At 44.8% G+C, this 67985-nt stretch overlaps 1 protein-coding gene across 9 annotated transcripts; it reads right to left on the bottom strand.

The window, feature by feature from the left end:
- Positions 1–13017: 13017 nt before the first annotated feature.
- FRMD1 (FERM domain containing 1) lies at positions 13018–62758 on the bottom strand. 9 transcript variants are annotated; one of them, XM_068939129.1, is made up of 14 exons: positions 62590–62757; positions 48190–48370; positions 41217–41307; positions 31717–31796; positions 29569–29645; positions 27422–27608; positions 24663–24818; positions 22641–22706; positions 22365–22433; positions 22000–22174; positions 19307–19642; positions 19039–19167; positions 18236–18315; positions 13018–16359 (listed from the first exon to the last, which is right to left on the bottom strand). In XM_068939129.1, the coding sequence occupies exons 2-14, from the start codon at positions 48283–48285 to the stop codon at positions 16072–16074; spliced, it is 1830 nt and encodes a 609-aa protein (XP_068795230.1). In that variant the 5' UTR covers positions 48286–48370; positions 62590–62757; the 3' UTR covers positions 13018–16071. The 9 variants fall into 9 exon arrangements, with proteins under 9 accessions (XP_068795230.1, XP_068795232.1, XP_068795231.1 ...); XM_068939131.1 differs by lacking the exon at positions 62590–62757 and adding an exon at positions 62246–62266; XM_068939130.1 differs by lacking the exon at positions 62590–62757 and adding an exon at positions 60766–60817.
- Positions 62759–67985: the final 5227 nt, after the last annotated feature.

The following is a 67985-nucleotide window of genomic DNA, read 5'->3' as shown; positions in this document are numbered from 1 at the left end:
TAGCCCTGCAGGTGAGCTAAGTGAACAACTATTTTAGCATCAGTAGCTAGCCACTGCCATCACCACCTTCTCAAAAAGCCTATTCCTTACTGAAACCACAGCGAACATAAGAGCATTTGGTCCTCTTTTTGGTACTTTGGTATCCTGTGTTCTGGTCTAGTGTTAAGTTGGCCAAGAAGTGAATGGTGCATAGCCTGGCCAGTACAGCAGCTGCCTGGGAGGCCTGCAGTCCAGTACACATGCCAACATACTCCCGAGTGTTTTACATAAAGGGAATCAGCTTCAACCAGGAGGACAGAGCACTCCTCATCCCTGTGCCCTACTCACCCAGCCTCTAACCTACAGGCCAAGCACCAGCCCAGGAAGCAGAAATTCTGGATCCAGCTCAGAAAACAGTATTTGAACTCATGTCTCACCCCTCACAAGTGAATGCTCTAGCTGTGAGGACATCCTGTGGGTCTGGTGCTAGCATGGCAGAAATGGGGCTATGGTTGAACTGGACCAATCTCCAAGTCTGAATAGCAACAAGTGCTTGTCTAGGGTAAAAAAAAACCAAACACACAAAGTTAGCAGAAAAAGCCTTAGCTGTATCTAGAATCAGACAAAAGCTTTCAAGGTGCAAGTCCAACATTTGGCTCAAGGCTACAGTTTGATGCCTGTATTTCTCTGTGGATTTATTGTTGCAGATGGAGTTTATCAACTCCAGTTGTTGGTCCCCCTTGCAGTCAAAGGAAAGATTACTAGGATAGCTCACCTTCAGCGGGTGCCTCTGCTGGCCTGGTCTAGTGAGGGAGTTCAGGCAATGACTGCTAGGTTGCCACAGCCAGGCAAGCTGACTGCTGAAGGACCTGACTTTGAGCAGCATACAACCGCCATGAAAGTTTTTTGGTTCTTGATTTTTGTAGCCTTGACCTCTGACATACCTGTCAGGCTCTAACACTGAACTCTGCAGCTCTGGTCCTATGAAGTTTCCTTCAGGCTTTGCAAATCTGCTCAATTCACTTGCCAAGCCCAGCTTTCTGTACAAGGGACATCGGCAGGCAGTAAGCTAAAGCAAAGCGTATAGCACGGTAGCTGCCCCCCATTAACTCCATGAGAGAACACTTTTTTTTTTTTTTCTGTTTTAACCTTTGTGCAGTGCAGCTTACCATGCTCTGAGAGCTACCTCACACACAGCACATGGCTGGCACTCTTCAAATTCGCACCAGCGTACAGCACTGCAGCTCCCCTCTGTAGATAAGCCATTAAATTTCCTCACAACCTAGGTGTACTGTTGTCAGCAGAGCCCAGGGAAGCAGTTTGATGCACAAGCCCAAGGAGTTAACTCTGCTGCAACTCAGCATGGGGTTAAAAAAAGTAGTAATTAAACCAACCAGTGCCTTTGGCCAAGTCTTAAACAAAACCTTGACCTATGCTGAAGTTTGAAAATTATATATTTAATTTCCACGTGTAGCTTCATGCCTTGGCAGCAGCCATACCACAAAGAAAGGCTGCTCTTGATTTTAGCCAGGCTAGGAAAACCATAATTAACATTGGAAAGTTCACAAAAATGTTTAATTTGCTTTTAAATATTCATTGCTGATTCCATTTTATGAAGCACTTTTCCAAACCTCTGTAGAATGACAGAAACAGGCAGAACAAAGTGGTTAGCGGTAAAGGCTCTCAACTTGTGCTGTGGACAAGTAGTTGCAAGCTGATGCGTTTGCAACCCTTTTTCAACCAGAGGAAGAAGCAGCAGCGTCTGCTCACAGAGGAGCGGACAGGCCTAGAGCGCAGGACTTCTGAAGGTATCACAGCCTTTCACAGCACCAGCTTAGCTTTTGTGCAGTGACATTAAAAACAGCCCCAGCCACACAAAAATGCAAGCCACATACCATACAAAGAATGGCACTGGGTAATCTAACTGAAGGGCATGAGCAAGGGGAAAATTTCTTCTTCGAGGAGGAGAGATTTCTTCTCTCATACATACTTTTGTTTAAAAGAAAGAAAGAATAAAAAGTTCCATTTTGCATTATATTTGCCCTTTTTCATTCAGTTTATGAGTGAGAAAAAAAAAATAAGTTGGCCTTCTTGAACTCATGTAATTATCTGCCCTACTAGGCTGGGTTAGTGGACAGCTGCATTCAGTTTTGTTAATTTGAATTCATTTTTAATAAGTGGCTAGGTGCCAGCGGTCTTGACTTAGGTTGGCAATGTATCCAAACAGTAACTGTCCTAAAGCTGCACTGAACTATTCTTTGATGACATTTAAAAGCAAATATTTTACAGCACGTCAGGGGCAAGGAGACGGAACGTAGCTAAAGAATGGGGCACGTGCGTATTTGAAATGTTTCAGTTTGTGCCTTGCAGTAGGCTTTTGCCAGGCACGGAGCCCCAAAGCTGTAACGATAGCTCAGCACCACTCATCGTTTCAGGTATAACCTAGGACGTCACCTAGAGTGGTGGCGCACTGGAGGAACCACCTGGGCTCTCTGCAGAGAGCTCTAAAGCCTGCCTGGGAAACACCTCTCCGTGCTCTCCTGCAAATCTCTCCCTGGACTGTGAGAGCAAATATGACAGATTATTTTAACCACCTCTTTATTTCACAAGAGAACTCCCCTCCAACTGTGTTTTTATGTAAGATCTTGGATAAAAAGAAGGGATGATCTCTCTTCCCCATGCTCATGCGTTTGATCAAGACAAAGCATTTCGAAGAGTATAAAACTCAATACTTGAATAATGTGGTGTGATGATCCAAATTCACCTTAGGTTTCTTGTTTCTTTAATATACGACACGTCTCTAGTGACTTGGAAATTAACTTCAGAAAACTCCGAAATGCTTGAACAAGTCAAGTGACCAAACACATTCAAACGTCAGTACTAACAGTTCAAATACCAGGGCCTAAACTGAGCAACAAAAGAAGAGAATTCCCGTGTTCCTGCTATCAAGAACAAGGATTTAACATCAGCTTTGATACAAAACAACGGGGGGAAAAAATCTAGGCCATTCTTAGTTACCAGACTTTAGGAGTCTGAAATTAGCACATCTTATCCAGAGACCACAGGCTTAAAATTACCCCTCTTCTCATTTCCCTGGGGAACCATGGTTAAGCCGAGTTATCCCCACCTTTTCCTCCTTGCTTTTCCATCTTAATACTGGCAGATATCTCCTCCAACATGCGTACCCTCTGACGTTTTTCTGTTACATGAAACTACTGTCCTGGCTGCAAGGAGTCACTGCCTAGCAGTTCACTTAAAGGCAAACACCATAACGAGTGTTAATCCTTGCTCATTTTTCTCTGGACTTCACTGATCAGTTTCTTCACTCTTCTAAAGAAAAATCAAATCAAAATAACAAAAAACCCTACTACTATAAAAAGCTTTGGAAGCCACTCCAGAAGCTCTGAAGATCCAAAAGAACATGAAGTTAAAACATGATAATTCTTCCCTCACCTCGTGTTTGGTTTCTTTGCAACAATGAGTCTCTGCCACCTTTCTAAGCACATATACACACATACCCTGCCCACTGCATGCTCTGAGCTGGCATTTGGAATAACACAGATAGCAGGCTAAACTCACAATCAGCTTCAGAAATGCAAGCATTTTGCAGGCAGCTGATGTGTTAGCAAGTGGCCCTTCTTTACAGTTTCATCCACAGGCCTGGGATGCTTCCAACCCTAAATATTTTGGACTTGGAGAGCTGACATTCCCAACTTGCAGTGTACATTACATGTGCTCTGATGAGTTTCATCTGTGTTTGAGATCCAGGCGCCTGCATTACTTTTCCCACTGACCCATTTTCCAAGCCCTCTCTGGAGTGAGATCATTCAGCGCAGACAGCCTGCACACAATCATCCACGTGCTACTTAAAAAGGAGCTGGAGAAGCAGCCCACGTTGCTCTGGTTGGGTCTGCTGCAGAGGCTGAATCCATGGAGAACAGCAAGCCCATTCTTAATGCTCCCAGACAACATGACCGAGCTTAGTCAGCCAGATCTGACAAGTTATTTTACAGTGTTCAACTTGTGGTAAGCACTTCCCAACAGAGGCAAGGCAAAGTTCACAAGAGAGGATTCAATATTGCAGTATCTAAATGGGACATCTTATGGAGATGGTACAGGGCTCACACCAGGAGGGAGTACAAACACCAGAGGGTGCTGCAAGACCTGCCTTTCTGGAGCGGGACCAGACCCAGGGCCACGCAGCCAGGAATAGGCCCCTATCTCCAATGCCAAGGTGGACGGCCCATGAGAGGGGCCAGGGCAGCTTGGCCAAGACTGGATGAGAGGAAGACACAGCAGGAGAAGATGGAAAGGCAATGCTGTGCCCATCCCAGTTAGGATCCTCATTAAGCATGTCCAGTCAGCAACCCCGATACGCTCCTGCGCAAAGGCCAAACCCCTCAAGCAACGCTGGGCCTGAGAAGGCAAGGAAGGGGATGTCTAGCAGGGGTTTCACCTGGGGGAGCCAGGCCCCGTTTCCATGGGCACTGTGGTCAGCACTCTTATGTTAAATACACGCAGCTCAGAGAGAGAGAACAGGAAAAAGTTTATGGCTCTGCATCAAATGAGGAGAAGGCTGCCCCAGCCTTTTGGGCAGCGTCAGTCTGACTCCACCACCTGCTGGTTTGGGTGTTAGAAAGGCCTCAGGCAGTGCGAGAGGCAGCCCTGCAGTTCTCATGGCTCAGACTGCTTCCAGCAGATGTCTGGAGGCCGTAAGAGGCACTGCATCTCTGGACAGTCCCCGCTGATGCTGTGCTGTGGATGGAGACACAAGTCCTATCTGCTGCCCTCTCCAATCTCCATCCAGAAGAAAGGCTTTTATGTCTTTTTGTAGAAAGTTGCTGTAGAATCACTGTGGATGTTTACCAGCTGGGATTAACAGCAGTATCTTTTCCTATTCCTGGCTATCTAATACCACGACAGCAGAGGAATATCACTTTGCTAGCAAGCCCCTTAGATCAATCATTGCAGTGGCATACCCTTTGTACTGGTTATCCTTTCTGCTGCCTTGGCTTGTGAAGACCCACTGAAACTGCCCATTCCACTTACCATCCTGGCAGCTGTGACACAGGGAACATGCAAGTGGCAATCTGAAGGGACAGAAGATATCCATAGTCAGATCCAAGTCTGACTTCTGCCTCCTTTCCAGAATCTGGTTTACCTGCATAGTTCTGCATCGCACTTGCAACAGCAAGGGGCAGGATGACATTGTGATGCCCCAATGTAGCTAGCTCTGCCTGCACATTCACCAGCATCAGGTCTTTCATTTGCCTATGAGAACAAGGAAGGATGACTTGTGATGGATATACTGATGTGGATACTCTACGGCTGCAAGTGACGCAGCACAACAGCCATCTTTAAGTGGGATGCAAGCAGCAAGCCTATGTTTTTTCAGTGGGACTATGTTCCTCATTTGTGTTCATCCCTTCTATTTCAGCCCTGTAAGTCCTGGCAGCTCAAAACATCACAATCTTTGCAATCCCAGCCACAAGAGTCATGAGCTCAGCTCCCACTGCGTACAGACAGAAAAACACAAGGATTTATGAATAACAAAGACACAAAAATGTGCAGTTGAATAGGGACAAAGGGCAGAGGAAGGGAAGCAAACTACCTGCACAGGCACAGTGCTAAAGCAGGTCCTAGGAGAGTTTCTACTGGTAAGAAGATATCAATTCTTTAAGCCCTGGTGGAAAAAACTTCTCTGGTCAAGTTACGTAGCAGAGAGATGCAATACTTAGGAAGACTGGGCACACAGATCCTGTCTCCTACCTCTCACATCAGCAGATCTGCATCCAGTCAGGTTGTGGAGGGGAGTATGAGCTTGGAGGTAGCTGCAGGCGTTATTTCTGACCAACCAGCGGCCAATAGAGCAGCCTTCTTCTCCATGCTCGTACGTCTGCATCCAGAGACCCTTTCTCTTCAGAGGCGAGCACCCACCCTCCCGGCGGTCTTTGCCTGCTCACAGGTCTGCTCCCGTTGCGTCTTTCCTGAGGCAAGCCATGCAGGGCAGGAGGGCCCAGTCAGGAGAGGGATCAGCATGCGGTAGTGAGGGACAAGCTGCAGAACAGCCCCTAAACATGCCTAAGGAAGGGGAGGAGGTGGTAGGTGCCGTAGGTGCCACTGGAGACACCTCTGTCTAGTCACGGGCAAGCCTTGTGCAGCTAAGGTTAGGCCGAGCTGCCTTCAGCCAGAATGCCTTTTCAGAGCTACAGGGAACTCAACAAAGCACTCAGGATACTGTCACGACACACAGTGACCCCTGAAATGCTGCAGTCCTAAGCAAGATAAGGTGTTTATACAGAGAATCAGCAGATATCTCTGTATCCCCAGACAAAAGGTGTTTCCATTATGAAATTAAATTACATACACCACTGACACAGTCAATAACTACAGTCCAGCACCAGGGCCTGCACATAAAAGCTACTCTGTAAGAGTCAGAAAAGGTCCAGCACTTCCAGCCAGGCCCAGTTTGGGTTACTGCAGACAGAACCAGGCACGAACAACATGCCCAATGCCTGCAGCAAGCTGCACTCCAGTTTAGACACGATGCCACCATTGCATGATGCTATGGCAACAGCATGCCTGAAGGCAGGGACAGGCCTCACAGCAGGCATAAAAAAACGAAAGTACCCAGCCCCCAAGAAAGCCAGTGACATTTAGACACCATACCTCCCATAATGAGCATAAAGAGAGCAAACAGAAAAGAGCACAGAGTCCTATGGGAATGCCAATAAAATTCTAGCAGATACAAGACATTGGAAATGCATGAAGCTGACTGTATAACATTAACTCATTAAAGTCCTTAGCACAGATCTGAGCCAGCCCTGAGAGTTCAGAATAAATCAGTGCTTTGAACCACACAGCTGAGGTCTGATTCTCAGCACTGAGGGTTTCGCCAGACCCTGCCCAGAGTCTCAGTTTAAGCACTTGCTTTCAACAGAGCAAGACAGAGAGCTCCGTAGAGAGTAGAGGTGTGTACTACCCACCAGCACTAGTGATGCTGCCACCAAGTCAGTCCCTGCAGATCTCCCACCACCCACATCCTGAGCTACCACCAGCTGCTCATACTACCAGGCGTTTGGGCTTTACAAGCCAGATGAGTCTGCCCCCTGGTCGGCTTCACCACCCTTGGCCAGAGCACACATGCCACGGGAGAGGGCACCTTTAGACAATTAATACTTGTCAGGAAGTGCAAAGCCTAAGCCCTCCACAGCCTGCAAGACTCAGGCCACACAGCCACTCTCCTAGGAGAGCCCCAAGCTCCAGGGAAGAATCACAACAGGACAAGAGACAGACAAGTGATGAAATAAGAACAGTAAGAGGTAAAATAAGCTGTGGCCCAACACCATAGCTCTTTCCAGTGACACAAGAGAATCTTATCAGGATCCTGCCGAGCATCTAACACCCTTGCCCACGCCATCAGTGCCTGCAATCCTTGCAAGTTATTCATTAAACCAACACATCCTGGGAAAGGCTCAGGAGCTTTATTACTATGACACTCAGACCAGGGGAGAGGAAGAACCGGTTTCCAGGCTTCATTCTAATAACTGCTTATAACTTTTACAGCATTTAGGCAAAACTGAGAAGCAAGCAAGCAAGCCCCACCCCACAGCATGGCACCAGCAAAGCTCTCCTTACTTCTCTCCTGGGCAGCTAACCTGCTGGAGCACAACACTAGAGCCTACAGGTAACTCTTCTCCCAGAAGAGAGCTCTTCCTTTCAGCAGACAGCTGATTTCCTGCACTTTGATTGCCTTCCTCTGCAGCAGCCTCCAGCTGGATCTGCTGCCAGCTGGGGCAAGGGTTGCCAATTGAGCCTCCGAGCTGCTGCAAACCCTTTCTGGCCCCTGCTCTTGGGCAGAGGAGAACAGCTTAGGAGAGGGACAACAAAACGCTCCTCCCGACACTGTTTTGACTTTGCTCCTCCAGCCTGGGACATTATCACCGGAGCAGTTGTCCCTGCAGTCACCATGCCTCCCAGCACACTGTGCTTTATCTGTGCATCCTCTGCATGAGGAGGAATTGTCCTGGAAGCTTTGCAGGCACCTGCCTGGAATTACACAGGCAGCTCAGAGGCTGCAGGATTGTGTTGATAAGCAGGGCCAGAGCAGTAGGAGCAGCTGTGGGGGTCTTTAAGGCTTGTTAACCTTAAAGATCCTGTGTTGTCTGAAAGCTCAGTTGGTGCACTGTCAATGTCCTTGGGAAAATCAGGCTTCAAGAGCTCCTATTCCACTGTTAGGCTGCAAGTATAGAAAACAGCACAGGAAACTGCATAATGGCTATCCAGAGCCACTGGATATGGCAGAGCTCTCCCTTCACATATTAGCCTGTATTTTTCAGTAGTAATTCTGTTTTGCCTCTGGAAGTGGTTTGCTTTGAAGCAAATTGCAAAGAAATGTTTTGTGCCCTCTGGATTATTTGCAGTGCAAATGTTAAGCAAAATTATACCCAGCCGCTCCCACAGCAAGTCCTGCTGTTAACCAGGGCATGGATAGACAGCCTCATCTCCTGCTACAGGACTTGGCTAGCTGCATCCAAGTGCTTGTAGCTGAGCTGGGGCTGAGACTAGCCAGAGATGTGGTTGCTCCCAGAGGAAGGTCCAGTGTCTACATATCCAACCTCAAAGCGTTTCCTCAAGTGTGAGTTCAGTCCTAGACATTCAAAAATACATATATATTTGAGTTTTTTTTCCATTGTCCTCCTGGCACAGGCTCTTTTAACAGTCACATTCCCAAACTTTTCCTTTTCAGGTAGGTAAGCTGTTAAGGTTCTTTTAGCTTTTCTTAATTGAAAGCAGAAAGTCTTACACAAGAACATGACTCATGCTGCTGAGGATTTAAAAGAAAAAAAGGGTACACTGCAACACATGAGATACACGTGCCCAAAGCCACCAATAGTAAATATTGTCCACACAGATCCAGGTGCTTCACCTGACTTTACACATCTGCTGCAGTGACTAGTGTGTCCTTCTTGGCCATCCGTTTGTTTGGTCAGGCAGGGCTGATGCTGGAGCTCCCAAACATGCATCTCATAACCCATGAGCACTTGAACAGAGGGGTCACGGGAGCGCTCTGTTCATGTCTGACCAGAAAGACCACAATCAAGTGGGCAGAAAACCCTCCATGAGCCCAGCAATGCTCAGAGCTACATGTGCCACAGGAGAGGATGGCAGCACTGCTGATGGCCGTGGTCCTGCAAATGCAGAGAATTCAGGTTTGACCTCAGCAGACACCCTTGATGAAAGCCCGTCAGGCTCCCAGTACTTCCTGCCAGCAGATCCAGGGTAAAACTCCTCCCCGTGACACCTACAGCAAACAATATAACCCTAAATATAGGCATATAACCCACAAGCCAGACAAGAGACTTCAATACCACCACCAGGAATAACAACAAACTGCACTACATAACTTGTTTCTAGTGGTGGGTGAGCACTGGTGCTTCAGAAGAAGGCAAAATGCCCCGTCACTCTCATCCCTGGATGCCAAGTTACACATCAAGGACAGAATACCCAGCTTCCTACAGGGTATGTTTTTGATCGCAGATCTCCATTCTAACAGCCAGAGCTGAAACCAAGGCTTCCTCACCACACAAACATCTCCAGCAGTTAAAATAAAGGACATTCAGAAAATGCAGGGAGGGAGGAGGGAAGCCACAGAGGGAGCAACCCAGGCCTAAGCTTCAGAATGGCAGTGCTCTGCCTCCCTCAGAAAGTGTGTGCTTCCTCTCTGGGGTATTCTAATTGTTAATGTATATACAATTCTTGGGTCTAAGACGGTCCAGAGGAGAAGGTAACCCCAAAGTCTGTACCCAGTGCAAGAGCAGAGGCCGTCTGTCTTAATACAGTGCTTCTGTTCTGAAGCTCCTTGATCAGAGAACAAGCCACACTCAAAACGTCATTTTCTAACGGGTGAGGAACGTGGCTGTGGGTCACTGCTGCCATGATCCTCAAAAGATTCAGGTTATTTGTTAACTAGCCATAGCAAAGAGGCTGAGTATTTTCTGTGGCTAATGCAAACTAATTTTTCCTACATCAAATTTTCTGCTGTCTCTAAAACGTTCATTGGTATTTTCCATGTGGTGAGCTGAGACTTAAGATTTCTAACACATGCCATGTCCAATTATCTCATTGTATACGGAGACCAGCAGTGATCGGGAGAAAGAAAAATAAAGATTGGTATAAATGCATTTATGAGATTTAAAGTAAAAATGTAAGGCAGATAGTTCCAGGAATAAAGCAGAATTTTAGACTACCACAGCTATGCTCTTCAACAGCCTATATTCAGCTGCCCCTGCAGTCTACCAGAAAGAATATATACGATTTTTGCTCATTATATCCCTGTGGTAGGACAGCAGACCCTCAATGCAAGGATTGCTATCTGGATCTTATTGTACGAACTAGAACAATTTCCTCCTTCCAGAGCCAAATTCCGGGTCCAAAAGGACTGATGCAGTTGGTACTTGGCTGATCAGCAGTGTGAAAACGCTGCTGGGCCAGGGGAAACGTCCACTAAAACCTCCCGCTGTTCTCACAGCGTTAGAAGGCTTCACCTCTTCCACACAAAACAGCGGCATTGCTTCCTGTGCAGCAGGAACCCCCCTTCCCGCCAGCCCGGAGAGGGGCAAGGCGCCGCCATGTGCTGCCGCCCCCCCGTCACGTCGCGCTCCTCCGGCGCTCCCCCCCCCCCCCCCCACGACCCGCCCCCGCGCTGCCGCCCGCCGCCGCCCGCGAGGGGGCGCGCGCGCCACGCAGCAACGGCCGCCGCGAGTTGGGGGGGGGAGGGGCGCGTCCAGGCACGGCACCGCCCCCTGCCGGCGGGGCGCCGCAACGGCCGCGGAGCGCTTGGGAGCGTCCCGCTTCCCTTCCTCAAACGTTGTTTTAAAAAAAAAAGGGTGTGCATGGGGGGGGGGTTGTCTCGAAAGCTGAAGGGTTTAGTGAAACTTTTTCAATGCCTAAATTGTTATTTTTGTCCAAAAAAAGAGCAGTTTTTGGTCAAGCTGAGCCCTTGCTCTCCTCCTCCCCTGAGGCCTGTGGTGCTGCCACGTGCCCCTGGCTGCCCGCAGGGCCCGGCAGCGAGGGACCCTCCCGGCGGTGCCACCCCGGACACTCAGCATGGCTTTGCTGTTTTGTAGGGCGCATTGCGAATCTGTCCTTTGTCATCCCGCAGAAAGGGAGGGAACAGGCTATATAGGCTCAGTTCCCCCCCCCCCCCCCATTTTTCATATACTGAAGGAAATCTGCCCATTGGGGAGAGTAAAACAAGAAAAAGAGGTTGGGGAGGTGTATGGCCCAATGCGCACACCTGCAGCAAGGCACTGAGTGGGAAACGGGATCCCTTTTCCCAAGCCGCCTCCTGGCACATTAAAAGGAGGGCATTTCTGTGTGCCTGGACTTCCCCAGCTGCAGCCAAGGTCCGTGAAAAGGCTTAACAGGACATCTTTGCTTCCTTCCTCCTTTTCATGGCTCGTGGGCCTCCAGAAAGGCCACAAAGGCACCGTCCCATCCTGGGGCTGCTCTTGGGAGGAGCACAAGGGCACTGGGAAGACTTTTGGGGAAGGAGCAGGCTTTGGACACGGTACAGAAATGGGGGCAGTAGCAGCAGGGGACACCGGATACACTGGCAGGGACAGTATATAGGAGAAACCCAGATAGGTAAGAGGCAGCTCTGAGCAGGAGACACATTGCCCGGGCAGAGGAAGCACCACCATGGTGGGGACAGGCAGCAAGGGCAGAGACAGCACGCACCCCGGTGGGGCCGTGCAGCCAGTTCTCACTCGGAAGCGTTCAGGCCCTTAAAGCAACTTGCTACCTTTAGTTTCGTAGACCTCACTACCAAGAACGCCACGGAAAAACTGCTGTCATTTGACCAAGAACACTGGCACCCTCTCAGCCAGCTTCAGCAAAACAGATGCTGGTTAAGCACCTTCAAAAGTTACCTCCGTGCAGCTCCCAAGCTTGGCATGCCTCAACATGGATGAGATGCCGTAAGAACATCTCCCCCTTCCCAGGCAGCCTCACATTTACTGACTGCACATGGGATTCCCCGATACCATGAGAAGTCCCATTTTCAGAGACAAACTCATTCTAAGAGGCAGGAGGACACTATCATGATTTTATCTCCACATAAAACTTTAGTAGTCCATCACATAGGAAAAAAAGAGGAAATGAACACGAGGGAATCCCAGTCAACAAGCTACTCTGAGGAGATGCAGGAAGTTACGCTATGGCACTCTTTCAGATGAGTCATCGGAGAAAAACACAAGTTCGGTAACTTGGGGGATGGGGGGAGAAAATGATATGTTTAGGGCCTGAGAAAAACTTTTTTTCATGCGTGCCAGATACTAGGCCAGCATGTTAGATCACTTGTGGGTGACAGTTCTTCAGCAGCATTTTGAAGCACATGCTGGTGTGCCTAGCCTCAGATACAGCTCCAAGGAGGATGGTGCCAGGATCTCTCTGCACAATGCGGAGTTGCCCAAATGCTCCATTTTCTTGACTAACCGCCATGGAGTGTGTATCTCTTCCCAAAGTAACCTAACTTGTTTATTTAGATTCCGCTCCCATTAGTGCTCCTGCTGACTCCAGCGAGCTGGACTGGCTCCTTAAGGCACGACAGACTGGTGTGGGAGCTTGCTAGTGAAACCGGCAGGGAGTTGCTCCACACTGCCTACAGTGCTATATAGTTTGACTTCAAATCTGAGCTCAGCAGTATTACAATCTAGTAGCAGATTCATTTCCACAACCTATTCATTTCTAATGAAAGATGTCATTGACATGTACCTTTTGAAAAAAATTCACACAATTACCTTTTTCTATCCATACTTTATTGCAAGTGTACATATAATTATTTATATTTTATTTTAAACATGAAATTCCTTTCATGGAAAGGAGAAAAGTTTACCATTAAAATAGAGCGATTACACCATGAGTATATTACAAATATGTACAAATATTGGCAGCTAGTTTCTAACATCAGCTGATAAATGCTTATGTTACCCTCTACCAAACTAACTGAAACCAAAATAATAAGAGAGACCTTCAAAGCATGAAGACAACAAAATCTATTACTAGTGGGAACAGGTTTTTTTTTTTTTTCCATATGAATACAAAAACTTGCATAATAGATATTCACAGTGCTTGTAAGATATTAATTCATTTTCAGTCTACACACAAAAAAAGTGTCCAGTCTCCCCTGTATATGCATATGTAACTTTTAGTACTGGAGGGAGCTATGTAGACAAATGAAAGACGACAGTCAAACTTTTGAGACTCAGTTTTCCTTCCCCACAAACCATGAATACATACAATCTTCCCCCTCCTCTCCCAAGTACATACAAGCATCAGAAGCAATGAATGCACATGCAAGAACCAATTACATTGCTTTTAGGCAATGGTGTATTTTGTAAACCAGCAACACCAACATTACAGCATTTTGGAATAATGGCAACAAGAGTTCAAGCGTATGTAGAAATACTGTTTTCATGTAATCTTAGCAGAAATAGAAATACCGAGAGTTCCAACACATATGCTCTTTCTCACCAATTGCATTTAATGCTTGGTAACACTAAAAAGAAAACACCAAGCTGAGTAATGGTATTTTATGGTAATAAACATTTCAGGTAAACTGGTTAGGCTGAAGCAGGTATGAATGTGATTGTCTTTGAGAAAAGAAATGTGCATGGCTGTGAGCATGTGTCACATGTTTTACGAAAGGTTTTGAAAGAGTTATTCCCATTTTAAACCTTTTTTTTTTTTTTCTTCTTCCCAGTAAGTGACTGTTGACCAAACCACAAGTTAATTGTACATCAGCATGTGTAGCAGAGCAACAGTTAAACAGAGAGGTCACACCAGAACTCCCTTCCTTTTCATTAGAATATGGGCACCGCTAGAGTAAGACCCATCAATCCAGCCCTGCAGCTGGCTTCATCCTGTAGAAGAACAAGGTTGTTCCATGCAGCACAGCCACCAACCTCCTGCATCTTGGATGTGCCCCTCTCCACAGACTACTGCCAAACAGGTATCGGGTAGCAGGAGGCTAGACTGGCCTGCTCATGAGCACACGGACGCTCTTTGACCATTTAAGATCCACTTAAGAGAGTTTATTTTGGATACAGGAAAAATATCTTCAGTATTTTGTAAAGGCCTTTTTGGCTTTCCTTGGAATAATGGAAAAGCACACAGATCATAGCCATTCATGATAGAAGAACGAACAGTGACCAAAGAGACCAGAATGAATTAAACTGTGGTTACAGTAAGCTTGCATCTGTCATCCCTTCATCAAACATATAGATTGGGGTTGGTGCTAAATTCGTATCAACCACTGATGTCACTTCAGTAAATGCTGATGCACCTGGTGGCCTGCTTTTGTATCTCTACATCACATTACTTCCTTGGAAATACTTAGTGAGATTATAGAGACTTTAAGGATTTGCTATTTTAACAGTTTACTAGAATGCAATTTACCAAACAACTCCTACTAAGCCAGACATCAGAGCAGCAAGTTGAATCATCCTCATTGTGGTCTGGCTTCCTTCCTTTCCTACATTCAGTTATCTTCATCTTTTGAGTCATCAACACTTTACAAGACATGCTTCCTAAGTCAACGTAATAGCATCACTCTATTGTAAAGTTTGCCAAAAAATGATTAGTTTCTACCTGCACAGTTGTGAAAAGCTTTAGTTCCATCATCTGTCAGCACAGCTGGGCACAGGTTACACATGGCTGTACATACAAGTTTCCCAAATGCCGGGAATCATTTTGGAGTGGGGGAAAGGGGAGGTAGGGAAGGAAAAAAAAAAAAAAAACACCAAACAAATACTCCTTGATTTAGCTGCTAGAAGGTGACAAGATGTTTTCCACACCAAACAAATGCTTTAATCAAACAGCATAATCATAGCTATTGTATCAGTGAGAGCCAGCATAGCCAGCTCCATAGGACTCAGAATCACCACACGTGACTCTTGGCTTGACATACAATCCCACTACACTTCCACCATCACGGGCCCTACCGCATCATTCGCTCACACTTGCACCCTACCCAGGATTAAACTGGACAAAGTCACTAATAACTATCCCGTTTGACCTTCCAAAGTGACTTTCTTCAGCCCATGCTTGCTTCCCCCTAAGCGAAGGATAAACATTTTTAAGCAACAGATTTATTAAAAATAAAGAAAAGAACAACCTAAAAATGTATGATTCAAAGTAAGGGGTGATCATGCCTGGACAAATTTTCCAGTCACACTCCCATCTTCAAGCCAGTCAGGTAACGTTATCATCTTAGCTGCTTCTGAGAGGACAGAAAACAAATCGCTTGTTTTCTCCTCTCCCCCATCTCCCCTAGGCTATAAGGATTTACCTAGCAATCTAATCATGGCGTTAGTAGACAGGTGACAGTTCCGTTTGCTGCATTAAAAAAATAAAATAAAAAAAGAATGAAGGAAAACAGAAAACCCACGCTGTATTTGGCTGGATGCTTGTAACAAAACAAAAACACCTAGAAATAAACTCACAGTAGAGCAGGTCTTGTGCCCAGTAAAGCAAACGGGCAACCTTTGTTCATTATAAAAAGAACAAACTGGACTTCTCCGTACACGTACCTCCAGACATACTCAGAGCATGTCTTGGCCTGACAGCTGTTAGGAGTGTTACAGCAGCGCAAACTCAAGGCAACAAATCTCTTTGTGTACTTGTGTTAACATAAATGGATCATAAGAGAAAGGCAAAAAGCTAAACTGACATGGACATCTTTCTGGTAAATCCGTTTTGACACAATGTTTCCTTTAGTGACTCAGTACCAATTTTGGTCCACTGTTTAGGGGGTTTACATCAGTTGTGTCACTGCTAATGGTGCAGGCCACTTCCATTTTCCTCTAAACAGATGCTTCAAATGCCAATTTAAGTGCTACGCTCCAGTTAATTTGCCCTGTAGTCAGGTCTGCAGAAGTGATGTCACTTACTGATTATGAAGCTGAGTAACAAAGTTACTTACAATCTCCTGCAAGAACCAGATTGACATCACATGTGTTAATGAGGTATATATAATCACTTCTGTTTCCATGACGAGCTGCTCCCTGATGTGCAAGAGCTCCAATCTCATTACACCACAAATTCCTCTGGGAGCTGGTCCTCTCCCAGAAGATCCAAGGAGAGGCAGTTCATGGATCGTTTCCCATAAAGGGCGGACTTGGTTTTGCAGTCCGCTGTGGAATAAACGCAGCCGTAGATAGCCAGCTTATCCTCCAGGGTGCAGCCGAATGTGTAGCTGTGAGACGTGTCCGAAGACAGCGTGGCACTTAGTGGCGGATGACGGTGCTTATAAAGGCGGATGTCATCCAAACTCTGGCTGTGCTGATCTGTGCAGCTCCTGGCTTTGGATGGTCTGACCTGCCAGTTTAGTTATACATACACGAATAAAAATGATGAGCTCAGATACAGCCTAAGGATGCTGGCTGTGCACACTTAAGCTTTCCAAAATTGTTTTTCCATTCCTTCAAACCACCCTGTCGGCCTTTTGAAAGACAATGGCTTAACAAAGAAGCTTTGAACCATTAAGAAACTACAAGTGCACTCAGCTACCTTGCCATGTTGAGCCAGATCCTGATCTTTGTACACTCTGTCCTCACTGTCCAGTGCATTGGACTAAACACTTAACACAAATAGCATCTAACGCACTGACACTTCTTGGCAGAACTGTGCAGTCAGCCTCACCCATTGGCAAAGTATACATTAAAAAACAAAACAAAAAAAAAACCCAAGTGCTTGAACACACTAGAGGGTTAAAGTCTCATGAGCTGAAAGAAAGGTTCAGAAAGCAACTATGCAAACAAACAGGTCAAGGTGTGCAAAATTCAGTAAGTGCCACATATAGAAATGAAGAAGACAGCAGCAACGAACCAACAGTAATTCTCAGATGCAGGTGTTTTTCTACACAAGCTGTAGCGACTTGGCCTTTATGGAGGTATTACTAACCACCTGAGAAATTTCCAACTTTCTCAGCTAGTTTTTCTTGTTCTGCCTCTTGACAATCAGCTTTTAAATGCTAATTTTAAGACTGATTTCAAGAATATGAACATTTAAACCGAAATATTTTTTGTGAGCAATACTGAAAACTGCCTCCCAATCCCACTACTCCTACACACTGGATGGAAATTAAACTACTCGGATGAAACGCTATGTTGGCTAACCGTGCTCTCAGGAACAGGCATACACAGTACGGTCCAGCCAACCCTGAGAAACTCAGTCCTGTACTGTTTAGTTACAACTTAAAAACTGCACTTCAAAAGCAAGATGCCTGCTCTCTGCCCTGCGTGCTTCAGTCCTTCCACTGAAATCCAGAAATAAGTTCATCATGATTTGCATTGCACAGTCTTCATCTTTGGGTAAAAATAAACCAACAATTACAAATCAAAAGAGTCTGTTCAGTGTTAAGTGAAAATTTCTTATCATTCTTGACTGGGTCCCGTAGGAGGCATGAAAAGACAAGAAAAAAAACTTCTAAGAAGTGACTGAAGTCCTTGATCAGAAAAGAAGTGGGAGTAAAGGGGAAAAAGGATGAACAGATTTTTAAAATTCTCTGAGCAGATAAGGCCGATTTGCATTCGGTGAGAGAAGAAACAGTAGAGACATTTTTAAATGTTTCTACCCCTGTGGGTGCAGCTACACTTTGAAAAGTAATAATGCTTGACCTTTTAAAAAAACTGTAAAAGCTTTTTCTATAACGCAACCTATGATATAACGTATTTTACCATACGTAATTGCCTTTTCTCAAGAGTTTGATGAAAAGAAGATGCTGACAACAAGGAGTCCAGCACACACATAGTATAACCACACAAGTGACAGTAATTAAAACCTGAAGGTCTGGGTTTGCTCTGATGTGAGCCCCTTCCAGTTTCAGGAGCCGGAAAATGATCAGCTTTGGAACCCACATCCAAACTGCATGGATGGTCTTGGCTCTATGTTGCACTGAAAACGCGTAAGTGCTTATTCTCCATTTCTTCTCTGGAAGCCTAAGGCAGATAATAGCTGGCTTGCAAGATTTCCATATTGATCACTCCAAATCTTTTTATACTATTCTGGACCTAAATGCTGCTGTCATCCTATCTCTGATAGCAACAGCTGACAAACAGCTGTTTTCAGTTACATTATTTAAATCAGTTAAATCAAGACCAACCAATTTCACCTGATTTACAGCTGTCTCCGTTACACTAGAAGTTGGTTAAACGTCCACACACAAACCCTCCTGCCAAGCATCTCTCCTTACCTGATGAAGGGATTCCACACTTTGACCTCTCATTTTTATTAGTGTGACTTGCACCACAGACAGTGACTCCTGATTAAGAGCTGCAAAGGAAAGAGAGGAAACAAAAAGAATTATAGGTTTGAGTTTTTACTGGCTACTGCTGAAAGGGAAGTCATTCTCATAGGCTACATTCAAGCAGCACTATTCTATTAATATAACTATTCATCAGTAAGCACCCTCAACGCTCTGCAAGTTTTGCTCACAAGTACTCCTTTGCCCTTAAGGATCAAGGTTAAACTCCACCTCCCCTCAAAACGACAGTTTTCACCAACTTTTCCATATTCACTTATCTTGCTCTGCCAGAAGGGCTACATGTTATTTACGTGCCTTAAGACCAGACAGCTCCTGTGTGAGCCTATTGTCTAGCCTTCCCTACAACATGAGCCACAGAACTGCACCTGTTAATTCCTGTGCCTGGCCCATTAACCTGACAGTGAACCCTTTGGCTGTTTTGTGGTATACAGCATTTTAAATTAAATTCCTTCACTACAAAAGGTTTGCCTCAGTTGTCTTTTTGGCATTAACTGAATATAAATAAAATAAGCCTGGTAAATTTGGAGAAGGGAGACCTTGAGGAGCAAACAGGAGAGGAGCACTGCGCAGTACAGAATGCAAGCCTTTAACTTCCAGAGGAACTGGCTTGAAATCCTGTTGCAGTAGCGCAGTGAAGATGCAGCTTTCTCAGATCCCTCGCTTGCCAAATACATCTCCCTATTGCTACAGCCTAAAGAAAAGCACTGAGTTGTAGTAGAAAGCCATCTCACCTTGGCAGCTAGCAGCATCTAGATGAAAGGAATCAACAGATTCTCCTACAGTGGCCTCCTCTAACTGGTCTCCCTCTAAAGGCTCATCTACGGGCATCTCCTCAGGCTCATCTACTGCCAGCTCAAGCTCTAGCAGGAAAGAGCCACAGGAGAAGGATTAGCATTACAATTCTGCTCCAAGCTGCTTCACATTCTCTTTCTCCCCATTCTCCTGCAGGAGAAGACAACAGCATGCTTAAAAGTTGCTCCACAACTCCAAGTTCCTTACCATCATCTTGAGAGTCATCTTCAGCCCTCCCTTTGCTGCCACTGTCAATGCCAGAGCTACCATAGCTGATGGTTGAGCTGCAGGATTTTTCTTTCCTATGTACCCGATCAATGCTGAAGGGCTCATCCACTGACATTTCCACAGATACCCGGTGCCTTGAGTCAGCCTCAATGCCAGATGTGTGAGAGCTGCCATGACTCCCTGTAGACTGGCGTGAAAGACGGTTATCCCTCTGGCTACCTCCACTGCTCCCGCTGCCGCGCGAGTTCTTATCAGACGGGTCCAGGTCCATGTCTAGCGTGTCACTGATGTAAGACTCCCGGTAGCGCTTCTTCTCTGAGAAAGAGAGACGTGAGAAACCAGGGGAAGCTAAGCTAGACAGAAGGAGTGTTAGCAAAAAATAATCAGTAAGTTCTGGGACTGGTAAAACCTGGCAATTAAGAAACAATTACTACAGCTACAGAACCAAGACAGGGAGTTTTGCATTCTGTTTGCTCAACAGATACCGAGATGGCCAGCTGGCTATAACAGAATTACAGTTAGTCATAGATACAGTAAGGCCAGTATCTCATGAATTAGAGCCGGCAGGTATAAACAGTAATGGTACAGAAAATATTAGCTTACAGAATAAGGAAAAAGACAGGAGTTACCTGTCTAACCTAAGTGCTCAGTGATTAAAACAGAGTACACTGACTGTTCTTCAAAACAGTCACCAGTGTGTAGAGACAGCCAAGAACAGGGTCCCCATGGTTGGCATTTATTAACCACTTCTTCCAGGGCTGGTATCTGTAACCTCAAGAGAGGTGTGCTAAGGGAGGCCAAGAAATCCATGAGACACTAGCAGACACAATGCAGGACAACCTAGGAAAAAAAACATCCCACCCTAAAGCAGGAGCTAGAAGGCAGAGAGAATGCACCAAGGCAGTTCGAATGCTTCCCTTTGGGCAACTGAATCATGTCCCCAGGTGTTACCACAATGTTATAAGACCCGTATTTAAGTACTGATCCACTGTAGGCAATGTATGTTAGCAGAGCTCTCCTGAAATAGCGCTTGATAAGGAAAGAGGAGTTCAAAACGCCAGCAAAGACAGGACAACAGCTCTAGTACGAGTCCAGGGAAGACTCACAGTCTGCAATGCCTCAGTCTTCCAACAAGACGGGAATCTATTAAAGAAATCCTGAACGTTTAAATGTCCACTGGACCAGGAGGAATGAGTGCTCACATAGGATAGCCTTAAGGAGGCCACTAGAAAAAGCGAAAAGAAATAGCAGCTAGTCAGGTGGCAGGATATATACCAAGTTAAGAAAATAGTAGATCGATCCCATTTTGACTTTGTACACTTACAAGAAACAGTATTTTTAATACTGCAGCTCTTTAATTGCAATTTTTGCCCAAGCACTACCATGTTGTTGTCCAGAACCAGAGTGGACTACAAGGAATCATCAAAAAGAAGCCTTCGAAATAGTGTAAAAGTTTTGTGAAGGCAGTTCTCAAGCCTTCTGCCCACATGCATTTGATTAGTGAGCCTTTGTACAGATGACTGTCATGCACCACTGATTGTGCTTACACAGCTCGAGGCCATTTGTATAACCCCACTAAAGGAAGGGACAAAAAAACAGACCAAGCGAGATGGCCATCTTGCTCTGTACACGGATTCCACACAACCAGAAACCACCACTTCAGAGACAGATATTAACTCCTTAGCATTAGCTGAGATGAACAATAACTGACCACAGAGAGGAGTTTCTTCCAGACTTCTCGCTGGATGGAACAAGGCTAGGTCCTCATACAAGAGGAAGGAACTACTACTGGCTGACTTCTACTGACTTCTGCTATCAGTAACTTTAAGTCTATCAGGAAGAAGTCTTACAAACCCCAGAGAAGATAGAGGACGCATTAACGGAGAATGCGGGGAACAGCAGCCATGAAAGAACTGGGGCAAAAAGCAGTTGGAAGAAGGCTATAAAAAAGGGGAGAGATCTTCCAAGAGATCGCCTGTGTAACGCAATCAAAAAAATCACAGGGAAGAGGCGGGCTGAGAAGTTTCTATGAGATCCAGGGCCCCACAGAGGAGAAAAAGGGAAGGAAGCAAGCAGGGAGGGGATGAAGTGACTGACGTCTCCCTAGAAGGATACCAGGGACTGTCAAACACCATCCCTACAGAGAGAGGACCCCATCAGATAAGTTCAGCTTTATTCTGCCTTTATCTGCTCTCAGATTGCTGCTGGCACCTACAACTTCTTACTGGTGGACGTTATAGACTAAACTGCAAACACTGTTTCGTAAAGGAGCACTAAAAAAATTAAGACACTGGCTCACATTTTGTACTGCTCCTTGAACAAAGGAAGATCTTATCCCAATAGAAAGCTTTTTATTCAAGATTGCTTTGTCTCAGAGGCACGTGTCAAACGCGCAAAAATTGACAGCCCAGAGCAGAGACCTCCTCTTAAAGGGGGAAATTCCCCCTTCACTGCTCACACATGCACATTTTCTGATCACAATCTAGCAAGGTGGGACTAAATCCACTTCCCATTAATTGCCTTGAAACTAATTTAAGACCTCTATTCTTCTGTCTTCTGTTAGGGCAGAAATACCATCAATTAGAGAGCAGCCACTGTGAAGCCACAGCAGAGAGACTAACATGCCATACTCTTACCCTTATCAAAAAGTCATCTGCTCTCCTGTCACATACCTTCGGCCTCCTCTAGTTTTTGGATTTGCTTCAACACTGGCTGGATATTCAGAAAGAGCCGGTGGCTATTGCTGAGAAGCTGAAGCAAGTGCCGTGACCTGAAGGGGCAACCTGTGTAGTAAACCAATTTCCGTGCAGAGGGCAAGCCATCTGGCTGGATCTCAAATTTTTTCCCCTGCATAAAGAGGAGAGATACCAGAGCAGTCAACAAGAACATGTTTTCAGTCTCATAACTAACAGAGATAGCTGCGATCTTACGCAGGCTAGTAACAGGACTTGACATGGCAATTTAGGCAGGCCAACAGCCTTGCCAGGTCCCAGGTTGACAGCCCGCTGCCAGATGGCCTCCATTCTGTCATACTCACCAGAAACGCTAGCTTCCCGATGTGCGACCAGGGAAAGTCATAGAGGAGCTGACGAACATGATTCACCTCCTGCAACACATCAAACTCAGAGTGACACAGGGATTGACAGGTACAGACAGGGTGGAGTCAGTGATGTGCAAAGAATTTGCAAACAATCAAGAATGTAAGATATGCGGAGCCTGGCGCACACAGGCAGAGGAGCTGTGGCGGGGGAGAAGACCAGGAGAGCTGCAGAGTTAAACGCTGCACCAGGCAGCTTTCATGGCAGTCTGTTACCTGATAGATGTGCATTCCTCTAAGGGTCAGGCCCAGGATAACTGTCGGCCGATCCTCCTTCTTATCCTAAGAGAACAGAAGAGCCTGGAGTCAAAGGTTAATCTACAAAGACCACACTGCTGTTCTGAGTGCCTACAGCTACTGCAGCAGAGGTAGCAGGACTGCTCACCAGGCAAACGTCATCAGCATTTTAGCCTGTTCATTTACTTTTTATTCTGCTTCTAAAAAGCATGCTGCCTTCTTGGCCCTTGAAAAATCCTCTGCATTAAGAAACATCTATGAATCCCCTCTGCGTCGTGGGTCTCGAGCATTTTGCCAACAGCAAACATCCAACAGTCCCAACTGCCCCGCACGGGGAATCCTTGTAGCTTCAGTCATTTGAATACATGGACAATTATTGCTCTTAAAAGTAATTTGTAACAGATTCTCTCTTACTGCCATGTGCTGCCTCTGCTATCCCCATGAAGACACATGGTTCTCCAGGTGACAGAGAGCCCAAAATAGAAGGAACCTCTGTCCCCTCTCCTTGCCACAGCAAACCCATTCCTATCCAGAGGCTTGCTGGACCACAGATGTACTCTGGCCAGGAGGGAGCTAATCAACGCCTACAGTTACAGGCATCTTCTTTTAACCTTTTGGTTTCAGGGTAGGCAGCAGAGGGCTTTAAGTGTTCAAGGCTTAGCTGAAATACTGACCTGTTTTCCCTCATGCTGTATCTTGGTATAACATAATGCCTCTCTAATGAAGAGACTTCTTTGCTTAAAAACCAAAAAAAAGTATCCCAAACTAGTTCACTCGGTCTCTCTCTCCTGGCATTGCAGGAAGAAAAGGAGAAAGACGACTGTTGAGGAACAAGATCTGGCGTCACAGACCTCAAACTTTACACTGGAACTTTCTCTCCTCATCTGGTTTGTCAGGCCATCACATTTACCTCACCTTCTGCCCCCTCTTGGTTACTACCCATGTCCAGTAGAACCCCAGTTTAAAGCGACTAAGAAATAGTTTCTGCCTTCTAAAGGCAAAGAGTTTTCATAAGTCAACACTTGGTCTGGAGGAAAAATGCAGGGCTCAGGGCAGTCAGTGTTTTCTTTCAGAGTTCACAACCTTAGCAGCAGCCACGAGGATGGCTTGAAACAAAAGTGACAGCTCTTGAAATTTCAGGGCAGCCAAAGCGCTGGCACTCAAGCCTTCACCCCAGCACCTCTAGTCAGGTGATCAGGAGCTTTGCGACCCAGGTATCACCTAGGAGAAAGATGACTAACCATGAGATTCCTGCACGTTATACAGCAGGAAAAAGAGCACATTGTGAACTGAACAACACACGAAGGAGTTAGCAATGCATTAAAAAAAAGCTCAAGTCAGACAGGAATCTGGATATTAAGGGCAACCAATTTCACGCCCCCAGTGCCTTCAGACATAAATTGTATCAAGTCCTGCCAGCTGGATTTCTTATAGCCTTCAGAGGTAACCCACGCTCTCTTAAGACTACATCATTAATAGTATCAGTATCAAAACAGAAAGGACAAAGGAGCGGTAAGGAGGGGAAGCTATGGTTTGTGAGGAATTAACGCAAATTGGAACTTATTTCCTCCTGTGGACATGAAACTTTCTTCTCTGCGTTTCTGTAGGAACTAGAGTTTTTAGAGCTGGTCAAAGGACAGATACCTCCCAGACGTAATTCTGACCAAGTATGAACAGCTGAAGCTCTTACTTGCAAGTCTGACAAAGTGGACTATCTCCTTTTGGGAAAAGTTATATGCAAATCCTAATTGCACGAGGCGGGTTTCATTCACCTAAGTGATACAGAAAACTTCTCCTTCGTCCTATATCTAGACCTAAACTCTCTTAGCACTTAAAGTGTATTAAGCAAGCTTGAGGAAGAAAAAGCTGAAAAGTTTAGACTCATTTGGCCTCTCAGCACCAGAGGGAACGTTCCCTCAAACAAACACAGCAAGTTAAAAATACAACAGTGCATCCATTTAAAAGAGGGAGAGAAGTTTAAAATAATGAGCTTTTTTTAACCTTCTGCAGCCTGTAGAAGTGGACAGGCACATCTTCCAACAAACAAGACTCCTTAATGAACTTCAGCACTGCTTCCTTCGCATTTAGGCCTTGCTGTTCTCGGTGCATCTCTGGGGCATGTTTCAAGATGTAGTCACTCCCCCTCTTTGCAATTATCTAAACCACAAGGGAAACAAACAAGTCAGCAACTCTTCAGTCCTCACAGGAGGCAGCTGCGATCAACAGCAAGGGCTAATCTAGAGCTGGAGGAGTTCGCTCAAGAAGTTAGTTTAAGTTCATCCCTACTTCCCTGGAAAACAAGCGTTTAAAGCAGCCCAGATGATACCGATGTCTCCAGACAGACTCCTAGACGGTAAAATCATACCAGACAGAGTACGGGGATTTTGTCAGCTCTTTTTATTCTCAAGTGTTGGAATTATTTTTCTTACTCTTGATATCCTTAAATGCATATGCGAAGATAACTAATACTCCTCTGAATGCCAACACAATCAGCAGCAACATCTCTCAGCATTGCAGAAATGCTAGGTAGTTAGTAGTTTTTTCTTTTTTTTTTCTTTTTCTTTTTTTTTTTTTTTTTTTTTAAAGATCAGAAACATATTAGGCTTATTTAGCATTTCCATCCTCAAAGGGGACCATAACTCTACCTCAAGATATTTTGTACCCAACTGGAGCGGTTGGCAGACACACAGGACTTTGCTAAGCAGCAGGGAATCCTGCACTGGACCTTTAGCTCTTGTCCTGCAAGCACCCAGGCCCCATGTTTGGCTGCGTGTGCTCTCTCTTACAGCACTACACTGCAGCCGAGTCTCCTCCTGTGCCAGAGAGGCCTCTTCTACACTGGGAGCAGCGGTGAGAGACAAGTGGCGTGCTGGCTGGATTCTCTTCATAATGTCCCCCATCATTCAGGACATTTAAAACTCACCAGGTGTTTGAGAACATCCTGCGAAGAGCAGTCTGTCCTAGCCTGAAACTGTCAAGACCTCATCAATTGGTTCCCCCTTCCATTTTAACTTAAGCCCCTTGCTTACTCTATCCTGCAACACCTCTGCCCTTCTCTGCTTGCCAGCTCACACGATTAGTTATCCTCCCACAAGGAAGGCTGGGCTCTGTTGAGAACAACATCAATGCAATCAGCTGTGCAACATCAGCACAAAGAGAAGCGCCAGCCCCACAGTTCAAAGCCAGGTTGCCTGCTTTGGAGGAGCACTGCCTCTTCTTACTTGCACAAGGGTTGCGGCAGCCCTCGGCCAAACAATCTCGAGCACGTGTTGGTGTTGTGGAGGAGATCACGCAGTGTCTCCCCAAAGGAGCCTGGGGGCAGGGAGAGAAGCGTCCCCATGACTGCCAGATTTTGCTCTTTGTAATGATAAATCACCCACATGTTTGCTTAGGGCTGTGCCTCAGTGCAGGTGAGCTGGGCTCTGCCTTGGCCTTTGCAATGTTTGCCAGAAGAGCAATGCTCTGCGATAAGATTTTCAGCTGCCCCATAAACAGTGCACATCACACCCATCTTTTCCAGCCATTTCTAAGCTACCTAATAGCTAGGAAAGGCATGGGATGAAGGTCTGTTGTCCGAGAGAAAGGAGCATTTTTGCCCAGTAGGGCAGGCAGGCTGGGACTCGTGTGTAAAAGAGTCTATACTAGTCTTGCCTCCCTGACACAACCCCCATCTACTGCTCTGAACTTTCTCTGTGAAGCTGGGGGACAGTGCCACCTTGCAGGGGAGAAGTGACTTGCCCAGAGAGAAGGATCCAATCACCAGAGGAATCCAGGCATTTTGGCAGCTATCCCAAGGCCCCAGCTGGGCTGCACCAGCTGTCAGCGCAGATAAAGGGGCTCCAAAGCTAAGCTGGGTCACAGGAGGGTCTGTCCGGTTCCTGGGAAATATCCTTCACCGGCAGACGACACTGAGGGGTGACCGCTCTTCCTATGTCCATAACAAACCTAGCTTTCCCTTCTATTTTTATGGTCACTGAAGTGCTTATGGACAGTTTTCTTGACCTTTTTTTCACCACAAGGGAATTCTCTGCAGGTAACTCGTTCTGAGAGACTACTTCTTTAAACTCTTGATTCATGGCTACTTTGCTTTCGTTCAGTGGCTAAACCAACTCTCGGCTTTCTAAGCTGTTTGCTACTTTTAGAGGGCACACACATGCACATGCTTACAAACAAACACGAAAAAATGTTTCCAGGCCCTTCCCTTTTCTTTTACCACAACCGGGCCCTAGATGAATGGCAAAGCAAGCACTAGAGGCGCTGTAAGGCAGTACTCCCCTCCAGGGTTTGGATCTAGCCCTCCCAGAGGTAAACATGAAGGAGCTAAAACCAAAGAGAAATTTACTTAGCTTCATGGCCCTGAGGTTTTCTATAGAACTTGGGCTGTGCAGATCTTTCCGATATACTACTGCAAACATACAACCCTTTAAGCCACAGAGACTTAAAATAGTAACTTTAAGCTTACTGTTTAAAAACAGTGTACTGTCAGAGTCATTCATTTGACACTAACACATTTCCTCACTGAGGGAGAACATGCACCACCTACCTTGCTCAGAAGGAGCCTAGGAGGGTTGGGCAGTTATATTAAGCGAAGAGAGAGAAGGATACAGCTTCTCAGTGAGAATCAGGACAAAGCTTTACGCACTCCGACCACCTTTTGCAGTGGGAGCCCAGGGAAGCTGTATGCCTACAATTAAGGATCGTTTTGCCATAGCTCCTGCTGTCCACACAAACAGAGACAGAAAGATCCTCCCCAAACTTACCCATTGCGGGAAATAAGCCTGAGGTTCAAAATATTTGCCAGCATGGACTTCATCCTTGTAGTTGCCTAAGTCTGCCTGTAAGCTGTAGGCAGCTAGCAGGAAGTAGATTTCTTCTTTGTGGTTGCATCGAGACATCAGGACCTGCTCCTTGAGATGGCAGTAGTAGAGCTGCCTTGCCACCTTGTCACTGCAAGATACAAAGGCAGAGTTGCTTGAGGAAGAGAAAAAAGGTCAGGCTCAGACAAGGTCTCTCAAATACACGCAAGAGGAGCGATTAAACTTTGGCATCCTGATGTGTGCCAATGTCACCATAATATAATTAAGCATGTTTAGGGAGCCCCAAGCCAAGATCAAGGCCTTCTCACACTAGGCACTGTGCAGACATGGGAAATTAGACAGCCTCTGTCTTAAGCAGCATAAGATCCAAGTAGTTAGGGCAGAGGGTAGATGAAAGATAATCACATCAGACCTGTTTCAGAGACTAACTACATCAAGCACTTTGGTCTTTCTGGAAAGCCTGTAGCAGAGTCAGGAGAACCAACCACCTTGAATCCCAGTCTTGTTTCTTACATACCTGTCTTCCTTTCCCCTCTAAACCTCACATTGCTTTTTCATTTCACCTTGCCTTAGGCTCCAGGTGCTTTTCAACAGCTAGTTCCCTGCAAGGTAGATCAAAAGAGGCAGGAGCCTTGGGCTTGTTTTTGTCCTCTTCCTCAAGCCACTAACCAGGGATAGCCTGATAATGCTACCCAGTATGTGCTATTAATAATGCAGGCACACCCCCATTATAAGAGCACAAGGAAAGCAGGCAACTGATAGGTTCATTTGGATGAAATGCTGGACACTAGAGCTGCTTGTAAAAGCAGGTGTGTGTAGGCTGAAGTTGGGCCACATACCTAATTCTGCATGGCTCCACAAACCTCCTCCAATTAAACTAATCGTGCAAATGAGTGCGAATATGTAGGGGGTGCGAGAATGCTAAGCCTTGCTGTCTTTGTGCCAAAAAAAAAAAAATAGATTAAACCAAAAAACACCTAGCAGACAAAGAGACTCTAGAAAACTCTCCTGCATCCAAAAAAAAAAAAAAAAAAAGACCGTGGAGAGAGAAAAAACAAAAAAACTAAAAAGCTTTGTTCTAGATGAGGACAAATGCGAAAAATTAAGTAAAGATTGTACTTGATTTTAATCCACCTGAATGCTTTCAGCTCTTGGCTTGCCCTGGGGTCACAGCCACACCAGTAGTGCTGATGCAAATAAAATCTGTCAGGTGTTCATTTTTAACTAACTCATCATTTGTTCTGCGCTGTGCAGCAAGAGTGATTGCGTTTTGAGTGCAGCCCATATTCCATGTGAATGGATCCCACTCAAATGCAAAATTCTAACTTATGAAATAATTTCTTTTGTCTGCTTCCAGAAGTCCATTCTTTTCCAGGAGCAGATTATACAGAGCGCTGCTCAGATACAAAAGAACAAAACCAAAAATATTAGAAAGTGTTCCGGAGCACAGATAGCTATTTTTGGTATATTCATGTGATGCCTGTCATGCTGTAGATGCAACCAAAAGACTGTTAAGTGTATTGCAATACTGCCACCATTCAACCTGCTCTCTAGACACAGAAAAGGAAGCGTCCAGAACTCTCCTAGGAATGACAAGGACCATATGTGGCGGGGGGGGGGGGGACATTCATGGTTGCTGTGAGATCATCTGGGATGGCCTTAAAAAAGAAATCAAACTGCCATATTCATTGTGGGTAGCACAGAGAAGCAACAGCTAGAATCAAATATAAGAGTAAGTATGAAGACAACAAACAAGACATTTCTGGCTGCCAAACCAGTAATATCCAATAACTGCAGCTTTCAAATTACTTAGATGTAAAATTAAAAAAGGCAGGTTCAAAACAACGTACTGCAGAGAAAATAAAACCCTACACAACTACTTAAAAGACATGTCGTTTGACTCCTGTTTTATTTTGTTTATTTTTCCAGAGGAGAACATGCTGGCAGAACCATTTGGGCAAGTGTCCAACTTCTTTTTGGGTTCTCACAAACACAGAGATGAGTCTACCAAAAGAAACACGGTTTTTCCCGCTTGTAAGAACACACCGAATGATTTAAAACACAGTCAACTACTGCAGAAGGGAACTTACCTTATTACCCTTCCGTTTTCCACGTAGTATTGTACTCTAAAGAATGCCACAAAAGGAGGGCTAAATTTCTCTGTTCCCTAAAGCAAAGGCAGAAGACTTGTTAACAAACATTCAGCATCTTGTTCTTATCTTCTTGTAACATTCCCCTCCCCAAGCTCATTCCTCATATTATTTTCATTCTCCACGCTAAGCTGTTCAGCAGGGTTTTTGGGGGATCTGATCATCACTGAAGCTCCCATCAATGAAGCATCACAAAACTTTTAGACAGGATGAATGACAAAACATCCTAGGGAGAGGAGGAGAGTTTGGACAGGGAGGATGAACAGATACAAAAGAGTCCCAGTGTAGTCTGGGGATGCCCAGCCTAGCTCCATATTACTTAGCTCAGCACCTGGCAGCACTGCAAACATATTAATGCTGAACACAGCAAGCTTAATATAACCTTCCTGAAAGTACCAGGTAAAGCAATTCAGGAAGCATGCCACACTTGCACCGCTGTAGCGTTTCCAGAACACACCTACAGCGAACACCGGTATCTCTGCTCAGCACCACATCAAACAACAGGGACACACACACTGCTGCAAGAGTAACACGTTCAACCTTTGCTGCCAGAGGCTGAGGTGTACCAGCGTAATATTATTTGTCTTTTGGTTGGCAGGGCTAATGTTCAGTTACTCACAGCTTTCTGCAGCCACAGACTGAAAAAGAGACATTTATGTCTACTTCACGTTTAAGATGCGTGCTAAAAGAAAGCCAACAAGATTTTTTTTTTTTGGTTTAAATATAGCCTTCCTTTCAGCCTTAGAGGCTTATTTAAATGGAAAAAGAGAAAAGGAACATCTTGTCATTTTAGTAGTTCATTCTCTCCCGTCTTGTCCACTTTTGCCTCCTACTTCTTCAATGTTTCATAGGTATCTTGGCTCACGTGGGCAGTTCCAAGAGTTCATGGGTCAGACTCTTGTCCCTGGGAGAAGGTATACGGCATGCCATGCACATCTTTGATGCTGACAGCAACATCTTGATCATCAAGCAAATATTTATGTTTTATTTCTGCAGTTTGGGCACCGTGACCCTATTTCATCAGCAGAGCTGGGCTTTTCACCTGAGACCTTTCAACGCGAATTAAATCCTGTCTCCCAGCCTCCTAGTTCAATAGCCTAACTCAGTTCCAGACTTCAGCACTGCCAAGGGCAATTCATTTAGCCTTTTATGATTCATCTCACACAACAGATTCAAAACTTATCCTGACTTAAAAAAGTGCTGCAAGAAGCCAGTCCTAACGTAACTACAAAGCATACCCCACACTGAGGTGATCAGAGCTATGTGAAATACCTACCCTGGGAAAAAACGTTGCTGCCAGGATAGATAACCCTCCCACACGACCGGTTGCATTGAAAGTACTTGTTAGTTGTTTGGAAGAAGCAGAAGTGCAAAAGAGAGATCCCTGAGCCTCCCTAGTCATCTATAAACTGCAAATAAAAGTAGTTGAAATGGCAAGCGTATCAGAACGTATTTGGATGTGTATCAGAATGCATCTGGATACAACACTTCATTCTACACTGCAACTCCTTTGATAATAACACATGCAAAACAGGCATTATCATGTTTGAATGACCAGTACTAGACAGTTATAGACTTGTCTTTATTTCATGTAGTTTTCCCCTCCTTTGACTGTGCTGGCTAATCTAAAGAACTAGGACTCTTCTCAAACAAAATATCCTTCCACTCTTTCCACTGTCTTTCTGCATATGCTCTAAAAACATTTATAGCTCCAGGCCCCTCTCTCACATGAGGTGGGATGGTTCAAGACACAAATGGTCATTTTAGGCTATTTTGCTCATGTACAACAGGAGGTCTCCAGATTTTCAGACTGGGTTTTGTTCAACTAGAAGACTGATTGACCTTCTCCTCTCCTGCAGCAATTAAGCAAGAATCATGTTACTACTATTGCTTAGGCAAAATTATAGGAGATGTTATTTTAGCTCAGATATTAACCATGCCCAGCAAGTCAAAGCACCTTGCTACCTAACAGCATTCTGCAGACCACACTCAAGAAATGCTTTATGGACCTTAGTTTAAGGGTTTCCATTTCTAACTGAGAAGTCCAACATCAAAGCAGTCGTCTCTGAAATTAAACATCTGTCTTACCTTGCTTGTCTCTTTCTTCCATTCCTTTGAAAAGTATTTGCTCAGCTTCTGCTCCAGGTCTATAAAAACATATTCATTATCTGAAAGACAGGAGGAAAAAAAAAAACATTTAACATTAAAGAAACAAAAATTCATCTTCACGAAGAATATTCACTAATATATTCTGAGAAGAATATATTAGTCGTTTGCAAACAATGCACTCTAAAACAAAAGCTGAACTGCAGAACAGCAAGGCCAAGAGAGAGAGCCAGCATTTGGACTGCAGTGTGCATGTTAGTCTGGAGAGCATGAAAGGAAGCCCAGCTGTGCTGTAGCTCAAAGGGATGCTGAGCTAGTTTCCTAAACGTTTGAGCCAGAAATGCAAAATTCTCGCTTTCTGAAGCAACAAGCCCCTCAGAGAATGGAAATATAAGCTTACCAAGATAAATTTTACTATTAATTTAGTGTTTTAAGTTCTTTTTTTAAAAAAGTAAGCCCCATCCAAACTTCTGCTTTATCACGTAGCACTATGTGGAAACTGGCAAAAAGTGGACAGAGTCAAGTATTTCACATGTTTCATCTTCTACATATGAATGGGATCCACTGAAATGGTGAGGAGAAGGAGCATCACATCCAAATGCCATCTTCAGAGAGTCTAGTGTCTCCTACTCAGACTCAACTTCTCTTACAGGCCAAAAAGATGAACGAAAGAAATGGAAACTCCCTGGCCTACCTCAAAAGGCTAGAGAAATGCTCCCCACCTGGATTAGGGGGAAGGAGAACAGGAGGCAGTCCGAACAGCATGCATCTTGAAACAGCTTTGTGCTGCTTCCAAAGCCAATGTTTTGTAACACTACTCACCAATTATCAAAGCCAAATAACTCAGCTAGTGAAAGATTTTCCCTGATCCTTCTCAAATCTCTTTAAAAGAAAAAAAACCTCAAACACAAGACAAAAAACCAACAAAAAACCACCCTCATGGGTGTTTCAGGCTTCTGACGCAGGGCTAGCTGAGCACATTCATGTGACAATTAACTCCATTCTCTGCTCTTGCCCAGGAAAGTGTTTTGACAGGTGACATAAGTAACAAGCTCTTCCACTTGACACTTAAGAGAGACATAAAAGGAGCAGAAAAAAGAAAGAAAGAAAGAAATTAAAAACCCACAAAACAAACTTCTGCTCCCAAAGATGAGTCTGGACTTCAAAGTTTGGCTTTTGCTTTCTGACGTCAAACAAAAAATAGGAAGGGGAGAATAGAGGTGAAGTTTTCCTAAGGTAAATTACAACCAAGAGAAAGCCTGCACTAGCGTTTCTACTGTGCGTAAAGGACTGGCATAGACTAGTATTAGAAGAGGTATTCAAGTGAGCTCTGACCTCAAAGTCATCTTCCCAAAACATTACAGCTCCTTACAGGTGCAGATAAAGCAAATTGTTTGTTTTCTAAAAAGCTTGCCTAAAAAGAACTTACAAGCAAAACAACCCCGCCCCCACATCACTTCCATCCCCTCCCACCTCAGGTAAAAGTCGTCAAACCTGGTGCTAGCTAGAATTGTTCCACAAATCACAATAACGCAAAACCTTGTGCAAAATACCTGTAACATAGGACACAAAGAGGATATAATCCCTAAAAAAAAGTCATGTTTCCTCATCTATGGTCTTCCTTGCATTGCAGTGATCACAGCTGTAATTTTAATATAATTACATGTCTAGTTACTGCTTTCTTTGACACATCTCAGGTATGTATACAGCACTGTATTTAACAGCACTGTTCAAACTGTTGGACAGAAGCCCTGAATTTTAGTGAGGGGAGTTAAAGTGATGTAGCACAAAATGTGATACAGAAGTTGTTTTGCTGTTTTGACAAGCAGAGAGGCAGAGGCTTTAGCAACACAGAGAGACTACATCTCGTATTTTCCTCTTCACTTATGTGTGCAAGGCGGGTGGCAAATGGAGATATGCAGTCAACAACCAGCTTTGCTTCTCTAAATCCATTAAGATCAAAAACACTGCTTTGAAAAGTATCTTAGAAAAGCCAGCCAGTGAGATGAACAGGTTTGGTACTTCCCTCAGACTTGTCCCTGTCTCCTGTCCTAAGCTGACAAGTGTCTCTCTATAAAACTTTCCTCCTTAAAAAGTAAATAAAGGTTTGTTTTCAGGAAACAGTTGCACAGCTAACAAGAAGAATGGGATAGTACAAGCATGATACACAGTCCTTGCATGGATTTCAGCGGTCCCAGTCTCACGGCTTCCTGCAGCCAGACCTCACCTTTTCCTCATGGCAGGTCACTACTGCACAGTGGCATTTCTGACTGGGTCAGATACGGTTATAGTTTCATACTGGCTCTGTCAACACTACAGCTTTAACTGAGGTCTTCTAAAGAGGGTAGGTAACCTTCACCTTTGCAACAAGCTAGCAGGGTTAGTTTTCCCTTGTTGCTCAGGAATGATCCCTTGCCCAGAGGCATTTAGGGAACTATGTGAGTTATCTCTCAGCCCTGAGGAAAGACAGTGACAGCAAGCATGGTGATACACTCCAAGTCATCCTATCAACACACATGCTGGGACAGAAGAGGAAAAAAAGGACAACAGAGTAGTTCCACAGTAGTAAAGACATAGGTTGCTCACACTCCACAGCCCCTATTTATTTCTGTGCACGTTAATTAGGTTAAAAAGAAACCCTGGGAAGGCTCAGATACCAAGCACCAAGGCGAGGTCATTAGCATGGTGACTGAGAGGGGCACAAAGACACCACATACATGCCGGGCTGAAGGAGGAAGACCTCCCGATACACCACCTCTCCCTGGTGGTCCTATTCCTCCTCCAGCCTTTGTTCAGCATCCTCCCCATCCTCCCACCAGTGCAAGAATGCAGTGTTACATTCCTGCTTTAATGAAGTTAATATTGCTGGAATGCCAGCCTGCAATGTAAGCCCAATCTGCAAAAACAAAGAGGTATTTCCCTCCTCAGAACTACGTGGGTAGTAGGGTTTTTTTTCCTCTTAAACTGGATTAGTGGTGAAGCTTAGAGATCTTTGTCAGATGCTGAAACTGTCTCTGGTCTGAAAGCATTTTTCTTTACCAGAGGTGAGGGCACCAAGTTGCAGCACCTCAGTACAGCGTTGTAAAGGACCATATAGAAACGCACAAACGGTTACCTTACCGGGGAAGAACTTGTCTTAACCTGCAGATCCAAACAGGGCCAGATACTCAGGCAGTTACAAACCATCATCAGTCTACTGGCCTCAGCTGAATGACCAAAGCAGCAAGTGGCTTGGAAGCACACATCCATGCAAATACGCACACATCCATGAACAACTACTGACACTGCATTCACAGATCTCGTCTCAACACTGGTAGTGAGCTTGCAAAATACATCATACTAATGTCCCTTGAAGGGTTCCCTCATGCATGTGTGTTCAGGTAAGAGACCTGGTGTAACACATCCCTGCACTGCACTGCACTCCCAAGAAACCCACCTGTACAGTCAGCTAGTTTGAGAGGAACGTGTAGATTGCTTTGCTGCAACCTCAGCTAGTAAGAGCCCCCAAATGAATTGCAAAGAGTATACAGTGTAAAAGTTTCACTTCAACTTAAGCAGTCAAAAGAAATGCAAACATTCAAGGGCTCCTACTCCGTAAAATTAGTTTAGCAATTAGTTTAGCACATATTTAAGCAAATGTAGAATGTGCATTGCTGCAAAAAATAATAGGCCAGATCTCCAATCAGAACAAAGTGGTACAGTCCCAATGAGTTATGCAGATTTACTATAGGCATTATTTACAACGCAGGGAAAACAGGAATGGAAAAATACTGACTGTAACACATAATCAAATAAATTCTCCAAGTCACTGTTACTTTAAAAGCCTTTATTTTATATTAAACAGTGCTTCCCCATTTTGTTTTTATGAAAGGTTAGTTCCCTGCAGAACAACTAACTAATAATGAATCCCAGTGACCTGCTCCCTTCATGTGTCCATTTTGGGCTAAGAGTGCTAAGAAATTCCACAGAGGTAAGTTATACATCAGTCCTACCACAAGGGAGAACTCCATCCCACTTGGCAGCAATGACGATCCCATTAACTCACTTGGTTGAGTCAAGCATATTTGAATATTATAACTATCCAGACAGCGTAGGCGATTAGGACTCAAATAAAATATGAATTAGTGCAGAGCCAAATTTCCATATAGAATGCATTTACTGCTTTAAATACAAGGAAAAAGTTGTCCCTGGCTACAGCATTTAATTTCTCTCAGATGCTGAAAAAACCTCACAGCACCACCACTGCTATTTGCTGAGTGGAGATGATGCCAGTGCTCCAAGCACATCCATCCCTGGAGAGGCAACAGGAAAGAGACCAGGACCAAAAGAGGAAGATGGCGGGGTTAGGGGAGAGCTGAAGTAAATACAAAGCAAGAGTACCTCACAACACATGCCACAGACCTCACCTAACCTGTTTAACTTCCCTGAATGCCAGCATGCGGTTTTTTGTTTACTGAACAAAGTGGGCCGCATGCTCCTTTTGCAAGTGGAGCTCCACGAGCTTCCAAGCACAGATGGCCTAGGAATGTCAATCCCTGCACGGTGTCTGCTCCTACCACCTCTGCAAGACTACCTGATACTCAACAGCTGAGAATAAGGCAAGGCAGGTGGCTAACAGTTTAACTGGGATGGACAGATGGACATTTATATGGAGGGAAGAATGAAAGGACGTAACAAAAAGCTTAAGGTAGTGTGGCTATTACAAATTATCTGAAGACTAAGATAAAGGCCCGGTGACTCCTGAGGATTTTTAAGTATTGCAGGATTTTATGTTGGTATCTTACAGTTAGCAACATAGCATGTAGAGTTATAAAACTCTCTGGACCTTTGACAGCGTCAAAGGCAATTCTTCCGTACAAGCAGAATTGCAGAACCTTTCCCACTACAGCTCATCCAGGAGCAAACAAATCCCTTGTGGTCCTCAGCTTGTAGAGCACTTGGCTGGATGTTGTTCTGATACTGAAGGAGAAATAACCCACAGCAGGTAAGGGGAGAAAAGGCCTTTCTAGGAAAAGACAACGTAAGCACTGCCAAGGAGCATTAAATAATTTTTGAACACCTGAACCACTGCAATTCCCTCTAGCTGGCATGTTTCTGCACTCATTTTCCTTATATTGCATTGAACTCTTGTTCGGGGTAACCAAGTCATTATAATTAGAGCCTTATCATCTTAGGTTAGCATATGGACATTTTCTCTTCACAAAGGAAATGCAACTATCCAAACAGACATTTGGAAAGAGGGGGAAGTGGGGGAAATATGGATAGTTGGGAAGGACTGGGATGTATAAATCATCTGAGGGTATTTGAGGAGAAATTCTGTTGTCACCTGTCTTAAAAGACAGTTGTGGTATAATAGATACCCACATACTATAAAAATAATGGGTAGCATACTCTATCTATGAACATTAGTACTGGAGGCTGTGCAGACACAGAAGAGTTAATTACAGATACAGTGGTCTTGATAATCGAGTCAACCACCAAGTTGCTCTTTGCCAGGCACACAAGTAATGAGGACTTGGAGGCATGCCTCCCTGGGTCTGGCAAAGTGAACAGCCAGAGCTGTAATAACAGAAGGAAGATCCTTCAGGCAGGGGAGCTGAAGCAAAAGGATCTGCTTTTGTAGGAAAGTCAGCCTGAGAAACTGGTAAGAGGACATGGAAAGACAGAGCAGCAGGGTGTAGGAGCTGCAGGCTTGCTCCTGCACCATCTACAGCTTCCATCTGCTTGGGTTGAACAAGGTTTTCCTCAAGAAAGGAGAAGCTCAAGATTCAGGATTGCATGGATCCAGGTTACAGTACGAAAGGAGATCTGGCTGTTCTTTGTCTGTTGAGAGTCAGTTTTGCTTTAGAAGACTGAACCGTGTCACTGCACGCTTTCTGATAACCAGAGGGGAAAGTCTTGCAGGGCACTAGATAAGATTGACCCTGCAGGAGGAGCCACAACTATAAGACCCAGCTGCTGAAGCCCACAGAGCCAGGCTGAACCTGGCAGGGTCACAGGGTTTTTTCACTGAGTACGAGGAAAAAAAATGCTCTTAAGCAGCAACAGAACACAGTATAGCCTGCTTGATGATCTGTAACAAAACCAGAAGAGCAACGCGTCCAAAACTTCATGCCAGTGTGGCTTCTCGCTAACGTACACTCCTGAGCTTCATCTGCAAAGGGATTGAATTCCTCTTACAAATGCAAACTCTCTTCTGATATAGCTGGCTGAAATGCTTTTCATTTGGACAAGAAAAAAAGCACAAGAGCAGAAGAGGTGAAGAATTCCATCCTATCACCATTCCTGTTATCTAAAATCGTGAAGCTCACCCTCAGCGTTTCAAACAGTCAACAGTGAAGGAAAGCCTTCAATTATTTTATCCTTTAAGCAATGATTGCTAGAAGAGATGCCTCAATATCTACAGTTCCGATCTCAGCATTTATTGTTTGCAACTTGCACAGTGCTCTGTGGTGCTATTTTCATTTTTTCCACACTTGGGGATCAAACTTCTGTTTTCTGTTAAAGTGCTAAACCTCTCCTCCTCACACATATATATTTTACTACAAGACTAACTGAGCATTAATATGTCTGTACAACGTCTGCAGGTCAAATGCGCTCTTAATCCAGATAATCCACAAAGCGTGATTGGTTACAATTCTGCAGAAATCCCTCCATTTTCATTCTCTTGCCACCACTGACAGTCAGGGTTTTGTTGACAAGGTAACGGATGTGGGTGGATTAGAAAGAATACCTTGTTCTGCATGTGGCAGTATCAGACTGCCAAAATAAATACACTTAAGAAATAGTGAAGTACACCCGTATTAAAACAATGAGGTAGTTTATTAAAACATCATCTGAGAGCAGCAATATAAAGGCGTAAAAGCATGATGCAGAAGAGAAGTATGTTTTGCTATGAAACACAGAGGCTCCCTCTCTAGTTCTCCTATCTCTGTCTCCCTCACCACTCCCTGCAGGAGGGCAGCACGCCTTCCATTCACAAACTTTGGAGTAAGTACGCTTTGGCGTGCTGCCTGTAAAGAGAGTTGACTGAAGTACCCACAAGACAACCCTGGGCAATGCAAAATTTACCCAGGCCTTCCCATAACCTGAACAGACTACATCACTTCCTTGAGATGATAGTCTTCCATGAAACCAAAATCCCTGAAAAGCTGGTCTTGGAAAGCAGACAATGTCTTAAAGGCTACTTCCAAATTCCAAAGAGAGAGAGAGTGTGCTGCATTTGCAATGGAATCAAGACCTTAATCACCCACTGGCAGCAACAGAGATTATCACCTGTCTGCTGGCCAAAGGTGGTGGGGGGGGGGAGGAGCGAAGATGGGGAAACCGAAAACAAAAAGACATTTTCACTACAGCTCCGCAGTAAACCTGGACCTAAGGAAAACAAAAACCAAGACTCCAGGCATCAGCTTAGTGGACCGTTTGTGCACTAAAGGTGACGGAGGCCCTGTAAGCCAAGACAAGCAGACCAGGTTTGCTCATGCATTACTCCCTTTCCCAAGGGCTGGCTGCAACCTTCCTGGTGCCTGTGACTGTTCAGGCTGAGAAACTCCCTGTCAATATACTTTTCCCTCCTGTTGGCTCCAGTAGCTGGTCAGTAGCTCCTTAAAGGCACAAACACAAAAAAAAATTTCTTCCTCATCCAAAACACTGACATCTGCCTGGGTGAGGAAGGAAGGTTGGTTTAATAAGGAACCAGGGTGAGCATGCCTCCAATTAAGCCAGCTTTACAAACTGAGCTACACCGAACACAAGCGAGGAATAGTTGGGAAAATAAATAACAAAAAAAAACAACAAAAAAAAAGGAGATCAGGTGGCTTCTCAGCTCCTGGAACACCTCTCCTCATCTTTTAAGAGTCTCATCAAGAATTAGCTCCTCTAATAATGGAGGAACATTTATGAGAAGTGAGAGAAGATTTTTTTATTTTTATTTTTAAAGCTGTAGGTAAGTTACTGTAACTTCTGGACTTTAGCCAACAGTGCTTTATTACACTTGCCGGGTTGGGGCAGTTATACTCTATTTCCAAAAGACGGAAGTACCTTCCACAAACTAGCATTTTTGGGGTCAGAGCACCTGCGCTTGAGAGACAGAGGGAAATTGCTCCGTACAAAAGGGGGATGCGGGAAAAAGCAGAGCTGATAACGTGAAACAAACTAGTTACAAAGGGAAAAGGTGAAAGAATCACAAAGAAGAACAGGAGAAAAACCCATTTCAAATTCCAAGAAAATGGGAATGAAATTACCCTGTCTCAGAGGACAGGAACTTGAATTTCACATGAGGAGATGGCCCACAAGTGGAATAGGTAATAGCTGGTGCCATAAGAGGGCTGGGGGCAGACTCACAGTGAGCACAGCACGTTTGTGAAAGAGGTTAAAACAGTGCAGTTTTATATGTGAAGATCTGAATGCTCTTAAAGCCAGAGATATACTTGTTAACTGGTTTTGTTATGTTGATGGAATCTCTTGGAGACCTTCCAAACCTCATGGAGACAAACAGCTTAGCATTCAACCTAAAGCCAGTATGTGTTCAAAAAAAAAGAAAGAAAAAAACAAAACAGAAAAAAGTCACTCCTACAGGAGCAGTTCAGTGAGAGAGAAGAAAGAAAAAGAAAAAAGTGAACTTAGCAGAAGAAACAATTCCCCCCACATAATACAAAATTTGTAAGGAGGCAAACAAAACCTTATTTAGAAGGGCTGATAAAAGGCTATTCTCATCTCAATGACAACAATATCTAGCGTTGCAGTAGGAAACACTTCTTCGGTGTTTAGCATTTCGGAGGGAAGAGAAGCCCCTCTCATACTTGTGGAGGTGTGGGAAAGCAGAATAAGGAGGACTATACATCAACATCCAGTTACTAAGACACACACACTCTCCTTCTAGGAGCATTAGTATCTCACATGGGTTTGCTCCTTCCTTAAGGCATCATCTTACACTGTCCCTTGGTTAATGCTAAGGCACAGCTCCAGGCAGACTGGACTTTGATCCATGGACTTAAGTTCTGTATTTCCCACGTAGTATTTCAAAACCCTGTTTCCCCCTCCCCACTTTCAGTCTCCTCAAATCATTTAAGTTTCCACCACCCAGTGCCACATTCTTTACTTGTTAGAAGATAAGTTACTCTTTCAGCCCCAAAGTCCTTTTAAATTCTCCTTCTGTTCAACTACCAGCAGTTTCGAATTCAAAGTGACAAATACGCTGGCTAGCAACTTAGCTACAGCAGAGAAAGACAACCCCACAAAGAGGTAGAACATAAGAACAAAGGAGGAGAACAAAAGCCCCCCTTCTCCCAATTTGTCTGCCCACATACCAAAGATCAAAAGAGCTCAGAGAAGGCTGTGCATAATCTACATACTTTGTGACCTTATTACAATCAAATTCCCCGTAGGCATGGCCAGTGTGTATATACGCACACACTGTAAACACACAAGCGGGTCTGTGGAAGTTTGCCAAGTAATTTGCTCTGTGCATTGAGTTTGCTTACTTTTAACAATGCTGAGGCCAAAGAAGTGAGGCTCTTTAATCTTCACTAAATCACAAACTTGCTGAAAGAGCTCCTGTCCAGTGGCTTTGACCTGAAAGAAACAACCAGTCCAACATTACAGAGGGCTCACACACCTGGATGCAGCATTTCTCCTTCCTTATATTGATACTTTGGGTATCACAGCAAAAAAAAAACCCACAGAACAAGCTTTGTTTTCAGTATTATTATTACTATCACAGAAGAATTACAAGTGTGTCATTCTCCCTCGTTTACAAAGTGGCTTGGCTCAGTAAGATGTGAATTTAAGGCTTCCTATCTATTGGCATCCTTGTATAAGTAAAGTTGGGATCATGGTTGGAACACTAGTTTCATGCAGTACCTACCAGGCTACTTACAGGTCCTCTTAAAGAGAGTGTGTTTGTAATCACAGAAATGAAGGCACTACTCTTGAAAACAATGTTTTCAGTGGAGGCTGGGGGTGGGGAGAGACACTTTTTATTCAGAAGAATTAAGAACAAAAATAGAACTACACAAACCCAACAACTTCACACTTTGAGCAGAAAGCTTGCAGGGTACAGAGGAGGTTCACAGAATCACAGAACGGTGGAGGCTGAAAGGGACCTCTGGAGATCATCGAGTCCAACCCCCCTGCTCAAGCAGGGTCACCTAGTGCACATTGCCAGGATTATGTCCGGAAGGCTTTTGAATATCTCCAGGGAAGGAGATTCCACTGCCTCTCTGGGCAACCTCTTCCAGTGCTCAGTCACCCTCACAGCACAGATGTTTTTCCTCATGTTCAGATGGAACTGCCTGTGGTTCAGTTTGTGCCTGTTACCTCTCGTCCTGTTGCTGGGCACCACCGAGAAGAGTCTGGCCCCGTCCTCTTTACACCCTCCCTTCAGACACTCTTACGCATTGGTAAGGGTCCCCCCTCAGTCTTCTCCAGGCTGAACAGGCCCAGCTCTCGCAGCCTTTTCTCATACGAGGGATGCTCCAGGCCCTTCATCGTGTTTGTAGTCCTTCGCCGGACTCACTCCAGGAGCTCCACGTCTCTCTTGTACTGGGGAGCCCAGAAGTGGACACAGTACTCCAGGTGAGGCCTCAGCAGGGCTGAGGAGAGGGGAAGGATCACCTCCCTCCACCTGCTGGCAACACTCTGCCTCATGCACCCCAGCAGGTCAGCCCCCAGCCTGTACTGGGGCAGGGGGTATTCCTCCCTAGGGGCAGGACCCTGCCCTTGCCTTGGTTGAACTTCAGGAGGTTCCTCTCCACCCAGCTCCCCAGCCTGTCCAGGTCCCTCTGAATGGCAGCACAGCCTTCTGCTGTGTCAGCCGCTCCCCACAGTTTAGTATCATCAGCAAACTTGCTGAGGGTGCACTCTGTGCCTTCCTCCAGGTCATTGATGAATACTTTGAACAAGACTGGGCCCAGGACTGACCCCTGGGGGACACCACTAGCTACAGGCCTCCAACTAGACTCTGCGCCACTAATCACAACCCTCTGAGCTCGGCCATCGAGCCAGTTCTCAAGCCACCTCACCGTCCACTCATCTAGCCCACACTTCCTGAGCTTACCTAGGAGGATGTGATGGGAGATAGCGTCAAAAGCCTTGCTAAAGTCAAGGTAGGCAACATTCGCTGCGCTCCCCTCATCTACTCAGCCAGTCCTTCCATCATGGAAGGCTAGCAGGTTGGGTAAGCATGATTTCTCCTTTCTGAAAGTTGCCCTGTAACCCAGAGGGAGCAGTTTATTTAGTCCCCTAATGACTTTTGGTCACAGAGCAGTTAAAAACTTAGTTTTCAGACGCTGTCATGTATGGCCTATGGGCTCTTGCCTACTTCCATTCCACATTCAGACCTTTCAGCATCTTTGCCTATCAGAGTGCCCCCTTAAGAGTGTGCATGCATCGAAGAAGCACTGGAGAAAGATGCCAGCACATGCTACTGCAGGGGGCCAAAGGCTGAGTATCCAGACATTTGCAAGGATGGTGCATGGTAAAAAAGGGTTGTGGCACTATGTTAGAGCAACTTAATACCCTTTTCCAGCAGGGGTGCTTGAAGCAGAAGCTTCCTCAGCTAGGGCATGATGCAGGCTAGCTTCATGTGCAGACATGGATGTGTATTATGCTTTGAAAATTCCTCGACTAAATGCACTCCCACCTATAGCCTCATTTCCCCTTGCACCATCACATCACCTGAGGAGCAAAGACAAATAGACTAAGCAAGAAGGGGAAAGGAAAAAAAAAAAACACCCCAAAACCCAGCCCTTAGAGGCATGGGAGAAAGGAATTTTGAGCAAGAGCAGGTGCAGAGAGCAGAGCAAAAAGACAGTTTGCAGACACAAACAACCTGCACTCAGCTCTGAGTGTGACAAGCTCCAGCTTTGAAATGGGCCACAATCTTCTGAATTTTGCTGTTACCACTAGACAAAGGTGACTAGTAGCAGCGGAAGCACCCCTCCTGAGGTGGGAAAGTGCAGGAAGTAAAGAGTTGTGTGTACGCTCTCCTATCTAAAAATCATTCACTGAGGAAGAGGTGACCTACTAGGAACCAAAATGATTATGCGCACACAACAGTCACTAGCAGCACGGAACTGTATGTAGAAGCTATAGAATTAGATGCATTTCTTTCACATTTCACAGTTTCTATGTGAAGTGGCATACTTTCACACACAAGAGAACAAAGAGAAGAGAAACCTGCTTTAAGATACTAAGTTCTATAGAACTGAACACCTAAAGACTTTGTGACTCAACTCTAAAGCAGTGATTTAATCAGATTTCTCACACAGCAAGCATGGGAGTCTCCGCCCAATCCATTCTCATTTTGGCATTTTCCTTCTGTATCAAGTTTTACTCCCAGCTTTCAAGGCTATGCAGTATTGATTACACTTGCAATCTCTGATCCCTCCTCCTGCATTCCCCTCTGCCCAAAAGAACTAACACGTCCTTTTGCATTTTAATTTTGTGTGGTTTCCTTGGCCTTTCTTCCCTCTGTGCACGGTTCTTATACCAAGCTCCATCTCAAATATTCCATGAATCACTCCTTCCCTTGACAAAGGCTGACACTCAGCTTTGCTCTATGTCAGATTCAGGGCTTCTTTATACATGAAGTTTAGTCCAAAGTAAAATCAAGTGTAAGTTTACAGAAGGTAACTGCTATTCCAGAGTCATCCTATGTGCAAATACTCCTAAATATTGTTTATATTTTTCTTGGTTCATATGTTTTAAAAACTCTGCTCTGCTGCTCACAAAACAACAGGAAGATTTCAGACTTAGGCCTGTCACTCCTCAATCTACAGGAGCTCATCAGACTTCCCCTCCCAAGTTTCTGCTCATACTCCCAGCTTGCTTTCAGCAGCTGGGCAAGAAGCAGCATCTGCGGTGATCTATTTGGAGCTACCCAAACACAGGTAGGGTGGCTGGTTGTACTGCTGCACTCACGAGGCAGCATGTCCTTTACCAGCGTGGGTCTCATTCCTTTATTCAGCTACTGCCATCAAAAAAATGTAAGCAAAAGTTTAGGGGATACCTGCAAAAAACAGTTGATATATGGACCAACAGGTTCAAAAGTATCAGGGAGATAAAGATAAGCCAGAACACTGACAGATAAATAAAACTGAATAAACCGCATATCAGAAAAATTCATCCTCCCTAGCAGAAACCTCCCATTTCACCTTGCGGTCCTCAGAGTGGCTGGTAAGCTGTAGCACCCGCTACTTTGCTTCACAGCTCTGCTTTCCTAAGTGTTCATGGCTGATAATTAGGAAACATTTTTCGCCCCGCTCACCATTCCCTTAAATAATCTATACTATCAGCAGAGCGGACAGCAAAGTTAAACAAGAGACATCTGACAATGGGCAAAGGGACTTCAAAATGGCTCCCACTCGTCTCCACTCATGTCTGCAAAGAGCTTGAAATAATCAATTTTGAAGAACAGACTTCAACCCAGACCTGACCACATAAAAAAAACATATAGGAAAATTCTTATCTGGAAGGATGGAATTTACATGGGAGGGAGAAAAAGGAATTATGTACATAAATTCTCTGCTTATCAAGGGAAGGATCTATGCTTTATTCTGCTGGAAGGATAATGATTCTTACCTACCTCACTGAGCTGTAAGATTATTATTTGCATTTCACTGCAGAGATTAAAATGTTTCGGAAATCCTACGTAGCAGCGTTATTATTGTACTAAAGACAAAATGTATCATCTGTGGTTGCACTAATTAAATTTAAATTTACTAATGCTATTAGAAAATTGCCTTAATGCTTCTTGAAAAAGATCTTTACAGCTGTGAGATCTCAATTTTTGTTTTTGCTTTGAAGGGGCAACGGGGTAAAGAAAGAAGTATAATGAAAAGCTGGTATTGGGGAATTGTCCACTTACAACAGGCCACGTTTCACTCTCTATGCAATTAGTACAGAACCATGTTTTGAGAACTCATGTTTTCATTTAGATAGCTATTCTCTTTCATGCATGTGCAAGCACATATTTTTCCATCTTTCTAGCCACCGAAACAAGCAGAAACAGAAGCAAAAAGGGAAAATGTCTTTAAAAGGCTACTACGAGATGCAAAGTTATGGATCCATTCACAAAAAAAAAAGGAAACACTCAGGGCCCAAATATAAAGCTCTACACTTAACTATAAAAGGGGCCACACAGCCCCCACTTTCCCACCAGGCAGCCCTTCGGAAGGGCTGCAGGAAAGCAGGCAGAAATGGCCTTGCAGAGACACCTCACATTCCTTCCGTTCCCACTGGTGTTGTAAAGCTCAACTCTAAAGACTGCTTCTATGTTTATTAAACTGCTGCAGCCTGGGGCACTTCACCGTAACTTTTAAACATAGATCTGCTGGCTGAAGACGTTGTAACCCTGCACACACAGATGAGTGCACACAGGGTCCTTCCTTGCTCCTGCCAGGGCTGGGAATCTCCAGTTGTGGGCAGGGGCCTCTCCCAGCTGGCAAAGCAATAATTATTGCTCCCTGCCTGCGCCCCTGCCACCCAGCTGCCCAGGAAATCCCACTCTCCCCAAAATTCGAGGGGAGCTGTTTGTGTGAGCACACAACACTTTTCAGCTATAAGGCACAGGTTTTTAGCTCAGAAAGCCCCAGCAGGCGGTCTCTGCCAACCTAACTCATTCTGTCCATAACCAACTGAAAGGATGAACTACTCATGCAAGTATTAGGGGTGGCAAAGAAGTCTTTCGTGACAGAGCAGAAACCAGCGACAGGATCTCTTCACCGGCTGTGTCTCAGCCTGTCCAAAACCTTAGAGCTTGGACAGATCCATGGCTGTCACATCCTTTGGAAATAACATTAAACTTGCAGTCAGAGCAGATGCATGACACTGTACTTAAAACAGCAGCCAGGGGCATGCATCAGGGCTAAAAGAGAAGGAACAAAACCAAAAAGTATTTCAGGTGTCTCCAGTTCAGTCACCACTTGACTCATGCCAGCCAAACCAGACAGTGATGGCTGAACCTGTCAGTGCCTCCAGCTGTTTCCTCTCTGCAGCTTGCCCTCCCCCACACTGAGGAGGACATGCCTGCTTCAAGGACGACAAACTGCAGTTATTCAGGATTTACCACGTGCTTAAATTTAATACAGTGGAGCACGGCCCAGTAGTTCACAAACGGTTGCACTCCCAACTCAGACACCCGTGCGGTGAGAGGACAGAGCCAGGGAGACAGTACAGAGCAGTGACTGCATCAGCCATGCCTGCACTTCTGCATGTGAGTCAGCACCTCAAACAAGGCTGGGCAGGCACCACTGTCTAAGATCTTTAGCCTCTCTGATAAAAGCTATAAACAGGAGAGATTTAGGGTCAGTTGCAATGGACCATCACCCTGACCTGGGCACCTGCCTCCAAGAACTTAATTAAATCATCATTTTGTGGCTTGCACAAAAGCTAGCAGATTGCAAAAAAAGATCTTCTAGGTCTCCACATGGACTGGATGTGAACTGGTGACCTAGAAGGAGAGAGCTCCAGATGCTGCAGTTAAAAGACTTGCTCTACCCAGTCCTTGTGGCCATTTCTGTTAACGATGCCACATTTAAGCACAGTAGACAGGAAAATTCCTGCACGGATTTTAAGGATTAGCATGCATACTTTCAAAAGCCACGTTTCCAGTCATGCGCTTAAAATAACAGCTCACCTTCTGTCTTCTTCCCATCCCACAGGAAAGAAACAAGAACAAAGCAACACACTTCACCAGCCCACACATAGTGCATGCACATGCTCATAAGATAGCGCTAAACTTTCAGGCTAGCTTGTCATATGAATTTGAAGTGCGCTCTCCGAGTTCAGTACCTTGTAAGTTTAAGGAGCAATCAGTATTACACAAAGAGGCAATGCGATGTAGTGGATACTGTGCCATATGGCAGCCAACTGACCGGGCTCTGCTATCGCTTCTGCACACATACTTACACAGTTAACGTAACGATCAAAGAAATGAAACAACTTACCTCTGATCTGTGTGTGTACAAGCACTCAGAAAAAGAGTCAACGGCTATCCACGCTACCTTAAAGTCTTTAAAGAGCTCTACAAAGTATTAAACTCAAAAACAGCTAAAATGCCACTGCAAATGGAGGCATGCTCCATATTAGACATGCTTGCTAAGTGTAAGGCGTTTCAGGTTCAATTTTAAAATCACTCGATTGTTATTTGTGGCAAAAACATGCAGAGAACAAAAAAGGAATAAGTAAACAAAAGAGCAAAACACCCCATCCCAAAACACAACCAGGATGGACTTTCAAGAAACTCTACAACTGTTTCGAAACTGCCCAGTTAGAAAATGCAGCACCGATTACACTAAGCTGGCTAATAGCCCTGTGATCAGCAGGCTAACATGATGCCTTTGAGAGAACAATAGAAGCTAGTGAAATCAGCCCTACCACAGCCCTGGCTATTCAAACATAGTCATGGCACTGATGCCAAGACCTCAGCGAGAACTTCAAATCAGAATCACTCACCCCAACTGTTACGCTGAGCTGTTCTCTGTTGGGCAGGAAGACGCACACGCTCCGAGACTCCTGCTGCATCTTGCTGGCCAGCAGCGCCTTGCTCATCGTGGGCAGCTCCTCATGCCCGCACCAGCGGGCCTCCGGGGAACCGCTCTCCACACAGGCGTCGGGCTCCCTTCATCCCACGTACCTGCCAAAAGGTAAGAGCTTCAGTGCCATGCCCCTCAGAAGAAGGCTGCAAGCACTGGTAACAGCACGCAGCCCACATTTAATGAGATGGTTTCCTCTGCACTCTAAAGAAAAAAGAAAAAAACAAGGGGAGAAAAAAGATGAACAGAAGCGTCTGAAAAGGCTGCGTAAGCAGAGTGATCGTCACAGGTCGTCCTCGCATTAGTCAGCCCGCTTATTGATTATGGGCGGTCACGTTGCTCTGGAGGTGGGAGCATACACCAAAAAACTCTCACAATGAACCCTTGTACAGGGCTGTCAGGTGGCACCTGCAATGAGTTCTCATCTCCTGACTCATTCGTTTTACAAAGCCACACTTAATGTTTCTAACAAACTCCCAGCATAAACCACGCATAGTTAACCTTTAAAATGACCCAGGAATCACAGGAGAGAGCCATAAAGCAATTAGATCTACTTAGAATACCAAACCAGAAATGAGATTTCAAGATACAAACAAGTAATAAAACAGATGACACAACAGACTACTTCCTGAAACAGCATACGGGGGCAGAGGGAGGGATGGGGAAGCAGCCCCTTCTTTAACTGGGATACCTCACTTTTGGTGAAAGCGGAGATTTCAATGAATCATCCGCATGTGTACGTCAATGAAGAGGACTCCGGATTTTATTTGATTCATCTTTCCCCCTCACTCACCTCTATCCCTGGGAAACCATTGTGAGACTGTGCATAAACTCAAAGGGAAAAAATGTGCAAACTCACTGGAGAGAAAAGGCTGAGCCACTGTTTGATAATTTTTGCAAGATAAATACTGCCAGACTCTTCCTGACAGTTGAGCCTAAGTGGCACGGTTGTACGTTCTTCAGTTGAGTGTAAAAGCTGCTGAAATTGCAGACATAAAAATGCAGCAGTCTGAAACAGTTACACAAATATCTTAGAGCTGAAGTTACAATAATCACTACAGAAACAAGAGACCAGAAATTCAATTCATGCCAAAACGCACAGTAGCCAACATCATTTTCACATTATAGTTAGGTTAAGTGCAGTTTCCTCAGCCATTTGTGACATTTATTTGCAGCCCTCTCCACCCCAACGCTCTCCAGTTCAAGAAAACATCCTAGGGCACCTGGCAGCTGCAGATGGAAGATGCATACGTGCCACTTGGCTGGTTTATTTGTACAGCTCTAATTGACAAACTTCCCTTACAGCAGCACACAAGGCAGCTGTAGCTATATAAGCATGCTGACAGGCCAAGAGCTCAGAGAGAACGGCCAGCCCCAAATCCTTTTCCATTCAGGCTGCTGACTCTTGTTATACAGACGTCACAGACACTCAGGGAGCTTGAGCTCCTCCATGAAGACGTATGACCAAAGTGAGTCCAGCACGAAGGGGAGAGGCTCTTTGAGGGAAGGTTATGGACGAATGCTGGCCGAGATCTGGACTAGTATGACACGAACCAGTCATGAGGTCCAGGAAACGCACAGCCTTAAACACTTCAGCCAGCACATCCTGCCTTTTAAACACTTGAGCGCACTCCAAGCCAGACCAAGAGGTAGATGCTCACAGCAGAAACGGCCATGGGAGTTCAAAGTGTTACGGCTTTCCCAGCTGCCTGTTACCACCTCTCTGCCAGAGGTCACATACAGCCTTCAGCAGACTGTGCACGCGCTCTTGGTCCATGTCAGTGCCAGACCGGCTCGGTCTCCCTGCTGAGGCTACGAGTGCAACTCTCCACAGACAAGCCGAAAGCAGGCACAGTGCCGAGGCTCCAGAGGTTGTTCTGCACAGAGCCTGCTCCAGGCCAAAGCAGACAACTACAGAGTCCAGATTTAAGGCATTTAGTACTGGCTCCCAAACCACTCTTGAGTATGGATCCAGCATAAAATTCACCCTAACAGTTCAAATTGGCTTGAAAAGCTGAGCGCATCAACTTTGTATCAGCAGGCTTTCTGTTAAGCAAGGTAGCGCGTCTCTCTTTAGAGCCAGCACAAAAACAGTCAGCTTCTAACTATCACTTGCCTTGATAAATCTGACAGAAACGAAACCCTAGCCCCCTCCCTGAATTAGTCAAAATGCTGCTGGGTGATCTGGCACTCCACTGGTTCCTTATGAAGCAGGATGGACTGCCTTGCATTCAGCAGAACTGTGGCACTAACCAACCCGTACGTTCGCAGCTCTTCACTAGCCCTTTACAGCAGGTACCTACATCAGTAAGTAGGTTACCTACCACAGCACCTACCATGCCTTGGGAAGGGAGCTGATCACAAAATCACAGGTATCTCACAGGTATCTCGCCAAGGGCTAACTCTCCCTCTATGACAGCATCTAAGGTTGCAGAACTCGTTTCTAGAGGACGGGCCCCATCTTCAGTGCATGTTGCAAGGCTCCCCTTGTCTTGCCAACATATCAGTATTATGCAAAGGAGGAGTTAGGAAGGGATATTCTATATTCCCCCTAGCAGAGTCTGTCTTGCCAGGGAAGGGAGTACAACAAGTGATTACTAAACCAAGCGTTACAGAGTGTCCACAGAGACGTGGATGTGCCGTCTACTAGCTTTCTGTGGACTATTCCTTCTCCAGGTGGCTACCTTACTGAGAACAACGCAGTGTTTCTGGTCTCCCCAGGGAGGCTGGAGGAGACAGAATGGAAGGTCGCTGACAGAAAGCAGAAGAGAGCAATAGGCATCTTTTTCAGCTGCCTTTGGCCTGGTTAAGCCTGCCTCTGGACCCAGAGGAAGCAAGGCCACTACCACATGTCTGAACCGTTGCAGGCTGTTTCTTAAAGAAGTCAATAAGAGCCTCTCTGAGGCGTGGTCTACCCCTCCAAGGTCAATGGCAACATGATGATCTTTATTACCTTCCACCACATACAAGATTTGATGCCAGCCGGCAAACCCCAGCCACTCCGAATAAACACTATTTATTTCTGCCAACAAAATGCAGATGCTCTTGATTGGTACAACAATGGAAGTGCTGCTGGCTAGCGCGTGTCCACATTCCCACACAGCATGTCTCAGAAAGGGTGCGTACCCCAAAGGCAACTGCACTCTGCAAAGTGCTGACAGAGTATGCCTTTGGAAAGAAGAGTTATTAAGTGATGTAACGACTTTTCCTTGGCATCTTCCAAAATGGGTTCAAAGATATCAAAGGATGACAAGCAGCAAGGAAGCAGGTCATTTTATATTAACACCCAGTCATAAGCATTCTGTTTTACAGTATCTTCAGAGTGACAGAAGGTATTTTTCATCTTGCTGTTAAATTAGAGAAGCCGGTACTTTCCGTCAAAAAAAAGAAGTCCATCAAAAAGACTTCCAATAGCTCTCACAGGACATCACAAATTAAAATAAATATACACATATGCACATACTCATATAGACACACAAACATATTGCATATACATTATATATAGGTTTTCAAAGCATTTGAATTTGCTTTGATATTTAAATTCATTTTGTCCTATTTCAGGGAGAAAAATATAGTGGAAAAACTCTTGCATGGGAAATAGAAAAAGGAAGACAAAGTATAATTCAGAAAAAAAAAAAAAAAAAAACTTACCCCTCTCCCTTCAATTCTGTGCTCAAACATAACTACTTTTTTTAACCTCAAATATAAGTAAAAGATCTAAGTGTCACTCTGCATAAAAAAAGTAAGCTGTTCCATCCACTTCCTTTCTTGCACTAGTAAACAATACATCTTAATAAAGCATTTTTTATCCAAGTTCTTTATATAGAGCCTGTCTTATGAGACATAAATACACAAAAATCACATTTAATGCATTACAGCTTCTGAAAAGAGCAGGTCACTAAAGGGCTAAGTTGTTTCGTTTTTTCAAAAACCAGAATTGTAGTCCAAAAACTAAGACTTTTAAAAGGGAGATTGCTCTAAATTCTAAGCAAGCACAAAAAGACACATTTGACTTCCTGGAAGATGACAGAGGAAAGCTCCTATCAGATGAAATATTAAGAGAAAATCTCTCATTTATCCTCTCGTCAATATAATTATATTGACGTGTCCTCTTGGATTCCAGGCTGCACGCTATTAACAGCGGTACATAAATAACAGATGCCTACAGAACGACTTGAGGCTGGCAGGTCACCGTTGTCATTGTCAGCTGATGTCACATGCGCCATAAAGTTTACGAATAGCATAAAGACCTCAGAGTATGAATTCAGGCCTTCCAACATGAGGAGGTTTATCTTTACTATCAAACTGCTGGAGTAGATTGTACATAGTCTCATTCACAAGAGCAGATGCAGTCTAATGAAGGCATTCATACAGCTCACTGCACCGTTCAAAAAAGGTGGCTAAGGAAAAAGAAAAAAAACGTAAAAACATACACACATAGTGCTCTGTGCACAACTCCAGAAACTGAAACCCAACTCCTCACAGCCTCTATAAAATAACGCTTCTGGACAGCTTTCCTATAATCTCACATTTGCTTTGTTCACTTGAACTTTTAAGAGAACAACTGCAGATTACGAGAGAAAGGAAGTGAGGAAGAATGGAGAAAAGGTGTTACTTTTTTTATGTTTTAAAACAAATGAGCCTCTAAACCCTGCAACAGCAAGTAAGAGGTTAAAGAAGCAACGTCCTTAATCTGAAGGGGGAGGTCAAACACAAGCCTAGATCAGCTTTCTCTTCTTTAGAGGTATGTTAGAATGTGATAAAAAGTAATGAATCATTAACTTGCTAGCAGTGATGTTAACACTTTTTTTTTTTGTTTAAGCTGTGAGCCAAGAACAACTGCCCAATGAAAACAAGTGGCCAGAAGGAATGCTCTTACTTAAATATACACAATTTCAGACTGCCCATATGCCATTCTTTTGTTTACCACAGATTCCAACCTCTTAACCTCAATTAAACCCTAAAAGCTCCTGCAAATGCACTGCAGATGAATTAATAAAAGCTAAAGTCAATCATCTGCCTCTGGGACACTCTACAGTTTGTTTGTTTTTTTAAATAACACCACTTCATGTTTTAGCTCCTGGAGAAGTGCATTTTGAGATGTAATTGCTTGGTCAAAGGTCCCTGCAGTCTATCAGTGAAACAGTCAAAGATGCTATTTATTTGTATGCTTCTGGTATCAGTCAGGAGTCTTATTAGTGGCCAGAGTGATAGCACAGTTTATTTAGCACCGTTTGTTTTATTTTACTTCACCTAAACACACGTGCACCAGAGCTTTGGAAAATAAGTCTGTCATTAATTCCAAGACTCCTCTGTTTCAGCAGCTCAAACACAGCCATAAAAACTAATTAAGAAAAAAAGCTCATCTTCCCCTCCTCTCTCCATGGCCTCACAAGCTGCTTCCTAGAATCTGAACAGAAACGCAGCATTTCTTTGGTAAAAACAAGAATTGCTGAAGTTTTCTGGAATAAGAACAACTGAGTCTTCTAAGAAAGGAAGAGATTCAGGAACATCTACGGGAGCATTTTGACAGCTTCTTCCTCGTCAGTCATTTCAGAGCTACAGAAAATTTGCATTCCCTATGTGCACAAGTTATTGGTCAAAGAGCCAGCCTACCAACTTACCCAGTAATTTTCCAGCTGCCGCTAGAGATGACAGGTTACTTACTGCACTTCTGCAGGTAAATTTGAGACCTGACTCTTCTTTTCCCAAAATAAATGCCACCTGAAGGGACAAGCCTCTGTTTAGCCACTCACCCGTTACAGGAAGTAACACTACTTTCTTCATACATTCTGACCTCGGGTTCCCAACTTGTACTTGTTTTAAAGAATTAGCCCACACACTCAAACCACTTCAGCAATACAGCTCATACCAGCTGAAACTGTTCCTGCAGACAGTGGTCACCAGTGAAGTTGGTTGCAGAAGTGCCTTTCTTTTCCTGCTAAGCCCAGGTCTCTAGTGCTGCGTGGTTTTGCTTCTCTTTTCACAAGAACTTGGGCTAACCTGATCTTGCAGAGAGCCGGTTCAGGGAGCTAAATTAGCAGGACACTGTTCCTACCACAGAACAATTTTCTTTTAGTGTAGTTTCCTGAATAAGCGCACTACTGTGTTATGTCAATGCCAGCCTCAGCCTGAGAAAAGGGGCAAGGAAGCTAAAAATAGTTGCTGAGGGGTGGCTTGACAATATTGCTAAGCTAACACAGAGATGCAACCCGTGTCTCTGCAGGTGCTGCTCTCTCCCAGGGACTTTCTTCACAGTTCTCAGCCACAGTTGATACCGGGCAATTCCAGAAGATTGTTTACTGCAGGATGCTAGCAGGAAAGCTAACTGAACCACCTTTAACAGTCTACATAACACAACAGCATGAAAACGACTTGCCCCTTGCTGAATCCGGGGCCATACCATGGTTAGCGTGTCTGAAAGCAGGTCTCACCCAAACAACGTTTGGGTTCAAACTGCATCATGAGTGCAGCTGTATTTTATACTAGTCCAGCACCCATTGCAAACGGGTCCTAGTCCTGACTTCAGCCTCTCGGTACTGCTACAATAGCATCTGCAGGGGAAATAGTAAACTGATGAAAGAGAGACGATCTACCAACTCCAAGAAACAAAATGGAATAAAACCCTCCTGGTATGGAGGGGGGGGGGGGGGGGAAGGCACAAGTAATTGTGTGTTTCTCAGTCATCCATAACCTGGAAAAACACTTCGTTAATTATAGTGGAACATCTTCAAAAAGCTGGTTTTGCTGCAGGTAACAGAATATGAACACAGAATCTTCCTGAGGAAAGCTTAACAGATTGGCCCATTTAACACCCTAAGCAAAACCAGTGAATTTTAGCCAGAAGAGTTACTACAGAGTCCTATCAAGAAGCATCCAGAACTGTTAAGACTCTTCCGGACAAGCTGAAGCCAGCTATATTCTCAGGCTACAGCTTCACAATCAGCTTAAGCAGCTCTAATCAAGCCAGCTGTGCAGCAAGACAAATCAGGGGACCATCTGGAAACACACCTGCCTTTCGGTGTCAGCCCACATTTAGGTTGGCTTATACCGATCAGGAAACACAGCCTTAAAAACTGGAACTTCCACCACCTACATATCTATCATCTCAGAGACATACTGTAGGACACCGGTGCTATCTGTAAAACAGAATAATAGAGGGCCTGAACAAGTACAAATGTACTGATGGTACACACCAGCCTTTCCCAGCATCATGACCTTAAGACCATATATACCTCCCCTGACTACTCTCAGAGATGATGAACATTTCTCTGGAAATATGAGAAGAAAAATTGTGTTTCACGGCAGAAAGTGAGACTGAAGCTGGACAGCTTTATGCCACGGCTGCAGCAGAAGTGAAAAACGCCACCCTCTCTTCAATAGCCAAAACTACTAAGTCATGCCTTGCAACAAATTCCCAGAAATGCATTGATTTGTCAGCCATACCTGCCTTAGCATCCTCCCAGGACTAGCACTACTCATCTAAGGGCAAAGATACCACAAGGTGGAAATGTACTGAATGCAGTATCCAATATGCTGCTTTCTAGATGGAATACACAATTGTCACCAACGTTCAGAGCGCTATAAGGAAGTTCAGAGCACTAGGAAGCCTATATTCAAATCGAATGAACAAGGCATACTAAGACCACCTCCCAGTCATTTCAGTACTCTGAATGGCTGGATCCCAGAACGGACACAACTTCGTTGGCATAGGACAGATGTAACATGGTCAAAGACAACTGGCTTTCAGTCCATAGATGTGGGAGAGGCAACTGCAGCTAACCTCCTCCATCTGCTATCAATACCTCTCAGAACTTAGCGTACTCCTTTTGCAGGATGGGACGTGGGCCTGGCTCCCCCTTTTCTTCCGGGATTTTCAAACGCAGCAATGGAAAATGCTTCCAAAAATTTCAGGGCTGTGGAACCCTAGCAGACTTAGTCCTCACCTCATATCTTTTGGGGCAGCTGAGAGAATTGCTCAGCTTTGCTCTTAGATGTCAACCAACATCCTTTTCCTTTTCTTCTGTACAAACAGCACTCTCTGATGACACTGAGCTTTAACAAGAGAGGAAAATCCTTTGTCCTTAGTCTTCATTGCAGGATTAGACACAGCTCTTAGGCATGACTGCCTGTACTCCGCCTCCACACTGCAAAGTCTGCTAGCCTAAAGTCAAATAGCACCACCACAACCAAGAACTTGTGCTAGAATATGAGGTATACTTAGGGTAACTCCCCTCTGCTTTGCACTGCTCCTCAACTAGGCCGGCATGCTCTGAAAGAACAATTCTCCTAAAATTCCCGTGGACCATACTTTCTAATTTGGGATCACGCTGCTATGCTATTTCGTCTCTACGAAGCCCTAGACCTCAGGCTCAAAGATGGGACAGCTATCCTATCCTGTGATAATGCAGTGTTCTCTGGTAGCCAGGTAAAATGACGCATGTTTTGGGATACACATCAGACCCTACTGCTGCAAACTAGGCTGCAAGAAAAGAGAAAAAGTTTAGCATAGCATGGAGCAGCAAAGCCCTCACTCCTAGAGTGCACGAAGCACAACGGCACGGCGGCAGCAGCAGCAAGGAGGCTGCACAGGCAGGACTGCGCAGGGCGGCTTCTGCCTTTCCATCTGGCTCTCCCTCCTTGGATGAGGAACAGCTTTTTAGCAGTTTACTCCTGGGGAGGAGCTCAGCATGAATCACCTGAGTTTAATCCTTCCCTGAAACCAAAACTGAATTCAGGAGTCTTTTGAGAGAAACAGACAACAAGCATTAAAGCCCCCAAGCAAAAAGGGATGAATTAAAATCTCATGAGGACCATTAGGTTTTCCCCATCGCTTCCAAGTGAGTGCCTTTGTATTTATGCATACAAAAATATGCAGCCTTTTAAAATACATTACTTTACCAGAAACATGCAAAACTTAGCAATATACAGGCTTGAAACAATACGCAAACAATGAAGCCTGCAACTACAGCGTGCACCTTCTCCTTCAGCATGAAGCTTTCCCTGGAGGACAAACACCCTCCTGCCAAAGGCCTGAAGAGCAATGGATCAACTGATCCTGCCTTCTCATTGATCGATAATGCAAAAGTAGCGTTACACCCAATGTGTCAAACTACCAACATTAAGTAACTCACCACGATGAATTTATTTATTTCTATATAATGTGTAACTAGACTCCTTTTACTGATTAACAATCATTTATAGGACTTCTTCAGACTTTATAAATCAAACAAATGAATTGAAGTTTAGGATTTAGTAGCAGCTGAAAACATTGATTGACTTAAGCAAGCGCAGAAGCTTAAGAAAAAAACATGGGACAGTGCACAAAGCCGCTTCAGTGTCCATTACACAGTGCAAAAGCAGCTGCAAAGAAAGTCTGCTCATAAATGCAAAGCTACTGTTTATCTGGATGACCAAGACAATATCACGTTAGATTAAGGAAAGCTCATTGCTTGCACATCCACTCAGTAACAGCAAGCTTGCCTCCACTCAAATACATGGACACATTCCTTTCAGTACAGATCCTTAGAGAAACCTCATTCACATGAATACACATGCGGAGCCAGGAGTGCAGTTCAGAAGAAAGCATCAGGCAGTCTCTGATACCTCAATGCGAAGGAGAGTAACAGAAAATATTCTGTCTTTGGCACTCCAGTGCTCTGTCTGTGCACTTCTGCCAAGTAGTGCAATCCTCCTTTATTAAAGACTGTTCTTCTTCTGCATTTATGTGAAGCAGGAGAGGCAAAGCAGGGATGGAGAGCCACAGTAAGGTCTTTAAAACAGGGGAGAACGAGGCTTCGTTCCCTGCTACTCTAACTGAAAGGAAGCTTAGGAAGCGCAGGCAGAGCACCAAACAGAAGGACCTGGTCTTGCTACCAGCAGCTGAAGAGAGAGGCATCTTCCTGTACCATGCAGACTGGAAATGGATAAGATCCCATCACCCAAAAGCCTATGGGCTAATTCTCCAACTGGAGACATATTCTTTTTTCAAGTCTACCAGGCCTATAAACAGGATTTCTCCCAAACAAATCTATTATACTCTTGGCTTGCATACAATAGCTGAGAGACACTCTTCTACAAGACTGACTATGCAGAGTTTGTTCCACCAAACCACCTGAAGTATTCTGTAGAGCTGTCAAAAAATGCGTGGGTACATTCCTCCTGGAGTTCTACACTCATCAAGTAATATCTTATTTCAGCTCTAGAATTAACTAGATTATAAGTCTCAGTTAAAAAATGTAAGTATCATTATAACTTCACAGGCAATACCTGGAGTTGCAGGATGAATAAGAACAGACATGTTTTCTTAGCAATTTATCACATCAAGAACTCTTCTGAGCAAGAATACTAACAAGTTAAAAACTAACTAGTTGCTACTAACTAGTTACTAACTAGTTAAAAAACATTAGAAAACTTCCCCAAAGGAAGGAAAAATCCACTGGTGATCTTATAGCATTTCAATCACAGTCTAAATATTCAGATCAACTATTCAGATTCTGCATCAGTCTGTTGTTTTTTTTCCTCTCCTCCTTAAAAAGTGCAGCTTGTCTTAAATCAATATTCTTCTCTGTCCCGAATATGTTCATGTGAAACGGAGGGACTTCCAGAAAAAATGGATATAACATGGCCCGGAACACAGTTTGTTTTCATTACAAGGGTGGAAATACCAATCTGCCAAAACCCTGACAAAATTAACACAAACAGCAGAGTATTTAAGATTAGATGCAACTTCAAAGACTGCAATAGCACTGCTAGAAATTAACTTCTGCAAAGGACGGGGAAATAGAAAGACAAAGCTCAACACAGAAACATAGCTAAACAAACTGCTTTAGAAAGAACGGTCTATTTCATGGTGATGCTGCATTTTGCAAAAAGAAGAAAGAGACAGCAGAAAAGAAAGACAAATTAAGTGTAAGAAAAGGGTTAAGGAAAAAGAAGAGAGCGACCACTACTAGCCAGAGGACTTCTTTTGGGCTGAGTCTACAGTTTGTCCACGTTCAGTTACTAACTACAACTGTAAGAATTAAGGTATTACTGCTAAACAATACTAGGATAATCAAGAAGCAGCATAGTAGCACAGGAATTTCTGCAAGAAAAGACAAACTGTAACCCTGGAGCACAGTAGGCATGCAAGTAATTTGCATTATCTTGAATTGGTCTAGCAGTAGGGCAACTACTTTATTACAATTGTTAACTGATATGGAGTTAATCACTGGATTCATACACTTTTTACCTGAAGTGTCGGGAAATGAAGAGCGTGCTGTAGCTTCAAAGAAGGATCAGCCCCTACCTGCTATCAAAAAATCTTCCCCTATCATCAAAGATTAAAACAATATCAGGAAAACAAATGTAAATACAACCTAAAACTTTTAAGGAAAAACAGTTTATACAAATTTGTTGGTTATTTCTATATAACTAAGTAGATTTCTATATACATGGCATAAACAATAACAACAAAAATCCTTAAAATAAAACCCTGCCCAAAGAGCATAGGGTGTTTTTTTTTTTGGAAAACGACAGGAAAGATTTGCTACAACTCATGTTCTTTAATAGCATTTTATAGATTTATTCTTGTTTATGCTTATCTTTTTTTTTTTTTTTTGGAAGACAACCTCTGCAAGAAAATACTATTTTCCCTTTTGGATTCCAATTTTTTCTGGTGTCACATTCCTCATCTGAGGTCAAAACACTGGTTACTACAAAAATTCTTAACATTACCAATGCCGAAAGCAGAACATTCTGATTAACAGTGCATAGAAATTAAACGGGAGGAATAAACAGAAAAGTGAGGACAACATATTCTGTTGTCATTCCAAGTTTTCCACGAACAAAATAAGAAAAAACACCTAACAAATGAACAGGAGATAAATACTCAAAAAGTTTCTTCCTGACCATTTCCTCCAAAATAATCATTGCTAGAAATACACCCTCATTTTCTTTGGGTAAAGTCTTAAAAGGTAAGCATTCTCTATGCTTTTGAAATATTTATTGTCAAGTCCTGCGTATCACTGTAGCTCACTGAAGAAGGGACAAGGTTCAGACAGCACCTTCTGGTTCCTGGTGTGGTGGAAAAACAGATGTGCATTGCAAACGCCACCTGGGAGATAACCTGAAGAGTTTGTCACTGCAGAGCAGAAGGCGAACGTCTGCCAATACAGAGGATGATTTCTCAATATAGGCAGCACAGGAAACACAGAGCCTTTTGATGTAAATTAGTGCCAAGAAAGAACTAAAAAGGGGAGAAACAATCAAATATAGAGACTTCTGACACCCCCCCCCCTTCTCCCCTGCATGCACATCTCTTGGATGCTCCTTCCCTCATCCTGTCTTTGGCTGGTAGATAAAAGCCTGTCACAGCATTCACCTCAGAGCACACAAAACAGCCCCCACAGTACTCGAGGTTGCCTCCACACCTCCTTCCAGCACCCCTCCCTCTTAAGGCTGCCTCTGAGATGAAACCAGACACTAGACGAAGTCTCAATGTTTGGCTACTTACCCCTCGCTGCTCACCCTCCTCAGCCCTTTAAGCCTCGGCGTCTGCCTGCGCTGTTTAACAACAACGTGACATGACCAGATCTCATCACGGCACAACGGTGACACCCACCCGAGTGGAGAGCACCAGGTCCCGAAGCCAGCCCACACCAGCTGCCCCACCACCCTCCCTTAGCATCTGCTCACAAGGCGGTGGCAAAGCAAGCGCCTGTTGGGAACTGTCCCAGACCCAGGCCATCTTCTAATTTAGCGCCTGGGAGGCATTCAGGAACGCCTAATTGCCTCGAGGCATGCCAGAAGTTGCTCTAATAATGCAGCAGCAGAAAAGGTTTAGTATTGCAGGGGCCGGAAATACTAGGAAATTAGGTGATGTGGTGGCGTACCAGTGAGATCAACTGAGAGAGGATGTCACTGAGGGATGGAAGACTTGCCACGATTTCACAATATTTCAGAGTCCAATTCCCTCCTCTCTTTCCTGCTGTTACCATTCTACCCCGTGACCTCCCGAGGTACGCCCGCCCTTCACAAAGGTGTGCTCTTCTGAAGACCCTGGCCCCCCGAGAGCCTCAGCTCTGTGCGCGCGGCGGCACAAAGGTTTCCTAGATCTGGGCTCGCTGCTGCTTTGGCAGCAAAATGAACAGGTAACGCAATAAAACTAAAAATTGCTATTACTGTCTAGCCATAACCAACATTTTGATGGGCCGTGGCCTCTTACTGAACAAGCTGTAAACCTGTATTTTGCACTTAGGAACTTATATTTTTTTTGCGTTAGTATAAGAATGTCATGTAATTCAGCTTCCAAACGACTTTCCAAATACTTTCATGTTTGCGGCGCTAAGGGCTCGTTATTCGTCCTCGTCAGGCTGCAGGAACAGCTGAGGACTTTTTAAGTCTCATTATCATCAACTCTAACTGGATACCTGATACCTCAAGGGTCAGGAAACGATCTGCTACGGGGAGTCAAACAGAACCTTTGAACTGCACCATTACTAACAATCTGATCAGAATGACTTTGTTTAAACGACAAATTAAAAATTCCAGAGACAACAGGAAAACTGAACTTATTTTTAAGAACTTTAGACTAACGGACAGAGCAGGAGCCAAAAGCAAAAGCTCCTTCTCCTGACAAGGTGAAACACTGCCGACACGGCTTGTTGGCAACCCAGACCGTTTTCTTAGAAAGCTCCAACTTTAGAATCACCTGAAACGCAAACATACTGCAAGGGGTATGAAGAGCGGCACGGTCCTGTTAGGAACCTGCACCTGTCCAGAGGGAGGCTTAATAAAACACGCGCTCCGTGCACGGACACACAAGCATATCTCAGGATTTAAGGGCGCCCTTGCACCTGACTTGCAGACAAACTGACCAACGCAGCCAGACTTACAGCTAACTACTAGCTGCAAGCTAAGTCTAGTGCGTGCGGCACCTGGGGGCGGCGGGAAAGGTTTTCAAAAAAAAAAAAAAAGCCCGAAATAGACGGCACCTGAACGACTTTCAGTTCCCCGCTGCCCCTTCGTACCAAACACCCTCCGGCGGCAGCAGCGGCGGCACGTCGGGACCGCGGTGCCCTGCCGTCCGCGAGCTCCCCCCGCTCCCGCTCCCGCTCCCGGGACGGGCGCGGCGGGAGGCCGCGGCGGGGCAGGCCGGGCGGCGGTGGCGGGGGGGGAGAGGGAGGCAGGTGCCGCTCTCCGCAGCCCGGCCCGCCCGCCCCGTCGCCGGCGGCTCGGTGCAAGCGCCGGGGCCGCCCCGGAACGCCTCAAGGCGGACAGCGCGGCGGCGCCCGGCCCCGCACCGGGGCGATCCCCGGCGGTGCCGTCGCTCACTTACCCGCGGGACGGGACGGGACCGGACGGGACCGGACGGCTTTAGCCAGGGGCGGCTGGGGGCGCCGGGATCCGCTGTCGCCTCCGCGGCAGCATCCAAGGCGCAGCGCGCCGCGCGAGGCACCGGCGGCGGGACCCAACGGCAGCCGCACGCCGGTGTCCCGGGAGGGAGCGGGGGCGGGGGGGGGGGGTGGTGAGCCGAGGTGCGGGGCGGGCCCGGGCCGGCGGAGGGCGGAGTCAGCCCCCCGCGACCCCGCCCCCGGCCCGGCCCCGCTGTTTCCCTCGCCGCGGCGCCCACGTGGAGCGGCGGCACGCGGGCGCAGGGCTCCCCCCCCCACCCCACCCCACCCCCGCGCGCCGCCGTCGCCGCAGCGGATTGGCGGAGCCGCGTGGGCAGTGGGCGGGACCGCCGCCCGGCACGGCTGAGGGTTGGCGAACGCGGTTGTCAATCCGCGCCCCGCCGGGCGGGCCTGAGGGGCGGGGGCCCGGGTCGGTAATGGGAGGGTGGGGCCGTAACGGCTGTCGTTGGGGCCGTTACTGTGGTTGTAGTGGAGGTGGGAGCGGGTTGTCCTGAAGTCGTGGGCAGCGTAGCTGGTACCTGGGCTGCCCCGCGAGGAAAAAAAAAAAGAGAGATAAATCCGGTTTCTCCTGTCTGCAGCTGGGGTTGCCCTGCGGCGCAGTCTGCGGCGAGCCGCGGCCCCGGGGGTGGCTGCCCGGTCCGGTGCCCCGGGCTGTGGGGGCCCTGCGAGGGCAGAGCCCCGCGGGACATGGCCAGTGGGCACTGGCAGGGCGTTTGGTCTTGGTTTGGTATTGGTTTTGAGTATCACGTTGGAGTCCAACAAGTCTCTGTTCTTTACTGGCAGTAATGAAGTTTGTGTAGACGAAATTTTAATTAAGAATTGTCACAACAAGGCATGAGAATCAACTGAAGGTCCTCCCATAACCAGGTGGGCTGTGCAGTGCTGGTGAAGCTAAAAGCAGTAAAAAGTGTGAAAGATGCAGCTGAAGAGGCAGTATCTGATTCAGAAAGAGAATTAGCTTTCTGCACAGTCTATGAACTTGCAGAACGTTTTCTATGCAGAAAAGAATGTACTTAAAAAGAAAGTGCTGTGTTTTCATTCATGTTACAAACCTTGTCCTTACCCATCCCTATTCTCTGTTATAGTTTGCATTTTAATTTAGTAAAATATTCTAACAGAAGGCTGACATCACTTATGTTCTTTGAAACAGCTTTGCTTATTTTCACGAGTAGACCATTGGTTCAATTACCCAAATATCCAGAGACACTGAAAAAGAGGTGCAACTTTGTGGGTTGAACACAAAAGGAAGCAGGCAAGACCTCCCAAACTGTATTTTCTGCTTTCGATACTGACTATGTTTTTCTCATAGGGTTAATTACTTTGCCTTATTTTGTTCCAGTAAGAGGCTGAGGATGACAATATCCCACAGAAATGTCATGAAGTTTAATTACTTAGAGTGCAGTGTTTCATAAGGGGTGTAGGCATGAGGACTGAGTAAAGGATAACAACATCTGCTTACCGGAAAGCCAGCTGGAATGAGGGGAAAAATACTCTTGAATCACTGGAAAGCAGAAATTTGGGGGTTGTTGAGGGGCCTGCAATAGGTGTGTGGTGCCATTTTAGATGACAAAGGACCTTTGAGACATCCTGGTAGAGGTGGCAGATTAATGCACATCAGAGTCCAGGCGTATAGCTGAATGCTACAAAACCAGTTATTTTCTTTCCTCCTTATTCCTCTCTGCCCATCGGCTGCTTAGTCTAGTGCAGGGAGCAGCCCCACAGCCAGTTGTGTTTGAAGGTACAGGCTACAAAGGAACTGAAATAACTGGAAGCCAAAAAAGGGAGGTGATTGGGAAGATGTTCATAGCGTTGCACTGCTCTGGAGAAGAAGAGTTGGAATTTGTGTGGGGGAGCACAAAAGAGATCATGACATGCTGGTGTAGCCTGATCACCTGTTAAGGGGAGGAAACGGGGGATCAGGTGTCCAGATCCTCACTCCCAGCCTGTTTCTGCATTTTAGGTTGGATAAAACACTGGATAAAATCTCAGCCCTACAAGTGTGGATGACAACTTACAGCTACTTACAACTAACAGCTACTTCTTCCCAACTGGATTCTGACCGCAAGACTGCTCTGTGAGCTTGGGGGGGGCATCTCATCATCAACCCTTCCTCCTCCCACAACAGTCTTCTGAGAGAAAGTATGAGTGTCTTCTTCATTACCTGAAAAAAGTGTAGGCACCTAATTTCAGGAATGGCTCCGGGACTGTGGGTGGACGGAGGTGATTCCCCACAGCCAGAGTTAGGTCTCTCAGGGCCTGTCCTTTGGCTAAGCCTAGTCTGATGTACACAGTTACCTTTTCAGTAAGCTGGCTGTTTTTCATGCCTTTCTGAGGTGCTTAAAGGTGTGGTTTCACAGGCAGCTGAGTTGGCACGACGGCTTCCCTCTGCCTGTAGAAAGATATCTCACGCTCCTTTCCCTTGTGCTCATTCCCATCTTCAGTCCTTGCTTTCCTTCACTGTCTTTGCTCACAGCTGCAGCACCTTCCTTGAGCCAGCTCTGGAGCACTTTCGAACTTTTTACTGAGCTGATTTAACTCACTAAAAGGGCAGAAAATTCCAGCATTATGTTGGTGAAATTGATTGGAATATATTACAATATCTCAAGTATTGTACTGTAATTAGAAATATAGTAATTATCCTGCCTAGCTGGTGTCCCAGGATTGGGAGACCATGTACATCGTCGCCCTAGAGAAAAACAAACTGTATTTTCAGAAACATCAAAACAGCAGGAAAGTGGAGGTGGTGTTAACCTGTTTGTTTTTGAAGCAGACATCAAAGCGTTGGAGGCTGAAGATACCTGTGTTCCGAGGAAATACTGCATCACATTTTGAAAATTTCAACTGCAGCCACTTGCAGTGCAGTTGAGCAATTTCATTGCTCTGTAGGTTGGAAGCTGGAGAAGGGGAATTTGTAGAAAGGTTCTTATAAACCAGTGTCTTCATCCAGAAAATATAACGGATTTTGCATGTTTGTGTCTCATGCAGGGTCAGCTGAAGTCAGGGCAGGAGTGAAAGTTTACTCTGCAGAAGTAAAAGTTTGTATGAGCAGATGTCTCTGTTCAAGGTCTTGCCTGCATTGCATATAGACAAAAAGATTTCACAGCACCAAAGGAAGAGCTGTGATTTGCTGTCACAATTTTGGAAAAATATCCCTTCTTTTATGATAAGTTTAAAAATGCATTTAGCAGATAATTTTGTTACTACTGTTCATTATCTAATTCATGAGCAGCACCTAAACTCAGGGAGAAATGCATTGTTTGTTATGTGGAGAAACAAAAGCCATTTTCACTAATGATCTCGGGGAGCTGAAGCTGGCTTCAAGCTGTTCAAGTCATGAGAGGATGACTCAGAAGTCAGAAATTTGAGGCATTCTTATGTCTAGCATTTTGTCAACAGGCAAAGCGTTGGGAGGTAAGCAGAGGAAATCAATGGCAAATCAAAGAAGAATAGGTCAGCTATTCATTAGAGAAAGGGCTGATCTCTGGGATATTAACAGAAAAGAAGGCATGAAATGAATCCTAAAGAAAATTTGAATTAGCTGTGGTTGCAGTGAGCTGATGGTCAGGGAGCCTTTAAAAAAATTACTTGACTCTCTTACATGAAGGGCTATTCACAGCACTCTGTATTCTCCATTTAAAGCTTTCAGATCCCTGCTGTACATGTTACTGAGACCTTCCAACCCTAATGCAGCTATTGCAGGAGTAACAAGTATTTGTATATGTTTGTCTTTGTGTATACAGTCATCATAGTTATTACGCATGAAACGATAACAATCTACTTTCTGTTAGCACATGTGATGAAGCAGAATCTTATTCTGTGAGTTTTTCAGTGCATGTTAGAGCTTGATTTTGCAGACTCTCTCCTTATTCCCAGGAAAATCATTGATGGCTTCCATGGGACTATCATGAAAGCAGGGCTTTCATGACTAAGGTTGCACAACCAAATGAAATGTGAAGTATCACATTTATTTATAACATCATGTAAACAATAAACATCACTAATAAAATTGCAGGGTGGCTTATGTGCTAATTAACATAATTTGTGATATTGGTTATTGCTAATAATCACTCATTATTATACCAAAAGCTGTATATAATGTATAGATATAAATTATGAGTTTTGAGACATCAGTTCACATTAAATGATCATCACAAACAGCATTTGATTTTTATCAACCACGTTATGCTGTAAGTGTGGCCAGAATACAGCTCTGGAACTGCAAATTGTTTTGTGGGCAATTCAAGTATGACTCCTGTGCTAGGGATGAGCCATTCGACTGCGCATTTAGGAAACACTGTATTATGCCACGTTGCATCTGGTGCCTTATATGCATTATATATTATATCTTTCATCCCGGAGAATTCTAAAGTGTTTCCTCAATGATAATTTTTATTTTTCTGTTTGTCATTGAAACAGACACCCTTGCAGGTAGCAAGAGAGCAGCTGCTTTGAAGTTCTCTTCAACGCTGCAAACCTTTGGAAACCATATGGGGAATCTGGTAGGGGGAATGGACTCATAAATCAAATTTGACCTTAAGACTCAAAGACTACAACTCTTACCCTTGACAGGATCTCTGTGGGACTGTGATTACTAAGACGGTAATAAACTTCATTTTACTTCTAAACGAAAACAGAGAAATTAAGCCTTTCAGTAGCACCAAATCATTTAATACCTTTATAGGCTCATGATTATATCCTAACTGCAACAAAATTCCCAGAGCTGCTTCTTGCTGCACTTTGTGCTTCCTTTAGAGATTTCCTAACCCAAGCTCTGATCAAGTCCAAACCTGTGTACATTATGCAGCCTGTAGAGATGACAGCTAATGGTGGCATGGCTGCTGGTCATGAGAAGTTTAATTGTATTATCTCCGATAGGATCCATTCAATGTATATTTGCCTATATGGGCACTAAAGCCAGTCAGTAGCTGTAACTGAATACACACAAAGTACCTAAGCCTTCGGTATGAGTTCCTTTTGGGGTCACAGTAATGCTATTTCTGCATACTTCATCAGATAAAACTTAATAGATCTATAACAGATCTTCTACAATTGTGTTTGTGAGTGATTAATACCAATGACAATGTAATGACAAAGAAGGAGTCCACTTATCTAACTATGCACTGTAGCTTGAACTGTGAAGTTCTGCTTATGTTCAGACACCTTTGAAACCATGCTAGAACTTTTAATTCCCTAGCCAGGGTTTCTCAGTGGTTATCACAGCTGTTCTGGGCTTTCATAACAACATTAAAATAATAAACAGAATTATATATTCTCTGCATGGCAAACGTATACTTCACGTTATCGTTGACTGCTTAATAAA

The sequence above is a fragment of the Struthio camelus genome, chromosome 3 (assembly GCF_040807025.1).
Source record: "Struthio camelus isolate bStrCam1 chromosome 3, bStrCam1.hap1, whole genome shotgun sequence".
Classification (NCBI taxonomy): Eukaryota; Metazoa; Chordata; class Aves; order Struthioniformes; family Struthionidae; genus Struthio; species Struthio camelus.
This window is presented reverse-complemented; position numbering and strand designations above follow the sequence as displayed.

Excerpts from the sequence above, each read along its gene's own strand:
- FRMD1 (XM_068939129.1), bottom strand. The coding sequence starts at position 48,285 with ATGAGCAAGGCGCTGCTGGCCAGCAAGATGCAGCAGGAGTCTCGGAGC. Across the intron at positions 41,308-48,189 it reads AGCTCAGCGTAACAGTTGGG|GTCAAAGCCACTGGACAGGA; the intron begins GTGAGTGATTCT and ends TGTTTCTTTCAG. Across the intron at positions 31,797-41,216 it reads TGGCCTCAGCATTGTTAAAA|ATAATGAATATGTTTTTATA; the intron begins GTAAGCAAACTC and ends CCTGTCTTTCAG.